General features: G+C 44.2%; 2 protein-coding genes across 2 annotated transcripts; one reads left to right on the plus strand and one right to left on the minus strand.

Annotated features, from left to right (window-relative positions):
- Nucleotides 1-2,679: 2,679 nt before the first annotated feature.
- LOC136708856 (protein FAM171A2) lies at nucleotides 2,680-20,371 on the minus strand. Its single transcript, XM_066683719.1, has 8 exons — nucleotides 20,157-20,371; nucleotides 14,123-14,350; nucleotides 10,028-10,120; nucleotides 7,251-7,403; nucleotides 5,596-5,775; nucleotides 5,285-5,398; nucleotides 4,893-5,019; nucleotides 2,680-4,776 (listed from the first exon to the last, which is right to left on the minus strand). The coding sequence occupies exons 1-8, from the start codon at nucleotides 20,251-20,253 to the stop codon at nucleotides 3,213-3,215; spliced, it is 2,556 nt and encodes an 851-aa protein (XP_066539816.1). The 5' UTR covers nucleotides 20,254-20,371; the 3' UTR covers nucleotides 2,680-3,212.
- A 6,793-nt stretch (nucleotides 20,372-27,164) lies between these two features.
- On the plus strand, nucleotides 27,165-57,946 carry LOC136708360 (corticotropin-releasing factor receptor 1-like). Its single transcript, XM_066682868.1, has 14 exons — nucleotides 27,165-27,521; nucleotides 33,795-33,885; nucleotides 35,644-35,688; nucleotides 35,850-35,969; nucleotides 41,440-41,525; nucleotides 41,613-41,719; nucleotides 46,847-46,967; nucleotides 48,444-48,597; nucleotides 48,936-48,996; nucleotides 52,069-52,141; nucleotides 52,229-52,314; nucleotides 54,665-54,800; nucleotides 55,777-55,818; nucleotides 57,113-57,946. The coding sequence occupies exons 1-14, from the start codon at nucleotides 27,501-27,503 to the stop codon at nucleotides 57,251-57,253; spliced, it is 1,284 nt and encodes a 427-aa protein (XP_066538965.1). The 5' UTR covers nucleotides 27,165-27,500; the 3' UTR covers nucleotides 57,254-57,946.
- Nucleotides 57,947-72,089: the final 14,143 nt, after the last annotated feature.

The following is a 72,089-nucleotide window of genomic DNA, read 5'->3' on the forward strand; positions in this document are numbered from 1 at the left end:
AGCACCAAGAGTTTCCTGATCGCTAATCAGGGAATCAGTGGTGTTCTCAGTTTCCGCTGGAGCAGATCAGGGTCCATATCACGCCCCAGCTGAGACTGAACATGCTGATTATTGACCTGGGTCTAGTTTCCCAAAAGTAGTGTGCACACTTTAGCAGGGCAGACTGAGGCCCCGCCCATACGGATCCGTTTATATCAAATATCAATGATTGCACTATTAAGATCTAGATTCGGTAATTTCAGTAAATTAAGAGGTTAATTAAGTAAATTAATCCACCTACTGGACTGGCATGATAATGCAGCTGTGTTCGTAATTGACTGGACAGGGGTATTTGAGGATAATCTCAGTTCAACGGATCCGTGTGGACGAGGCCCGAGTATCGCTCTCTGTGCCAGGTAAAGTGACCCCTTGTTTTTAACCTTACTAGAGAAAGCAGACCATGTTTCATCATCATCCTACTCTACATATCTCATGCACATATATGCTATCATACATATACACAGAATCCCAACATTTCAAAGGGGAACTCCACGAGCAGGTTTGCGCTGGCAGAGAAGGTCGGGACAGCGACGGAATCAACAGTAACCTCATTAAAGATCCACACATCATTCATCTCCACTCTTCAAAACACAGGGATGCACAGAGATACTTTGGGTGTCATGGGGGGACCCCTGGTGTGCTTATGATATCACGTTCTAAAAGGACTTCTCTGGGAAGGGAAACTGCAAACTGGTGGTACAGGGTGGCCTTGTCCTTAAGCGAGGGAGTGCCTCGCACCCTGGGAAACACATTTCACCCCAGACAACACTAGAATAAAAATTTTGTAACTGGGTGGGGGGGATATATTAAGACAGTTTGGCCAAAGTCCATATAGACGCAGGGCTTATAAGCGCTAACAAGAAACACCTGTGAGCTAGGCTGTATGATCCCTAACATTTTATTAGCATTTCTAGCCAAGTTGGCCCTTATAATCCGTGTGTATGTATCCCTTGGTGTGAGTCGTTTTTGTATTGTTTTCTGTGTGCAATGGTGGTCTAAGTGTATTGTCTCTCCATGTTTTGAGTTAGCTATGTGTTCACATTTATGTCTAAAAACTCACATTGCATGTGCACCTCAGCCTCCTCATCTCTGCCACGTTACACAGTGACTTCTCTGTTGCTCATGTTGTGTTAAACGACCATAAAAGACAAGCCAAGGTAAGTTTAAAAGGGTTCACTCATTTATTAACTTTAAAGAGCTACTCTCTTCTATCCATCTATTGAAATTATGTGTTAAGTACAAATCTTAATGTCACATTTTCTGCATATTTTGATCCATTCGTGGCAGTCGTGGCCTGGTGGTGAGGGAACTGGGCATGTAACCGGAAGGTCGCCGGTTCGATCCCCAGAGCCGGCAGGTCATGATTGAAGTGACCTTGAGCAAGACGCCTAACCCGCAACTGCTCCCCGGGTGCCGTGGCTAGGCATAGTGTGTGCCACGGCACCCGGGGTGCAGTTGCGGGTTAGGTGCCTTGCTCAAGGTCACTTCAATCATGACCTGCCGGCTCTGGGCGATCTTCCGGTTACACAGTACAATGCCAACCAAATAATAATAATCAGTAAAGGAATATATATACGGTGGTGGTGTTAATGCTACCTCCCTGAAATGCAGGGTGGGATGTCTGCAATAGCGCAACTGTCCCCCATACTAGGAAGGCTGTTTCGTGCTGAAGATTGCACATTCAGGTTTCACAGGCTACGAGACACTCCCTCGCTTAAGGGCAAGGCTGCCCTGCTCCTCACACAAGTGTTCCCCATTTCGAGTTTCAGAGATGAGCTGAGTGCAGGGGGATGTGTGGGGGATGTGTGGTAGCACAAGTGGTCCCCCCATGACACTGGGCTAGAGGAAATGTCAGTATTCTCTATCCCTATCCCTATATAAAAAAAGCACACCACTGGTATCAGCTCCATAAATCACCATTATGTAAGAAAGTGTAAACAGGACGTAGATCAGTTAGAAAGAATGGCTTCGACTACATAGAATACATATGTTCATTAGGGTTGTGCCACAAACGTATCCAGGAAACTACAAAATAATATATAAAGCCTCAGTTGTTAACGTAATTAAGTGCTGTGTTTGGAATGTATAAATCCTACACTATATTTCACACTCACTGTTTACACCGTAGTTGTGTGTTGAATCTGATGAATACAATAACCCACTGCCACCAAATCTCTGACACAAAGGATAAAGAAGTACATACTGGCTCTGGTGGGCATTGGGATGCTGTGTACATGTATATAAAAACAAGTTGGTCTGGGATAAGAAAAGGGTTGAGCAGTTTTTTTTTTACAGAGGAATACTGCATTAAAACAACAGGGAGTGGCTTTTGAAAACTCAACGTCCAGTTCCTTGGCAAAGACTCATCCCTCTTCCAAGATCAGTTTCTGAACGTGCCGTTTTTGACCCGTTCCTGAATGTAACCTTGATCAGGACCCGGAAGTGAAACAGTTTTTGACACAGGTTTGTGGGTTGTTTGTAAATGCCTCATTATGATTTGACTGTAAACAGATGAATACACAAAGTATCCTCTTGTTCTGGGCTGTGATAATAACATCTTGTGCTTCTTCTCTGTATATGGTGTATCTTTAGAACTATTTACCTTGGGACTACAGTAAAAAAAAAAGAAAGTAATGTCTTTTTAAACGCAATTCCACTGGACATTGTCGGGTTCTGTATTAAATCTGTTTTGACAAATGTGTTCAAATTCTGGGTCCAGGATGGGATCCTCTCCTGGGGTCACCGTCTTTGAGGAGTGTGGTGTGTTCTCCCTCTGTCGGCGTAGGTTTCCTCCAGGTGCTCTGCTTTCCTCCCACAGTCCAAACACACGTTAGTAGGTGAAAATTTGAGTGGCTAGGTGAAATTTTCCACAGGTGTGAGGGCGTGAGTGACTGTGGGAGTGCGTGCCTGTCGCCCGATGATTCCAGGTAGGTTCTGGACCCACGACATCCCTGAATGAAGAGCATGAAGAGCTTACAAGAGATGAATGACTGAAAGTACAAATTGAGAGTGTACTCATCTTCACATTATGGCATATGTCTGATGTGATATGTAACGTGTTCTATTCATGTTCAGCCTGAAATAATCCTGTCATTGAAAACGATTCGGGTTTAGCCTGTTAATGATTGCCCATTTGTATTTTGTATTGAGGTGTGCTCTGTATTTTGTATTTTTTACTTCTTGGCATGGAACACCATGAGTGGTCGTTCCTCAATTCGCTGCCATGGACTTTTCTTATTCTCGTCTTTGTCATCGGGGTCGTTTTCGTCCTCTGGGCTGGTGACAGAGTCACGCTGGGTCTCACTGTTACTGCTGCGTGAGCTGTTTCCCCGGCTGCGACCCCTTCTAGGCATCGTTGACCCTCGTGGCTCCTCAGGACCATCATCCAGGAGGGGCGTCAAGGGATTTTCCAGGGGCGATCCCGCCCCCATGCGGCCTACGCCACCACTTAGGTCCAGTGGGTCATGGTAAGGCAGTTTCGAATAATGCTTCCCACCACTGGCGTTGTTCCCTCCGTGCCCTTTACGTCCACTGCCATGCCGCTCCTCTTTACTTTTCCGCCCGGAGGCCTGCTTGCGCTCATGTGGGGTATCCTGGAGGCTTGTGTCTGGACTGCAATCCTTACTGGTGCCAGCAGGGGCACTGAGGGTGCTCTGAGCACTGTGGTTGCTGCTGTTTGCCCCACTGTGAGCAAGCTCAGAGCCCACATCGATGTAGGAGTGACGCACGTGAGCATTGGCACGTCCATCGAGTGATATGAACCAGGCACGAGGGTGCTGCTTCACGCCCAGTTCTCGAAGCTTCTTCTCGGTAAGGGCTTGGAGCTCTCCGTTCATCTGGGCCATGGTGGAATCGTTAAAAAGCACAGGGATGTGGACCGGTGCCGATGGCCCTCCAGAAGCCCACATGTTCTCGTCTGAGCCACCTGGAGACCCCACCCCTGGCTGGCCTTGCATCTGGCCTGTTCCCTGGTTTTGCCCCTGGTGCCCTTGGATTTGGATCCCACCGCCAACACCATTACTGGCCCCACCTTGGCTCTCCCTCTCGGCCTGGCTCTGGCCATCTTTCCCACCGTCCGAAGCATTGAATTCCGATGACAGGCGCATGTAGTGTGCAGGGATAACCAAAGTTGGAACCATGCTGCGGTACATTTGGTCCGTCATTTGGTCCAAAGAGCTGCAGAATATGATTTGACCGGGTTGCGTGTTCAGTGACGTTGGGCGAGCAAGCAGGTCTGGGCCTTGGGAAACCTGCGAGTACTCAGGAGGCTTGTCCGGGATGGGTGGAGAAGGCGGGTCTGCCGTGTACCCCCGATTATCGTTGACAACGTGCCTGCGACGATATTCGTGATCCTTGTCATCAGAGCTGTAGTTGCGGCCATAGTCGTCATGAAGGAGGTTGCTGTCAAGGCTGCTGGTCTCTGTGGAGCGATGTACCTTCATCTGAAAGCTTTCTCCCCCTCGCTGGGACCCTTTTGATTGCTTACTCTTGGAATGCCGGAGTTTATGTGCCGGTACGTGTTTGGAGAACTCTTCCTTGGCGCTTTTGTACTCCCGGGACTCTGAGGTGTCAGGTTTGTTGGCGTCCAGGTCGCCGTTGGAAGCAGCGGGTTCAGCGTGACCTCCGCAGATAAGATTGAGACGAGAGGTTGAAGTGCCCTGGTCTCGTTTAGCACCAGAAAGAGTGGATGATGCTTGGACCTGTTTCTGCTGCCGCCGAGGTTTCAGACACCTCCGTCTGAGAGGGAGAGGAAGAGAGAGCAGAAAGAGGGAGATGTGAGCCTTTGCAGATGTTTAACCTCATGAATAATTTCAACAATGTACTGAGCTAAAACACACAAACTGTACACAAACCTGCAGTAGTAGAGGAGAACACAGAGGAGCACCAGCACAAGCAGAGCCAGGGATCCCAGGATGGAGAGCAGGAAGAGGGTATGGTAGGCTGTAATGTCCCTCAGGCCTGGATGAGACAAACCTTGACCTAAAGTGCAATATCAAGCTTGGTCAAAGATGCTGTTAAACATTATGATTCATACGTGGTATAAACCTACAACACAGTGTCGTTAAAAATTAAGGGTAGGGTAAGATATGGTATTCACATTCTTTCTCCGTACATTTATACGATAAGACACACCACAGCAGGTGTAAATGCAGACTGTGGAGCCTCTCAACGGCCCTGATGTAAACACTGGACACATTTTTAAGCTCTTATCATCTGGATGTGGTTGCAAGCAAGTGCACATCACCTGATGAAGAGGGGAAGGCTGCGATCCAATAGCCAAGTCGCGAGGCCATGAAGTCCAGTGTGAGATGGGCTCCATCTCTCTTAATGTATCCAGTGACGTTCCTCAGCCACAGGCCTGCAATGAACAACAGCGTTCTCATTAACAGAGAAACACTCATGTACCATTTCGTCTGAGTGTTGATTTATAGTGAGCACTAAAGTGTGGGTCGACAGCAGCTTGACTCCAGTTTAGCTCTGAGGGTGCGCACAAACTGCACATGAAATAACAGTCTGGGGATACTGAGAAGTGTGTGTGTGTGCTATTTTGTGTACCTGTTTTTGTGTGGTACACCCACATAGGGACGCTGGTGGGGGAGCGGACACGCGAGTCAGAGGGCAGAGGAACAGAAACATGAATGGCCTCAGTGACCTGAACCGCACGACTTTCACGGTCAAACAGCTGGGCACTGACCGCTGCCACTGCTGTCAGATCAGTCCAGCTACTCTCTCCTCCTACACACAAACACACACAGGCACAGCATTTCAGACAGAGACTGTTAAGGAATTGAAAACCTACACTGATCTCTTTGTCCGTGCTGAAGTCACTAAAACCCAGGCTTAACAGGCTGTTTGCAAATGACATCAGGGAGTGATTTTATACTCAGGGAGCTCTATGAGACGCTCTAAAAATTGATGAACCAAGAGGAGTTTGTATTAAGCACCAAAAGCTGTTTGTTTGAGAGAAGAATGTAAGAAATTGACTGAAAACAGCAGCAAAAACGACTTAAAACAACGAAACGAAGGCATTAGTTGTGTTTCTTGTAGATGTTTTAAATCTGTCACAGCACCAACTCAACTGTGTACAACATACACTCCCTTCTTACACTAGTACAGTGTGATTTCCTTTTTTACAGTTCTCTGGTGATATCATCTAATCTCACACAGTACAGGCTCCTCGTAGCAGTCTCCTCCTTTCTCTTTTTCACCAACTGCCCTCCATCTGGAGTTCACACGGACATCTGGACCCATAGACACTCCTCCCTCGTTGGTCCACCTTGTAGATGTAAAGCTCATCTTTCCTTCATCAGTGACACAGGACGCTTTGTCCAGCATTGGTCCAGGCACTGAGGGTTTTAAAAACTCATGGGCATTGACCAACAGGGTGAAATGGGGCTAACAAAGTATGCAGAGCAACAGATGAACGCGTGTATGCCCAGATATGAACTCTATCCTGGGTGAAACCTTAGTGCCCAATGCAGTCCTCCAGGTGGATGGTTGTTCCTAGTCGAGAGGACGCTGTGTGCGTTTGGCTGCCGCTTCTTGCCTGTGTGTGTGTGTGTGTGTGTGTGTGTGTGTTTGTGTGTGTGTGTGTGTGTGTGTTGAATAGAATGGCGTTCAGAGCAGTGTTGATTGTGTAGAAACAAAGAAGACATGTTTTTTCTGACTGGTGCACAGTAAAATAAAAGACAATAAAACGAATGTCATATTTAAAGCAACACTAGGTAATATTTTTCCCTTAAAACTACAGCTTCAAAATCATTGTGATGCTCCACTGAGCTGGATTAGGGAGAACAGAACCGCTGTTGTTGCTACTCCGGGCTCAGCCCTGCAGAAACTACACTATGTACTATGCAGTTTTGGAGGAGGTTCTGAAAACATTCCCACTTCCTCCCCCTTGGTTTCAGGGCAGTGCTCTAAGTGAATTAAGTTTTGCAACTGTAAGGGGAGCCCAGGAGCAAAAAAAATCTTACCTAGTGTTGCTTTAATTATTCAGTGATGCTCAGGTGTGAACAGTGCGTGGTGTGAGATCTCATCAGTGCTCAGTGGAACCAGGAGAACTTGTTTGTCTTAAGCTGGTTTGTGGAGACATCTGCAGCTGGTTTCTTTACAGATTCACTTTAACAGAACTACATTTATTTTGTTAAAAAATAAAAAAGAACAGCATGTGAAAACCCCTCCGCGAAGCCCCTTCCTCTGTGATACCGCACCTGTGCTGTTGTGCTCTAGGGCCAGGAGGTAGGGGAAGGCATTGATTTCACTCTGATCTCTGGCAGTGGTCAAAACTGCGGTCATATCAGCGAAGGAGGAGTTCAGCTGCAAGCTCCGCCTTGGAATGTGCAGCCATGGCTGGCTCCGCCCACCTGCAACATCAAGATATTATCAGACACGGTTTCATCCAATCAGACACAGACATATATTTTAACATTATACTGTACTATGTATTTTTTGATGTTTTAGCTGCTCTTCCAGTGGCTTACTTTATTTTAACCCTTTCTACATCTACAACATGTCTCTACATGCCCCTAGTCTCTACACTGTCAGCTCCACTGACCACCACAGGAGCACTTTGTAGTTCTACAATTACAGACCATAGTCCACCTGTTGCTCTGCATACTTTCTCATCCACATTCCCCCTGTTCTTCAGTGCTCAGGACCTCCACAGAGCAGGTGTGATGTGGTGGTGGATCAGACACAGCAGTGCTGCTGGAGTTTTTAAACCCCTCAGTGTCTGGACTGAGAACAGTCCACCGACCAAAAACATCCAGCCGACAGCGTCCTGTGTCACTGATGAAGGTCTAGAGGACGACCGACACACACTGTGCAGCGACAGATGAGCTACTGTCTCTGACTCTACATCTACAAGGTGGACCAATGAGGGAGGAGTGTCCGACAGAGTGGACAGAGAGTGGACACAGGGTTTAAAAACTCCAGCAGCACTGCTGTGTCTGATCCACTCTACACCAGCACAACACACCACCACCACGTCAGTGTCACACCTGCTCTGTGGGGGTCCTGAGCGCTGAGGAAGAGGGGGAAATGGGAATAAGAAAGTATGCAGAGCAACAGAAGGAGCAGAAAAATGTCATTTTTAATGTTTTGGCTGATGATGGTCTAAACATATTTTGAAGCAACTGATATTTCACATTTAATATTTTAGTAGAATCTGAGAGTGTGAGGAACGTACGCCAAAGAAAAAAGGTTAACAACAGAAACAATGCTGCTGTTGTTGCTATGGCAACAGTAGCAGGAAATGGTAGTATCATGATGATGCACCGCTGAAGGCTACACAAATGTGTGTGTGTGTAAGAGCAATGAGAGAGAGCTAGTGAAGATGCGTTGCAGAGAAATACCCAATCGCCATTCACCTTATTAGAAATATTAATAATTTTACTCACTGATGGACATATCACCTCTAAATAGTTTACAGAGCCCCTTTAACTCATCACTATTCAGACCCTGACCACTGCTATTGTCCAGATGTTTCATGGTTCTTCCTCAGCACAGCAGTTTGTCTGATCTGGGAGTGGCCGTGTGGTGCAGTGGTCAGTGTCACTGCATGGTGCACCACCCAAAAATTGTCCAGTCAAGAGCAGCTCTCTTGTTAGAAACTGTCCTTCAGTGAAGGGCTAAAATAAACTTTGCAAGTCTATGTCCATGTTTGTGGATGTGTAATTTACTACATCATTTGAACTCAGCAGCTGTTCTTCACACTGTGTGAAAAATTCATGACGAATGAATCAATAGAAATGTTCCACAATTACTCTGCAATAAATCTGTTTACATTGATTTTCTTTGAAAGTTAAAGGGGACATCTACAATTGTGGAGAAATGCTGTTGTCTCTGGTTTGTTTGTGATCAGAAGCTCTGTGTCTTTTGAGGTGGAGCAGTGTGTTTGAGGAGGAAAAAACGACTGTTGTGTGTACGTGGCTGAAGTCTGAAGTTTAACTGGTCTGTACGAGAGAGAGAGATAAAGAGAGAAAAAGAGTGTGAGAGAGAGAGAGAGAGAGAAAGAGAGAGAGAGAAAGTCTAGACTAAAACACTGTTTTTTTTTACCCGTTTACAGACACTGGGGCTTCGTGTACACACTAGATTGTGTTTCCAGTGCAAACCGACTGCAGCACATGGAGAAAAAACATCCTCGGAGTTTTATAAAAAGGTCGTTTATTTATTTATTTATTGAATTATTTATTTACTTATTATCTGTAACTCTTATCCAGTTCAGGGTCGCGGTGGGTCCAGAGCCTACCTGGAATCATTGGGCGCAAGGTGGGAATACATCCTGGAGGGGGAACCAGTCCTTCACAGGGCAACACACACACACACATTCACTCACACACTCACACCTACGGACACTTTTTTTTGAGTCGCCGATCCACCTACCAACGTGTGTTTTTGAACTGTGGGAGGAAACCGGAGCACCCGGAGGAAACCCACACAGACACAGAGAGAACACACCACACTCCTCACAGACAGTCACCCGGAGGAAACCCACGCAGACACAGAGAGAACACACCACACTCCTCACAGACAGTCGCCCGGAGCGGGAATCGAACCCACAACCTCCAGGTCCCTGGAGCTGTGTGACTGCGACACCTACCTGCTGCACCACCGTGCCGCCCAATTTATATATTTAATTAATTAATTAAAATGGTGAACATCACTTTTAAAAAGGGTTTGTCTCCCATAAAGGAACTTTTTTGGAAATATATGTTTTTCTTTGAACAGCGAGGATAAATAAAGTGACCAAAGAGTGTATAGTGTAATGTGAAACTAGCCACTGCTTCTTTTCAATCTGCAATAATCACACAGTCACTGGACAACTAAACACCCTTGGAGGAGAACACTAACTGCTCAGGTCTGTTATTTTTTTGTAAACAGACATTGATTCCAAATCATTTTAGATTAACAAAAATAACAAAAACCAAGAATGTGTTTGTTAACTGTAATCTGTATCTTCACCATATTCATTATTAGTATTTCTTACCTGGAGAGCCATGGAACACCTGGATGACGTCATCGTACAGGAGGAGCGTTCCTGGTCTTTGGGCCAGCAGGTACAGACTGACCGAGGCATATACTGAGACACAGGCAGAAGAGAAAGAGAGCGAGAGACACATACATGGTCAAACTTCTTAGAGTAAGAATTCTGGTGTATTTTTTCCTTAGAAAGGACACGGTGTCATTCATCCATAGCGCCCCCTTGTGGAGCAGTCTGTAAATGTGAAGGGGCACATGAGAAATTCCATGCATTGGGGTGCAATTCCTAACTGTGTGTGAGTGTGTGAGAGAATGAATACGTACGTATTTAAGTATATCTGCATGTATGTGAAGGAATGAGTAAATCAGCGTGTATGTGAACGAATGAGTAAATTGGTGTGTGTGTGTGTGAATGAGTGAGTAAATGGATGTGTGTGTGTGTGTGAGGGTGTGAGTAAATCGGTGTGTATTTGAATGAGTGAGTAAATCAGTGTGTGTGTGAATGAGTGAGTAAATGTGTGTGTGTGTGAGGGAGTGAGTAAATCGGTGTGTATTTGAATGAGTGAGTAAATCGGTGTGTGTGTGTGTGTGTGTGTGTGTGAACAAGTGAGTAAATCGGTGTGTGTGAACGAGTGAATAAATCGGTGTGTGTGTGTGTTTGTGTGTGAACAAGTGAGTAAATCGGTGTGTGTGTGAACAAGTGAATAAATTGGTGTGTGTGAACGAGTGAGTTTATCGGTGTATGTGTGTGTGAACGAGTAAATCGGTGTGTGTGTGTGAACGAGTGAGTTAATCGGTGTGTGTGTGTGAATGAGTGAGTTAATCGGTGTGATGTTTCACATCTAAATACAATAAAAAAAAACCCTAATCCATACACATACAGAGTGCAAGATAAGCATTTGTGTAAAATGAACACACACACACACACACACACACACACAGAGTTGTCTGCCAACCTCATACAGGCCACATGTCATCTTATGTCTTACGTAAGTCCATAGTTGTCTTTGCAAAATAAATGTTGCCCTCGTGTTCCATCCACGTGTGTAATGTCAGACCTCATTCATATATTCAAATATACTCTTTATAATGGGAATCAATGTTGGACCATTGCCTGGACCGAGTGATGGCTCTATCCGAATACATGACCAATCTGTAATAAATGAATGAGAATAAATAATAACATCCATTATTTGGATAGTTATGGCAATAGACAACAGGCGTAGCTCATCCAGTTAATACGACAATAGCTTCTCTCTAAAGAGGAGGCCTCAGTCATTGTTTACCATGCCTGCTCTGTTCTCCAGAGACAGTGAGAGGGACGTGAGAGCGAGGACAGCATGGTCAGTTCACTAGAGAAAGTCAGAGAGAGGGTTGTGAGAGTGAGCACAGTGTGGTCAGTTCACTAGAGAGCGCGAGAGAGATGTGAGACCAAGCACAGTGTGGTGAGAGGGACATGAGAGCGAGGACAGCGTGGTTGGTTCACTAGAGAGCGTGAGAGAGACGTGAGAGCGAGGACAGCGTGGTCGGTTCACTAGAGAGCGCGAGAGGGATGTGAGAGCGAGGACAGCGTGGTCGGTTCACTAGAGAGCGCGAGAGGGATATGAGACCAAGCACAGTGTGGTGAGAGGGACATGAGAGCGAGGACAGCGTGGTCGGTTCACTAGAGAGCGCGAGAGAGACGTGAGAGCGAGGACAGCGTGGTCGGTTCACTAGAGAGCGCGAGAGAGACGTGAGAGCGAGGACAGCGTGGTCGGTTCATTAGAGAGAGCGAGAGGGACGAGAGCGTAAGGACAGCGTGGTCGGTTAACTAGAGAGAGCAAGAGGGACATGAGAGCGCGGACAGCATGGTGAGAGGGACGTGAGATCGAGGACAGCGTGGTCGGTTCACTAGAGAGAGCGAAAGGGACGTGAGAGCGAGGACAGCGTGGTGAGAGGGACGTGAGAGCGAGGACAGCGTGGTGAGAGGGACGTGAGAGCGAGGACAGCATGGTCGGTTCACTAGAGAGAGCGAAAGGGACGTGAGAGCGAGGACAGCGTGGTCGGTTCACTAGAGAGAGCGAAAGGGACATGAGAGCGCGGACAGCATGGTGAGAGGGACGTGAGATCGAGGACAGCGTGGTCGGTTCACTAGAGAGAGCGAAAGGGACGTGAGAGCGAGGACATCGTGGTGAGAGGGACGTGAGAACGAGGACAGCATGGTCGGTTCACTAGAGAGAGCGAAAGGGACGTGAGAGCAAGAACAGCGTGGTCGGTTCATTAGAGAGAGCGAGAGGGACGAGAGCGTAAGGACAGCGTGGTCGGTTCACTAGAGAGAGCGAAAGGGACGTGAGAGCGAGGACAGCGTGGTGAGAGGGACGTGAGAGCGAGGACAGCATGGTCGGTTCACTAGAGAGAGCGAAAGGGACGTGAGAACGAGGACAGCATGGTCGGTTCACTAGAGAGAGCGAAAGGGACGTGAGAGCAAGAACAGCGTGGTCGGTTCATTAGAGAGAGCGAGAGGGACGAGAGCGTAAGGACAGCGTGGTCGGTTCACTAGAGAGAGCGAAAGGGACGTGAGAGCGAGGACAGCGTGGTGAGAGGGACGTGAGAGCGAGGACAGCATGGTCGGTTCACTAGAGAGAGCGAAAGGGACGTGAGAGCGAGGACAGCGTGGTGAGAGGGACGTGAGAGCGAGGACAGCATGGTCGGTTCACTAGAGAGAGCGAAAGGGACGTGAGAGCGAGGACAGCGTGGTGAGAGGGACGTGAGAGCGAGGACAGCGTGGTGAGAGGGACGTGAGAGCGAGGACAGCGTGGTGAGAGGGACGTGAGAGCGAGGACAGCGTGGTGAGAGGGACGTGAGAGCGAGGACAGCGTGGTCGGTTCACTAGAGAGAGCGAAAGGGACGTGAGAGCGAGGACAGCGTGTGCTTCTCCAGAATAAGGAAAGCTGATGCAGTTTAGCAAGTGTTTAAAGACGGACGGAGCAGGTTGTGGTGGTTCTTCCTGTGTCCGGTTCTGATTCATTGGGTCTTACAGGGTCCAGAGCTGGGTGTTAAGCAACAGCAGCAATGTGAAGCGCCTGAGGTCTGGCCCTTCACTGAGAGGACATTTTAGGAACTGGACCTCCCTGAGTTTTACTTGAGGACACGTCTCACACAAATGACAAAATTCATTTCTGTCAATAACATACATCACAGGCTTCAGGCCTCCACCTGACCTCATACACCCAGAGCACCTAATGCCCCACTAACCACCAATAATCCCGGTTTAATCCATGTTTAATCCAACACTAATCCAGCCAAACACAGCAGATTACAGCGGCTCCGTGTGTCTGGAGTTACAGTACAGCCACAGCGGGAAAATACGACCTCATGCTGGGATGGACTGACAGATGACACACTGCTAAGTAGAAACAGAGGGAAATAAACAATGAAAATTGAAAGCTTAATGCTGTTCTGTGGTGTATCTAACCACATAACCACATGACCATCTCTTTTAAACCCTCTGTCCACTCTGTGAGACACTCCTCCCTCGTTGGTCCACCTTGTAGATGTAGAGTCAGAGACAGTAGCTCATCTGTCGCTGCACAGTGTGTGTCGCTCGTCCTCTAGTCCTTCATCAGTGACACGGGACGCTGTCGGCTGGATGTTTTTGGTCGGTGGACTGTTCTCGGTCCAGACACTGAGGGGTTTAAAAACTCCAGCAGCACTGCTGTGTCTGATCCACTCTACACCAGCACAACACACACTAACACACCACCACCACGTCAGTGTCACTGCAGCGCTGAGAATGATCCACCACCACATCACACCTGCTCTGTGGGGGTCCTGAGCTTTAAAGATCAGGGTGAAAGGGGGCTAATAAAGTATGCAGAGCAACAGAAGGACTACAGTCTGTAACTGTAGAACGACAAAGAGAATGAACAGTGAGTGTTGATACAAGAAACTTTTGAATGTTTTGGCTGACCCTAAGTTGTGTTGCTTGTAAAGCAGTGTATTTACTGTCTACATCACAAAAGACACACAAACTAACAACCAAATCACTATAAAACACAGAGAAACCAGACAAAAACAAGATGTTGTGAGAATAAACGGACCGTTCCTTTAAGTCTTTACTCACAGGGCACTCTAATGGCATGCCAGGGCACCGAGCTGGTGACGTAATCTTTCCGAGAAGCTGTGATGATGACCCACGTGCCCGTGCGGTACAGGAAATTAACCACCACTGCATCATCATTCTGGGCCTGGCCTGAGGCCAGCACTGTCTGGTTGCCGTGGACGACGATGGCAGCGTTGGACAGGGGCGACAGGTCACCTCCGTCAAACACCTGGACCCTCACCTCCACCTCTGAAACAGAAACAGCGAATCAACATCACTGTACTCTTTCTACACTGACTTCCATTTTTGCTTCTTCGGTAAAGGTACTATTTTAAAGATAATATGTTTTTCTTCAGACAGAGGCAATAGTTTAACTTTTACTCAACCTTCACACTCAGTAAATACATACCAACAGGGTGCTGCATTCCGCATTCAATCCATCATCACCGTTACAACATTAAGACCTGGTTTAGCTTCTGCTAAGCATCTCATTTTATGATCAGCGTCATATACTAGCTAACGTTTTGAGTTAGCTTGCTGTTGTTGGTACCCTTCCATGATAGAAAGTGAGTTCGATGCCTGGGTATACATTTTCTATCCATGCTTAGGACGTCTAAAAGATCTCTACTGGCCTCACTCTTGCTGTGTGGGATAGCCCTCTCTCTCCTCAGTGCTAGCCAAATCAGGTGTTTTTAGCTAACATAATAGAACTGAGCTGTTAGCATTGCCCTGGGTGTTTAACAGTCCAGTGACTTTACGCTGACCAGTCAGTGGTCTACACTTTTTCTAGCCTCCCCTATACTCTCTGTGGTGGAAAGCATAACCAAACTGAGCACAGATGCTGACTCTTATAAAATGTGTGATGGTAGATCTGTGACTGCACTTTATTGCCTAGTGACAGACTTAAAGTGGATCCTACTGAATAGTAACTAAGCACTATTGGTTATACACACATAATATTTCATACAGTGTGCACTGTCTTGCTGTATTATCTCAGTAACACAAATATCCAAATTGACAGACATGGGTATAAAAGCTCCAGGGACCTGGAGGTTGTGGGTTTGAGTCCCGCTCCGGGTGACTGTCTGTGAGGAGTGTGGAGTGTTCTCTCTGTGTCGGTTTGAGTCCCGCTCCGGGTGACTGTCTGTGAGGAGTGTGGTGTGTTCTCCCTGTGTCTGTGTGGGTTTCCTCCGGGTGACTGTCTGTGAGGAGTGTGGTGTGTTCTCCCTGTGTCTGCGTGGGTTTCCTCCGGGTGACTGTCTGTGAGGAGTGTGGTGTGTTCTCCCTGTGTCTGCATGTGTTTCCTCCAGGTGACTGTCTGTGAGGAGTGTGGTGTGTTCTCCCTGTGTCTGCGTGGGTTTTCTCCGAGTGACTGTCTGTGAGGAGTGTGGTGTGTTCTCCCTGTGTCTGCGTGGGTTTCCTCCGGGTGACTGTCTGTGAGGAGTGTGGTGTGTTCTCCCTGTGTCTGCGTGGGTTTCCTCCAGGTGACTGTCTGTGAGGAGTGTGGTGTGATCTCCATGTGTCTGCGTGGGATTCCTCCGGTTGCTCCGGTTTCCTCAAACGCTCCAATAACACACGTTGATAGGTGGATTGGCGATAAAGTGTCTGTAGGTGTGAGTGAATGTGTGAGTGTGTGTCACCCTGTGAAGAACTGGCGCCCCTCCAGGGTGTGTTCCCGCCTTGCGCCCAATGATTCCGGTTAGGCTCCGGACCCACCTCATCCCTGAACTGGATAAGGGTTACAGACAATGAATGAATGAAAGAACAACATTTATTCATGTACAGAGTAACAGCTAATGTTTTGGTAGCACCTACAATGTTATATTAGCATCGGCAAAGTGACATTTGCACCTAGAGCACGTGTCAAACCCAAGGCCTGCGGGCTCAATGTGGCCAGCCGTGTCATTTGATGTGGCCCGCAAGAGCTTAAAAGATCTGACTGACTGCAATCTAGTGGCTTAATGCCGTTGCTTCACGGGTAATCAGCATGAATTGTGGGAAATGGAGTTTATGGTCAATGCATGCTTTTAGACTTAATTATTAATTACTTCGCCACTAATTCTAAAGCGTGCACTGACCATTTCCCACAATGCATGCCGATTATGTTGCCCACCAAGTGACGGCATTCCACCACTAGATTACAGTGTATCCTCTTCAACGTAATTATTTCAACAAGTGGAATTAAGAAATAGCTACAAATATTGATCCAAAATGTCCAGGAAAAGATGTGGGTTTGAAGAGAGAGGGGAAGGCGAATACATGTTTGTGCTTCAAGGAGAAAAACCAGTGTGTCTTTTGTGTTATGAGGCGGTGGCAGTTGTCAAGGAGTACAATTTACGTCTGCACTTTGACACCAAACACAGAGCTAAGTTTGCCAAAGTTAGCCTTCAAGACAAAGTTTTGAGTTAGTTAATGTCATAACTTGTGTTTGATGATATTTTTCTTTATTCACTTGGATAGTTTGATCGTTGATTGATGGAATAATATGAGTTTCTAAACCTCACAAATTAACAGGATTTATGTTGTTAACAGAGCAACAAGCTACATCTATGCAAATATTTATAAGTTGAATGAGTAATAAATTCAGCGTAATTTAACATTAAGGAGTACTTACATTTATTCAACATTACATTTGTCTTACAGTTACATCTGGCCCTTTGAGGGCAACCATTATGCTGATGTGGCCCTCTGTGAAAATGAGTTTGACACCCCGGGCCTAGAGGTACACCTAGTGTTAGATTAGCACCCATACACTGTTAGAAAAACTGTAACTGTGGTGGTACCCTAAAGGGTAAATATGCTGTACCTTTAGTTAGGGAATTGTACCTTATTCTAATATAATTGTAGATTTTAAAATTGTGTTGATTTTATTCGCCCCGCTTCATCTCCAGGACTTTTATTATGTCCTACGTTTTCAAATACAGCCTACGTAACAACCAATCAAATAAAAGCATCCCTCTGCTACAGGAACACAGAGACCAGTACGCCACGCCTATGTAGCTGCAGGGAAGAGAACACTGATGCAACAGCAGAATATATGTTTATTTAAAGGTGAATGAATGGAAGTGCGTTTTCACGACAAACCGGGACAATAGGCGTGGATGGTAGGATGATTAATATTCCGGGACAGACAGTCAAAAAAGAGAACAATCCCGGGAAAACCAGGACGTGTGGCAAAACTAATTTGTACAGTGCTACAAGTTAAAGGACAGAAGGACAGCGATATCACAGCATATGGAGCAATATGAATCTATATGAATCTAGCAAGCTGCTTTAATATATTGATTATGGAATACAGCAAAACCCACATTATAGTCATATTGTGTGCCTTCACTTTGAGGGCTTTCTGAGACAAAGTGAAACGAATGTTAGTAACGCAAGCTTCACTTGATCTTACTGAAAGTCCGTGTGTGAGATTTAAACTGCACCTTTCATCACATTTCAATTTTTTGACACTACACAGACGTCATCACTTTTAGGACTTTTATTTTGATACTTTTGAGTTAGAGTCCAGAAAACAGAAGTGTGATCAGAAGCAGTGGTATTTGTAGTCCATACTGTGTCCATGCGTGAGAGACTCATTTCCCTGGTTAGTGCATCTTTATTAATGATAATCGCATAACAATTAAGGGCAGCTTAAAGGGCATTTGTCCATTGTATATTAGGTAGATTTACACTAAAAATACATCTTATGTGTTACTAAAGTAGAGAGTCATGGCAAGTTTTATTCTTCCTTCTTCTTTATTCAGTATTTTTCAGATGGCAGGAAGTAACCTGCAAGAACAACTGACTTGGAGCTCACTGTGTCATCAGTAAAACCAACGTAACCAAAGTAACCATCAGTAAAACCAACGTAACCATCAGTAAAACCAACGTAACCAAAGTAACCATCAGTAAAACCAACGTAACCATCAGTAAAACCAACGTAACCAAAGTAACCATCAGTAAAACCTTTGTAACCAAAGTAACCATCAGTAAAACCAATGTAACCATGAGTAAAACCAACGTAACCAAAGTAACCATCAGTAAAACCAACGTAACATCAGTAAAACCAACGTAACCAAAGTAACCATCAGTAAAACCAACGTAACCAAAGTAACCATCAGTAAAACAAACGTAACCATCAGTAAAACCAACGTAACCAAAGTAACCATCAGTAAAACCAACGTAACATCAGTAAAACCAACATAACCAAAGTAACCATCAGTAAAACCAACGTAACCATCAGTAAAACCAACTTAACCAAAGTAACCATCAGTAAAACCAAGGTAACCATCAGTAAAACCAACTTAACCAAAGTAACCATCAGTAAAACCAACGTAACCATCAGTAAAACCAACGTAACCAAAGTAACCATCAGTAAAACCAACGTAAGCTTGACCACTGACAGACTATTAATAAGGATAGTGCAGCTTTAACGTCTGTAATTAAACAGTACTGTAGAATAAAGGGAGTTATATTAACATCTAAACTAGGGGCAGTTAATTAAAATTCATTAAGGTCCATTTAAAGAAAATGTTCCCAAGCCAAGGTCCAGAACATAATCTATAACCTGCATTATGCCAATGTGCCACGTCCTGTACATTGAAGTAGCCTCATAGTTATAGCAACATTTTATGTCGTTAACAACTGAATGTCAAATCAAATCACACTTTAAATTACATTTCAATATAAAACAAGATTTATAAATAATTATAAATAAGAATAATACTCTAAATAAAATGTCCTTTTTTGATTCCAAGTAAAAACATTTACAAATAAAACAATGATTCTGGGAAAATAAATGTGTAATATTTAAAATTTTTTACATATTTTAAATAAAGTCCCTAATGACTTGTAGTTGCAGTTGACGTTACTGCTTTTCCACAACCAGCGATCTGATTGGCTCTTATTGCTGGAGGGCGGGACTTTATCCGTAAACAGAATCCATGTTATTGTTAGGAGAATTTCAACCTGTAATCGTCCCCTTCTCATTAAAGTTTCTGGTTTTAACTCACACCTCACCATCGTCCCAAAAGTGTCCCAAAAGAGCTTTTGTTTTTACTGACCCCAGGACAGCGGCGTCTGGACCCTGCCCTGTGCGTGTCACTCAGTGGAGTCACAGCGCTCATCATAATGCACAGATCTGATTGGCTGAGGAGCCTCACGTGTGATATGTAGAAACACATGTGATTGGTCTGTGAGTTTCCTGGAGCGCTAAACCTGCACCGTAACGACTAGAAGAGTCACACCACTTCAAACACACACTCTGTTCACAATTAAACAGCTCTGAATAGTTTATCAGGTACAGGTCCAGAGTCTGGATCGGACAGAGTCTGGGTCCGGACTTAGACCGTGTTCCACCTACTCCTGACCACTGACATAAACTGTATATATATATATACAGTGCTACATGCAGCAACACCTGAAGCATACATTAGCTATAATACCATAATAAAGAGTAATGTAGTAAATACAGTGTCACACAAGCAGCTAAAATATCACATTCCCAGACAACACACCCATGTGGGGCCCAAGACAGCACCCCAGTGGTGTAATAGCAGGTTTTTTTCTGTATGTGGTGAAAAAATCCAGGAAGGTGTTGAACAGAGCCAATATATAAAGCCCACCTAAAAACACAACGTCCCTCTAAATCAAGTCCCATTTAGACCCAGTATATTGTTACTGGGCTTCTCAAATCCATCTGATTACAACTAATCACCCATGTGCCAACCCACCCAGAGCCCAAGCCCATTTTGAAGCCAACTAGACCATGTTCTACACAAGTGGGCCTCACTAAGGTGTGCACCTTCTGTGTCGAGGGCAGCATTCATTAGAATTCAGCATCTGACCACAGCTCTGAAATCTATAATGACCCACACAACACGGGTCATTTTTACACACACACACACACACACCTCTACCCAATAATTATTTGAGCTGTGTGTTGTTGTAAATAAAGCCCGGAGGAGGGAGATGCCTGGGCGTGGATGCTCCTGGGTTTTTTCCTTTTTGCTGCAATGTGTGTGTGTGTGTGTGTGTGTGTGTGTGTGTGTGTGTGTGTGTTTTCACTCACCGAGAGCTCCATTCTCCGCGATGGATTTACACAGAGCCCGCCCAACGCAGGAGAACAGCAGAGAGAGAAACAACGGAGAACCGCGCAGGGACTTCATCCTCAAAGCACCATCTCCCTTCACCCCCTCGGCGGCCACCTCTACTCCTCCATGTTGTGTTTAATATGCACAGATGGTTGCTGGGGGCTTCTTCTGGTCTCTCCTCCTCATCTCCTCATCGTCCTCCTCCTGCTCAGGATGCTGCTGCTACCTCCTCGCTATGGTTTCTTTTCCCACCCGTTTTCCGGCAAGAACAACTCGACACAGAGCTGTGCACTCAAATGTGCGCACCACTAGGTGGCGTTTCACAAAGCAGTTAGCCATTAGATCCTTTGAGCCTGCTGTGTGCCTCCATCATTGGACAGGGAAAGATCACGTGCTTTTGAGATTATTTCTTATTTCACTGAGAACACTTTAATTCAACTTTTTGGGAGAAAACCGTCACAAACTGTGGCCAATTAACGGACACATATCAGCCATAACATTAAAACCACCTCCTCTGAATCTCGTGTAAAATATCCAGGTTTATTTTAGGTGTTTACTGTATATCTCTGCACTTTATACATCATCATATTTTCATATATTTATTCAGAATCTTGTCTTTGCTCAAGTGCTGCTTAACTTCCTGTTTGGAGGACCACTGTTGACCCACTGAGGGCAAAGTTGGAGGTCCACTAGTGTTTTACACAGTGTTTTCTGGGCGGACCACTGCTGATTAAACAGAAGTTTAGACAAAATGCCACATTTTAACATTTTTCCATTCACAGTCCAATTTACATTTTTCTCCTTCATTAGATTCTTTTTGTTATTGTTTATAAATAAGATTAGTAAATAACTTTAATCAGCACAGTGTCGACATTTTTATCATTTAATCATTTTATATCAGTCTTATACTCATTATTATATCTCTCAGAGTTGTTGGTAATATTTGTATCAGTGTGTTTTCCAGAATAAAAGTCTCTGTGAATGTAAAATCTGTTTGAGGAGATTATAAATGAGTTATATACTGTACAGGACAGTAATCTGAGTGGTCCGATGGCGGACCAGCAGTGGTCTACAGTCAGTGGTGTGACAGCCGTTTTATGACAGTGGACATATCTATCTATCTATCTATCTATCTATCTATCTATCTACCTACCTTCCTATCTATCTATCTATCTATCTATCTATCTATCTATCTATCTATCTATCTATCTATCTATCTATCTATCTATCTATCTATCTATCTATCTATCTACCTTCCTATCTATCTATCTATCTATCTATCTACCTACCTTCCTATCTATCTATCTATCTATCTATCTATCTATCTATCTATCTATCTATCTATCTATCTACCTTCCTATCTATCTATCTATCTATCTATCTATCTATCTATCTATCTATCTATCTATCTATCTATCTATCTATCTATCTACAGGTGCTCCAAAATTGCAGACTGTAGTTCTTCTGTTGCTCTGCATACTCTGGCAGAGATTCAGCACTGCTGGCCCACTCCCGGTGCTAAACACTGCACGTGAAGCAAACGCCCAAACAGTGTCCTCTTGTGACCCGTGGCCCTGATGCACTAATTAGGGTTCCACTAATTAAAAATGTCTGTTTGGCCGTACTAAAGTAAACAAATCTGTCCCACTGCAGCTGTGCCTGCCATGGAATCCAGATGTGATCCAGAAGTGACCCAAAAAGTGACCTCTGGTGACATGTGACCCTGGGCTATGGTATTTCTGTGGTCCTCATGAGGTGAGCTGGAGTAGTCCACCCAAGTGGCGGATAAAGGGGGTGATGTGGGGGCCAGAGGCATTCTGTTATCTGGGTTAAACTAAACTGGGTTAAATTTCCTGTTATAATATTTTGTAAGATTTTCCACTTCAAACTTTTTTTCTGGTGATTTCACACACGTAATTTCAGGATTGGACACGTCATGTGAGGTCACTTAAAAACTAACAACATCCAAATATTTCCGACCTGGGAGAAGAAGTCCTATATCCCCGCCCCCTGCGCTGTGATTAGTTCACAGCGCCACATTCTCTTTACTACGATTGGTCCATGGAGCGTTGGATACATCTAACCAATCATAACCCAGGGTGAACGACAGAATCAGCCAATCGTAGCCTAGAAGGCGGGTTTGGTCTGAATGCGGGTGGGATTAAAACACGGCTGCCTCACGCCGTTATTTCATTGTTCAGGAGAGCGGAAAGTCCCGAGAGCTACCTCTAGTGGCGAGGAAAGGAAACTGATGATGAATTTTTGGGAGTGCTTTCGTTTGGCGCAGTGCTGAGTGACCGGGGTGGAGACGCTAGAGGGCGCCATTTCACAGCACATTTATTGGTCCAGCTCCATCTTCTGCGATGGAACGGATAGTAATTAGATGAATAATTAAGTTTCGAAGAAACAAGACTAGATTTATACAGAGACAAATTTAGAATACAAAAAACAGTTGTCAGATGAACTGTGTCGGGACATCCACAGAGCAGGTGTGATGTGGTGGTGGGTCATTCTCAGTGCTGCAGTGACACTGACGTGGTGGTGGTGTGTTAGTGTGTGTTTTAATAACTTTGGCTAAAATTGAACTGCTATTTAAAGTGTGTAGTTGAATTATTGTTCTATTAGCTTTATATTAGTGGCATATTAGTGATGACAAAAAGACAACAATATCATTTATTGCAGTAATGTCTGGTACAATATATCGACAACAACTGAGACCTAGATGTACCATTAACTTTACATAGGTGCTTGCTAGCTTAAAGGTGACGTTCAGGATTTTAAAAATATTTTGAATAAAATTCAGAGAATATTTCCTCAGCTCTCCCGTCGGTTTGAGCTGGAAACCAGTCTAATGTGTTTACGAAGCCCCAGCGTTTGTAAACGAGTATAAAAACCAAAGTGTCTTGGTCTGGTATGCTAGGCTTTCTCTCTCTCTCTCTCTCTCTCTCTCTCTCTCTCTCTCTGCTCATAGCAGACAACTGAGAGACTCAAAACATTGAAAATCACAAACCGAGATAAGGATGTAACACTAATTTATTTTTGCGGTAAACAGAACTGACTCTAAACTCAGGAGAGCGCTAACTGCATGAAAGTAAACACGGACCGAAAGTGCTACAAAACTAAACAACTCGAGTTACACATGAGTTTCTGTGGGAATTCAAACAGTGAATAAACACTTACAGAAAATTTACACTTCAGACACCTACAAATAACAGTGGTTTTCTTCTTCACAAACACACAGTTCCACATTAAAAAATGCAGAGCTTCTGAACATAAACGAAGCAGAAAGAACACAATCATAGACCTCCTTTAACCCCATCTTTTACACAAACGTAAGGCATGTCTTGGTGGACAAAGAAGGTACATTGTGAGTGTGTAAAAAGGTTTTTGTCTCCAGAATGTGATACAGGGTCAAAAATTGAGAGTCAAAAGTTGCAGAAGACACTTTTATTTCTTTGAAATGCTGCATGACCACCTTCCCATTGGAAAAACTTGCCCTTGATCCAATATGGTGGCTTTCAAGATGACAGCCATGTTCCTGACACCACCTAAAAGACAGCCCCCTCACCCACTACTCGCTGGAGTATTTAGATTATAGGGGACTTTTGACTCACCCTCTATTTCTGGCACACACACACACACACACACACACACACACATATTACAGAACTGGGACAGACAGTCATCAGCCTTCAGGGCAGTGTTGATTAAGCCTCTTTTTCCTTTAATTAAAGGGTGTTTGTTAATTAAAGGCAGGACTAATGCTTTTATTTATCAAACTCAAGAAGAGTGAGATTATAGAAGAACAACAGAATTATTTAGTTCAGCTACTTTAATGTGTACCCAGTGTGAACAAAGACATTCACCTGTCCACACACAGCTAGTCCAGTCTTTGTGGAAAAACACTGGATCATTCTGGAGCAGCTGCACATGAGCTTTAAATCACCACGTCCAGTTTCAGGTGTGCAGTGACACCGACGTGGTGGTGGTGGTGGTGTGTGTGTTAGTGTGTGTTGCTTAGATGCTGATAAGTGAGTGCATTTATGCTGCTATGGTGGGTTTAAGTGGTTGCTATGGCAGTTGCTAAGGTAATTTAAAAAATGTCAAAACACAAAAATTGTTGGCTATTTTCAGGGGGTAATAATGATCTATTGCTCCTTTATGTTTTCACAAAAAATGAAAATACTCGGGGGGAAAAAACACAGAAATATGTGTGTATCAATCAATCAATCAATCAGAAATAGAAATTAATTTACACTTTCCATGCAATTTTTACAACTGAAATTGACACAAAGCAGCTTTAAAGCATTAGTATCAGAACAGATAACAGTTTGAATTAGAAAGCTCTGTGCGATCAAGCCCCAGGCGACAGTGGCAAGGACTGTGTACACGATAAACCCATCGCGTCTACATAACAAAACCCTCAGGAGGAGGGCAGGACTATGCACACAAATGAAGTCTTGGAGGTTACGTCCCAAATATCTGTCCTATATACACACACACACACTTGAGCCTGGTGTGTTTTGACACTGGAAGCTGAGGTGGTTTGACTGATGCAGCTGAACTGGTTGCTCTGTTTATCTCTCTACCCATAAACACCCCTTTGTGGAAGAAAATTGACCATACTCTATAACAAACATGGCCTAGTTCAACTGCTAGCGACTATGTGTGTGTGTGTGTGTGTGTGTGTGTGTGAACTGAGAGTATATCTACTTGTTGGGACCTTAACCCGTTTACATTTTGGGGACTTGTCGTCCACATGGGTTCCACATGATGCTCCCCACCCTGTACATCATTCTTTATTCAGGTGAAGACCTCAGGGTATATTTGAGGCTTGTCCACATGTATCAGGATATATTTAAAAACGGATGTTCTGTCTGTGTTGTGGCCTCACAACCACATGAAACCGTTTAGAGAGGTTTCTGAAAACTCAGAAAATATGGAGATTTCTGGAAATTCTGTTGTCATTGTTCTCGTGCGGCTCAAACACAACAAACGGTCACCAGCGGTCCAGACAAAGCCTAGTTAGCGAGGTGAGTAAAACGTGAAGTAGGAACTACAATGAAAGTCATTTTTTAGAACCAAAGTACCATAATAAAGGGAAATTTTTCATTTGTGTGGCACATGCAACAAGAACTCTGTTATTCATTCAGTTATTCATTCATCTACCCAAAGCATTTCACCCTTTTCAGGGCTGTGATGGGTTCAGCACCCACCTGGAATTACTGGGCGCAAGGTGGGAACCCACCCTGGACAGAGCTTCAGTCCATCACAGGGTGCTTATTTCATTCATTCGTCCATAGGGCGGCACGGTGGCTTAGTGGTTAGCACGTTCCATGTTCCCATGTTCAAACCATGTCTGCGTGGGTTTCCTCCGGGGTCTCCTCCGGTTTCCTCCCACAGTCCAAAAACAGGACAATAACTGTCCTGGTGTGTGAGTGAATGAATGTGTATGTGAATGAATGTCTGTTTGTGTGAGTGAATGTGTGTGTACTCAGATATGGATTGGCGCTGTGTCCTGGGTGAAATCCTAGTGCCCGATGCAGTCCTCCAGGTGGATGGTCGTTCCTGGTCGAAAGTACACTGTGTGCGCGTTTGGCTGCCTCTTCTCACCAGTGTGTGTGTGTATTGAGTGTTCTGAGCAGTGTGGATTGTAAAGCGTCCTTGGGTATCTAGAAAGGCGCTATATAAGTGTAAAGATAGATAGATAGATTGTCTGTAACCAGTTCAGGGTCACGGTGGGTCTGGAACCTACCTGGAATCATCAGGCGCAAGGCAGGAACACACCCTGGACGCAGACACAGGGAGAACACACCACACTCCTCACAGACAGTCACCTGGAGGAAACCCACGCAGACTCAGGGAGAATACACCACACTCCTCACAGACAGTCACCTGGAGGAAACCCACACAGACAAAGAGAGAACACAACACACTCCTCAAAGACAGTCACCCGGAGGAAACCCACGCAGACACAGAGAGAACACACCACACTCCTCACAGACAGTCACCCGGAGGAAACCCACGCAGACACAGGGAGAACACACCACACTCCTCACAGACAGTCACCCGGAGGAAACCCACGCAGACACAGGGAGAACACACCACACTCCTCACAGACAGTCACCCGGAGGAAACCCACGCAGACACAGGGAAAACACACCACACTCCTCACAGACAGTCACCCGGAGGAAACCCACGCAGACACAGGGAAAACACACCACACTCCTCACAGACAGTCACCCGGAGGAAACCCACGCAGACACAGGGAAAACACACCACACTCCTCACAGACAGTCACCCGGAGGAAACCCACGCAGACACAGGGAGAACACACCACACTCCTCACAGACAGTCACCCGGAGCAGGAATTGAACCCACAACCTCAAGGACCCTGGAGCTGTGACAGAGACACTACCTGCTGCTCCACTGAAAAACAAAAATATATTATTATTGTTATTATCAGTGGTGTTGTTGTTTCCATGGGGAGCAAAGGGATAGCCCTGCCGTTTTAATCATTGCTCATAGGGTGCACTTTAATGACTCAGGAGACATATCAGTGACTTTCGTAAAATTGCTTAGGAGAGAAAGAAAGAGACAAAAATGAGATGAGAGAGAGAGAGAGAGAGAGAGAGAGAGAGAGAGAGAGAGAGAGAGAGTTTAGTTCATCTGGCAAAACTGAGCAGTTTGTGGATTTACTGAGATCTCACATAGTGTTCCTTTAAGAAGATCTACTTTTTGATTCTTCTGAACCCATACTCTAGCCCACGCGTTTTGAGGAAAAGCCTTGTGAGCCTATTCGCGGACTAATTGTGAGCATGGAATATCGTCCAATCGCTGCGTGGGGCTAGAGTTTCTAACGGCCAATCATAGACGCGTAGGGGCGGGATTAGCCGGAATATGGGTGGGTTTTAAAAAACGTTTGCTACGTGCGTTCCCGTTGGAAGAGCAGCTGGGGGTCGGTCCCAGCTCCGGGTCCAGAGGAGACCAAGAGTGGCTGCGGTTATCAGCTCAGTGGGAGAGGAGGAGGAGGAGCAGGAGTTGTAGATGTTACAGCTCCAAAGACCAGGACCAGGAGCACTTCTGGGGGAGTTTGGACTGTTTCCCTCGGTCTCTGAGGTTCACCTGCGTTGGAGTTTGCTGTAAAACAACAGAAGAGTTTCTGTAAGAGATCATGGAAGCACGTCTACCTTTGGGAACGCTGAAGTTTCCCTTTAGATTAATTAAATCTGCATTAATGGAGTCTCCTCTCCTTCTCCAAACTGAATTAGACAGAACCTGAACTGATGGATGAGTCTGAGTTCTGAGGAAGGAGCAAGAAAATGTGTCTCTGCTTGTTAAAGGTGGGTAATGGCATTTAATTACAAAACTGTAGAGGTTGTAATGTTCTGGGCAGAGCATCTCCAAAGCTGCAGGTGTTTGGAGATGTTCCTGGTGTGCAGTGGTTAGTACCTGCCAAAAGTGGTTCAGGAAACGACAGCTATCAGTGATCGGGTCATGGGTAGAGGGGAAGCAGAGGGAGTGAAGGGGTCAGCATGGGCACGGAGCTCAAGGTGTGATGACCTGTGAGTTCTGACGCCTTTCTATCAGAGCAGCGTTAACTCTATCAGCGGTGTGAGGTACAGAAGCTCCTCTGTGGGGTCATAGCTGACAGACTCACCTTCTCTCCCCTCATGCATTAAGGGTGATATGATACATGTATTTATTGCTATGACAATATTTCCATGTGTAAAACAGAAGGCTGTAATGTGCAAAGTAAACAGCCCTCTGGCCATGTCCAACAACCTCAAATATTTAAAGAACCAAGGCAGACACGGTATCCATCAAAGGAAAGTCATCCATTAAGTCGGCAAGCATCTAATTCAACACATTATTCTTTAATGGCATTTTTCCAGTGTGTGCTCCCTACTTTGGTTCTGGAAGCGGGTTCTTGTTTAGTGGCTGTTCTCTCGTGGTTCAGAGCGAGATGAGTAGGGACTAAACCGTGGCGTGTAAACCTTGCAGAGCGCTGATCGTCCAGAGAGAGTCGTCACTCTACGCCACGCAACGCAGACGACCAGCACCAACTCTCCATCTGTAAAATCTCCAGCTGCAGCAGAGATCACGTTTGTTTTTATCCGACTCACGACGGCAGCTCGTAAAATGACGCCGTGGTCTTTTGAAGAGGTTCAAACGCTCCTTGGATCGGTGGCCGACGAAAGAATCCAGCGAGAGCTGGACGCTGCAACAAGGAAGGAACAAACTCTACTGATCTGTCTGAACTGATGACGGAGCTGTGTTCAGTCCCAAACAACAACAACACGCCAATAAACCATGAGTAAACACCGCTTAACGTTGTGGTTTCCAAAGCCCACTGTTCCTGTTAGACACAGGGGTTTAAGACAACATTTGATACATTTCGGGGGCAAGCTTTATAGTGGATATCATACACTATGTACTATATAGGTACCATACAGTGGTAAAGCGCTATGTATAGTGCATTAATATAGTGAATTTAATTCAGACACTACTTTATGTGGGTTTTTACACGTCAAAGCAGTGTAGTGTGGGTACATAAAGCACTGATTCAGACACAGCGCAGGTTCCTTCAGAGTTGCCTAAAATTGCTCTCCTGAGTGATGCTGCGGTCTAAACTTAAAGTGATGCCTCAGCTGTTCAAGGCAGGAGTCCTAGAGAGCACAGTTAGCTTTGCCGTCTGTGTGGGTGGGATGGCCTCTTCACTCCCCCACATCTATCTGCTATTGGTGCTAGCTAGCACTGGGCATCTGTCGGCTGATGTGAAAGATCTGGGCAGTTTCTCCAGTACATTTTTCTCAGTATGTTCAGCTGTTCACTGGTGGTGTGTTTGCTGTAACGCAAAAGAAGCAGTGGGTTGGCCTTATGTCTCAGGGGAAGTACGTGTTCATTTCCTGCTTCCCGAGGCCGGGGGCAGGGTGTGTGTTGGGTGGCAGGATTAGACGACTAATATTTGGGGATGATATTCTGCAAAATTATTCACACACACACACCCACACACACATATATTACAGCTCCAGGGTCCTGTGGGATGTGTGTTTAAGTCCTGCTCCGGGTGACTGTCTGTGAGGTGTGTCTGGTGTGTTCTCCCTGTGTCTGTATGGGTTTCCTCTGGGTGACTGTCTGTGAGGAGTGTAGTGTGTTCTCTCTGTGTCTGCATGGGTTTCCTCCGGGTGACTGTCTGTGAGGAGTGTGGTGTGTTCTCTCTGTGTCTGCATGGGTTTCCTCCGGGTGACTGTCTGTGAGGATTGTAGTGTGTTCTCTCTGTGTCTGCGTGGGTTTCCTCCGGGTGGATTTCTCCGGGAGAAAATTTATATCGCAATATATTTCTTAAGTTTGGTCGATACAATATAATTCAGATATTGATGTGACCAAAAAAAAGCCAGAGAAAAAACTATATATGTACACTTTTTTTCACTCATTCACTCACACACATGCAGACATTCATTCACATACACACTCACTCACTCATATCAGGACAGTTAAAGTTAGGAGTAGCCAATTCACCTAACCTCCATGTGTGTGAACTGTGAGAGGAAACCGGAGCCCCCAGAGGAAACCCACGCAGACACAGGGAGAACATGGAAACTCCACCCAGATAAGACTTGAACCCAAGAGACAAAAGTGCTCACCACCAAGGCACCGTGCCGCACAAATGATGCTATAACATCCAGCACATTTAAATCACATGTTAAGATGTAATGCAAGTCTTTGAGATTGGTCTGAAAGGGTTAATTGTATATAGACGGATGTCTGGTGGTGGTGAAAGAACTGGGGATCATGGGCCTGCGATATAAACATTTCATTTATTCTTCCAAACACCACTGACACTACACACACCTTGAGTGTTAAATGTGATGTTGATCAGGGTTCATCTGCATCCTGCATGTACTTCTCTCAGTGTATTGTAAGCAAACATCTTGTGTCAGGAATCAGGAAGGGTGTTCTTAACCATTTCATGCAGGCATTAATTACGTCAGACATCTGGCTCCTGAATGGTGTTGTTTACGTCCTGACCATTTATTTACGTAGGAACTGTAAGAAATCTTTAGTATTTCTCTTTAAAATTAAATCTCAGATTCACCCCCTTATATATCCTTTATGGGCTTATTTTACCTCTTCCCTGATTGGTTCAAATAACAATGAAACCATCTGTTTGTTTGTTCGTTCATTCATTCGTTCATTTGTCTGTCCGTCCGTCTGTCTTCTCTAAACTCTTATATATGTTTAGACTCATTGTGGATCTGGAGCTTACCCAGAGCCTTTAGGCCCATCGCATGGCATCACACACTCACCCTGTCACTCACACACTAACCATGTCACTCACACCTGTGGACAATTTCACACACTCAACCAGTCACTCACGCTCACACTTATGGACTGTTTCACACACTCACCCAGTCATTCACACACTCACGCCTGTGGACAGTTTCACACACTCACCAAGTCACTCACACACTCACACCTGTGGACCGTTTCCCACACTCACCCAGTCACTCACGCTCACACTTATGGACTGTTTCACACACTCACCCAGTCATTCACACACTCACGCCTGTGGACAGTTTCACACACTCACCAAGTCACTCACACACTCACACCTGTGGACCGTTTCCCACACTCACCCAGTCATTCACACACTCATGCCTGTGGACCGTTTCACACACTCACCCAGTCATTCACACACTCACGCCTGTGGACCATTTCACACACTCACCAAGTCACTCACACACTCACGCCTGTGGACCATTTCACACACTCACCAAGTCACTCACACACTCACGCCTGTGGACAGTTTCACACCCTCACCCAGTCACTCATACTCTCACAACTGTGGACCGTTTCACATACTCACTCAGTCACTCTCACAGCTTTGGGCAGTGTCACACACTCAGAATTTCACCATTGTGGACAATGTCACACAGTTACTCCACCTAACAATGTGTGTGTTTGGACTGTTGGAGGAAAGATAAGCACCTGGAGGAAACCCACACAGACACAGGGAGAGCACCTTCAGCTCACTGAATATGAATTAATAAATGTGTGTTGACGCTGTGTGGATTCCTAATATTTAATAATGAACTGAATGGGGTGTTTCTATTAAACATTCAGGTCTCGATAAAATACAGTCTGAGATTAGTCAAAGAGACAGTGTCAGAGATCAATAATCAGTGCTTAGCTGTCGTCCAGCTGTGTACCTCTTTACCCTACAGTGGATTTAATTTGGGACTAAAAGTGCATGAGAAGAACACACCCTAAAACTTAACAGACTGCCATTTCGGTCCTGTCTTTTGTCTTAAACTTTAGGGGAAATTAGGAGCTCATTTTAAGACTTGACTTCACCTTGTGGGTCTCAGTAATTGCAGATTAGCTGGATGGGAATAATAGGGTTGTCCAGAGAACTAATGGCACAATTCCAGTGACGAGACTCAGAACCAGCTGCATCTAGGTGTTGTTTTCTATGGAGAGAGATTACTGTGTAAATTATATTCCACCAATTAGACACAAATAACAAATATGTTTCACTATTCACAAATAGATATTTCCCTATCACACCTACGGACACTTTTGAGTCTCCAATCCACCTATCGACGTGTGTTTTTGGAGCGTAGGAGGAAACCAGAGCACCCGGAGGAAACCCACGCAGACACAGAGAGAACACACCACACTCCTCACAGACAGTCAGATGGAGGAAACCCACACAGACACAGGGAGAACACACCACACTCCTCACAGACAGTCACCCAGAGGAAACCCACACAGACACAGAGAGAACACACCACACTCCTCACAGACAGTCACCCGGAGGAAACCCACGCAGACACAGGGAGAACACACCACACTCCTCACAGACATTCACCCGGAGGAAACCCACACAGACACAGAGAGAACACACCACACTCCTCACAGACAGTCACCCGGAGGAAACCCACGCAGACACAGGGAGAACACACCACACTCCTCACAGACATTCACCCGGAGGAAACCCATGCAGACACAGGGAGAACACACCACACTCCTCACAGACAGTCACCCGAAGGAAACCCACGCAGACACACGGAGAACACACCACACTCCTCACAGACAGTCACCCGGAGGAAACCCACGCAGACACAGGGAGAACACACCACACTCCTCACAGACAGTCACCTGGAGGAAACCCACACAGACACAGGGAGAACACACCACACTCCTCACAAACAGTCATCCAGAGGAAACACACACAGACACAGAGAGAACACACCACACTCCTCACAGACAGTCACCCGGAGGAAACCCATGCAGACACAGGGAGAACACACCACACTCCTCACAGACAGTCACCCGGAGGAAACCCACGCAGACACACGGAGAACACACCACACTCCTCACAGACAGTCACCCGGAGGAAACCCACGCAGACACAGGGAGAACACACCACACTCCTCACAGACAGTCACCTGGAGGAAACCCACACAGACACAGGGAGAACACACCACACTCCTCACAAACAGTCATCCAGAGGAAACCCATGCAGACACAGGGAGAACACACCACACTCCTCACAGACAGTCACCTGGAGGAAACCCACACAGACACAGAGAGAACACACCACACTCCTCACAGACAGTCACCCGGAGGAAACCCATGCAGACACAGGGAGAACACACCACACTCCTCACAGACAGTCACCCAGAGGAAACCCACACAGACACAGAGAGAACACACCACACTCCTCACAGACAGTCATTCGGAGCGTCAATCAAACTCACAACCTCAAGGTCCCTGGAGCTGTGATAGAGACACTACCTGCTGCTCCACCATGCTGCCCTTAATATTTAAATTTTATTATTAAATCTGGATTTGTTAATAATAATAAGTCTATTGAGTCTTAGTTGGATTGCAGGGCAAAGCCAGAAACCACTGTGGAATGTGCCACACCTTGAGCCTTCATTGCATTAGAAACCATCATGCTACTGTGAGGAATGTAGCTTGGGCTCAGGGGTATGTCAGAAAACCACTGTCACTTAACACAGTCCGCTGCTGCATCAGTAAATGCAACCTGACCCTCTCTTACCCACGTATTCAGACACAGCTAAAAACACTGCAGGCTTCTCCAAGCTCATCTCAGACGGTCTGAAAGAAACCTGGGGTCAGATGAATCCACTTTTTAGTTGTTTTTGGGAAAAACTGACAGGGACAGTCTCACCATTGTTTAAATTACAGAGTCAAATTACAAGCGATTCTGTCGCTGGCATCACAGCAGAAAACAGAGTCAGGTTTTGTGCTGAATGAACTGGTTACTCTCATTTCCACAGATAAACTCAAACGTCTAAAAACAGTTATATATATATATATATGTAATGTGCTACTGCTTAAATTATACATTTTTGTGCCTTAGATTACAGCTTCAAAATCATTGTGATGCTCCACTGAGCTGTTATAGGGAGAATAGAGCCTCTATGGTTGTTAATTTGAGCTCAGCACTTCAGAAGCTGCACTATTTACATTATTATTATTATTATTATTATTAATAATAATAATAATAATTTCCCTTTGTTTCTCTCTCTCTCTCTCTCTCTCTCTCTCTCTCTCTCTCTCTCTCTCTCTCTCATCCTCAGGTACTGCCTGTTTTGTGGTTCTTGGTCATGAGTGTGTCAGCGGATCTCACCTGTGATGCAGTGCTCATGCTGGCTACTGGAAACCGTACATGTATGTCAAAGCCTTTGTGTGTGTGTGTGTGTGTGTGTGTGTGTGTGTTGTGGTGGGGGGGGGGGGGGGGGGCTGCTGGCTCAGCATCCTTACACATCACACAGGCATTTCTGCTGATTCACTGGAGATGATGCCCCAAAACCCTCTGAGGTTTGTCAGTCATTGTCAGTTCTTGCTGGAGAAGCAAAAGTCCATCTGGGGCTATGACCTGACTCTGAGTGAGACACACTCACACATCTCAGGGGGGATAATCTTGCCAAGTGTACGTACTGTAAATACACAGATATTTCAGAAATGTACAAAGGAGTTTACCTGGAACATTCGCCCGGCAATTCTAAAGTCTCTTTGCTTGACGTCAGACGCAGAGCAGAATCAGAGCGGCTCGTTTTATCCTGTGTTTTCTGACTCAGGCAGCGCACAGAAAACTGACTGGGGGCTGTCTTGTTTCACAGTGTGTGAGTTGATGGCCTCCAGATTCACACATTAATGTGAACATGCCCTGAATGAGGGATCTCTACATAAAATGTCCCCTTTAATCCACAGAGTGAGGAATAAACGGGAACCACACCGAACTGAAAAGGCATCTGAAAAAGACAAACAGTATTTTGACGTCTCATTCTGATGCTAGGGCGGCACGGTGGCGCAGTCACACAGCTCCAGGGACCTGGAGGTTGTGGGTTCGATTCCCGCTCCGGGTGACTGTCTGTGAGGAGTGTGGTATGTTCTCCCTGTGTCTGCGTGGGTTTCCTCTGGGTGACTGTCTATGAGGAGTGTGGTATGTTCTCCCTGTGTCTGCGTGGGTTTCCTTCGGGTGACTGTCTGTGAGGAGTGTGGTGTGTTCTCCCTGTGTCTGCGTGGGTTTCCTCCGGGTGGCTGTCTGTGAGGAGTGTGGTGTGTTCTCCCTGTGTCTGCGTGGGTTTCCTCCGGGTGACTGTCTGTGAGGAGTGTGGTGTGTTCTCCCTGTGTCTGCGTGGGTTTCCTCCGGGTGACTGTCTGTGAGGAGTGTGGTGTGTTCTCCCTGTGTCTGCATGGGTTTCCTCTGGGTGACTGTCTGTGAGGAGTGTAGTGTGTTCTCTCTGTGTCTGCGTGGGTTTCCTCCGGGTGACTGTCTGTGAGGAGTGTAGTGTGTTCTCTCTGTGTCTGCGTGGGTTTCCTCCGGATGACTGTCTGTCAGGAGTGTGGTGTGTTCTCTCTGTGTCTGCGTGGGATTCCTCCAGGTGACTGTCTGTGAGAAGTGTGGTGTGTTCTCCCTGTGTCTGCGTGGGTTTCCTCCGGGTGACTGTCTGTGAGGAGTGTGGTGTGTTCTTTCTGTGTCTGCGTGGGTTTCCTCCGGGTGTCTGTCTGTGAGGAGTGTGGTGTGTTCTTCCTGTGTCTGTGTGGGTTTCCTCCGGGTGACTGTCTGTGAGGAGTGTGGTGTGTTCTCCCTGTGTCTGCATGGGTTTCCTCCGGGTGCTCCGGTTTCCTCCCACACTCCAAAAACAGACGTTGGTAGGTGGATTGGCGACTCAAAAAGTGTTCGTAGGTGTAAATGTGTGAGTGTGTGTTGCCCTGTGAAGGACTGGCACCCCCTCCAGGGTGTGTTCCCGCCTTGCGCCCAATGATTCCAGGTAGGCTCTGGACCCACCGTGACCCTGAACTGGATAAGGGTTACAGACAATGAATGAATGAATTAATTCTAATGCCAGTTATTTTATAGCAAGTCCCTAACCGTGTTTTCCTTCTTGCCTCCACACTGCTGTTGTCTCTGGGCGTCTGCAGTGAACTCTGTAGACCTGTCTAATCAGTCAGACAGCAATAGCTCGGGTGAGTGCCATGGTCAAACTTTATGGCCGTTCTTTCCTTCCATCTGTTTCCTTCCAGGATGACATATGCATAATCCCTTAATGCTCTGTTTGTGTGTGTGTGCGTGCACATTTCTGTTTGTGTGTGTGTGTGTGTGTGTGTGTGTGTGTGTGTGTTTTCAGGTATATTTTGCAGAACATCTGTTGATGGCATTGGTACCTGCTGGCCTCGCAGCGTGGCAGGAGAAATGGTGTCACGTCCCTGTCCTGAACTCCTCTACGGAGTGCGATACAACACAACAAGTACAACATCTGCTCCCCTATTAGACAGTGTCAAACATTACAAATTTTGTGAGATTTTAACTTTCATTTAAAGCAAGAAGACCCTTTATAAATCTTTTATTCACTAACGCTTTATTGTTGTTCTAATTAATCCATCAACATTACATCCCTGAATGTGTCTGTTCATCTTGCTTAGAAACCATTACAGTGCATCTAACAAAAAAATGTTTTTATAGCAACTTTTTTAAACCCTGTGTCCACTCTCTGTCCACTCTGTGAGACACTCCTCCCTCGTTGGTCCACCTTGTAGATGTAGAGTCAGAGACAGTAGCTCATCTGTCGCTGCACAGTGTGTGTCGGTCGTCCTCTAGTCTTTCATCAGTGACACAGGACGCTGTCGGCTGGATGTTTTTGGTCGGTGGATTGTTCTCGGTCCAGACACTGAGGGGTTTAAAAACTCCAGCAGCACTGCTGTGTCTGATCCACTCTACACCAGCACAACACACACTAACACACCACCACCACGTCAGTGTCACTGCAGCGCTGAGAATGATCCACCACCACATCACACCTGTTCTGTGGGGGTCCTGAGCGCTGAAGAACAGGGGGAAATGTGGCTAAAGGTATACAGAGGATAAACACATCAAGCTTTCACATTTTCACCTGCGATGGAAGAAGCAATGTCATGTCACATATCTCAGCTTTAAACTTCAGTGGGTGAAGTTTATTCAGAGTTTGTTATGGTACTTTAGGATAAGGGTGTAGCTAAGCCAACAGCCTCCAGTAATTTACAGACATGCTGTGTCAAGTGTAAATATTTACTAAGGATAAATTCTAGCATGCAGACTTTGGAATACTATAGAAATATCTGCTGGAAGCTTCAAATCTGTATTTAATCAAGTGAGCAATTTTTAAATTACACATTCACCTCCCTTAGCAAATCCCAATTACCAGGCAACATTGTCTTAGTGGAGCACACCTCTACTGCTGTAGGGGCTTTTCCAATGCACGATACCTACTTGGCTTGGCTGTGCTCAGCGTTTCTACTTCTCCATCAGGTGAATCAGGTCCTGGTTCTGGAAGCGGGTTCTTGTTTAGTGGCTGTTCTCTCGTGGTTCAGAGCGAGTCGAGTAGGGACTAAACCGTGGCGTGTAAACCTTGCAGAGCGCTGATCGTCCAGAGAGAGTCGTCACTCTACGCCACGCAACGCAGACTCTCCATCTGTAAAATCTCCAGCTGCAGCAGAGATCACGTTTGTTTGTATCCGACTCACGACGGCAGCTCGTAAAATTACGCCGTGGTCTTTTGAAGAGGTTCAAACGCTCCTTGGATTCGTGGCCAACGAAAGAATCCAGCGAGAGCTGGACGCTGCAACAAGGAAGGAACAAACTCTACTGATCTGTCTGAACTGATGACGGAGCTGTGTTCAGTCCCAAACAACAACAACACGCCAATACACCATGAGTAAACACCGCTTAACGTTACCGCCATTGTTGTGGTTTCCAAAGCCTGCTGTTCCCATTACAGACAGTGGCTCTGGTTAAATTTCAGGGGAGAGCTGTGGTAGTGGAAAAGCAACAGGTATCAGGTCCCAAAAAGCAAGTAGAGCCGAATAGAGTAGACACCATGCAGTGGAAATGCACCAAAAATGTGCTCTAATTCCTCTTCTGTCCAGTCATGCAGCAACAAATACCAGCGCTAACTGATAACTGATATAACTGTTACTGAGATATAAAGCCCCTCAGTTACACCATCAGCAAACCTGAGCGAATGTGTGAGAGCAGTGAACGACAGCACTGACATCTTGGATTACCACAATTCCCTAAGTAGATAAATAAATAGATCTCATTTATAAGTTGTCTCCAGTTCCCTTCTCATTGAGCCTCATCTAATTTGCACTCAAGTGCCCCCAGCCACAGGAGAGTGGGTGTGAACACATGTTTCAGTCAAAACACAAGGTCCACTCATCGCCTCTTTCAGAGCTGCTGCTAATTCAACACCACTGAACAGACTAACGTGCCGGAGGAGGATGCAAACTGCCCAGGTCTGTCACATCCGCTGAAAACCACACGTGCTACACATAAAAAAGTGAGGCCAAATGTGCTCTCTGGAGTTTTATAGAGTTTTCCCATATGTACTTTGAAAAATGTCCAGAGAAACCTTTTCCAGAGTTGCCCTTTCACACATGTAGTGTACAAGCAGAGAGTTTCCATGTCAGATGCGTTCTTACAGCTGGGAATGTTCTGCGTGGTCCAGGCATGAGGCGGCGCCTGTGCAGCACATGCAGGAAATATGTCGTGAACTCACTGTGATTCTTCTGAACATTACCAGAGCTATTCATAGAGGGGACATTACCTGGACTGTGTCGTAAGGGGCTGGCAGGATAAAACTGTTACCGATGTTTGTGTTCACGCAGATCCTTCAGGTAAAGTCCAGAAATGTCCTGGGATACCGTGCAATTGTGAAAGGCAGTGTTTTCCGTGTGTTCAAAATTACAGCCGCTACGGCTTCAGAATTTAGGAAATATCATGAAATCCCAGTTAAAAATCTTCTGTAGAGGGCTTTTAATTTGAAAAGACAGATACAGAGAGAGTGGACAAGAGAGAAGAGAAAAAGATTAAAGTAGTTAATGTTCAATTTGAGAGGCTTTACAGCTAAAAAGAGCCTTTACAGTGTAACACAAAGCCTGTCTCCCACCGGACCACGGCACCTCCCTTCAACACACACAGGGGCTGTATGACACCGAGCTGTGTTCAGTCAGAGTGCCACAACGCCACACACAGCATTCTGAGAGTACTACATTACACTAAGTCATATTGAGACACAGAAAGCCACTGTAGAGCACATGTGACAGGATATTTACACAAAGGAAGGCAGTCAGTGTTTAATATACAACTGTTGAGGCTAATTTACCGCGGCTAATGTTACTGTCCTCACCCTGTACAGCTCTAATCTCTCAGCTCAAAAACAGCCCTTTGGGAAGCGGTAATAAATTGATGCTAAGAATGATAAGTGATGCTGAACACTATATTTAATTTAATTTGTGCGAGTAGATTGCAAAAATTAAAAGGCATCTGGCGTAAAACTGTGCCAAATTGATAATGTGGATTGGTTGATCCGCTGTGGTGGCCCCTGACGGGAGCAACCTGAAAAAGAAGAAGAAGAAGAAGAGTGTAAAAATGGACTTGAATCTTGTGTTTATCAGTTCTTCCTGCATTTTCAATACCACCTTTAAGGTGGGGTGTGAGTTCTGTGAAATTATCCTAGAAACACTGAAAGGGGCTTGGGACTCCTGGACTCTGATCACTGAGGCATCACCAGGTGCCAAACTTGTGACCTCCTGCTGATAGGGCTCCATTTTCCAACATTCTGTGTTTGAGTATCAAACAGTTACTGGAAAGTTATTCCAACTCTTAGGGGCTTTATATGAGAAGGTTCTTCCCCATGTAGTGGATTTAACAGTCAGGGGCAGATAATACCTTAATAATAATATTAATAATAGTCATAAAAATAATAATGGGTGGCACAGTGGCGCAGCAGGTAGTTGTCGCAGTCACACAGCTCCAGGGGCCTGGAGGTTGTGGGTTCGATTCCCGCTCCGGGTGACTGTCTGTGAGGAGTTGATGTGTTCTCCCTGTGTCTGTGTGGGTTTCCTCCAGGTGATCCGGTTTCCTCCCACAGCCCAAAAACACATGGTAGGTGGATTGGTGACTCAAAAGTGTCCGTAGGTGTGAGTGAATGTGTGTGTGTGTGTTTGTGTTGCCCTGTGAAGGACTGGCGCCCCCTCCAGGGTGTATTCCCGCCTTGCGCCCAATGATTCCAGGTAGGCTCTGGACCCACCGCGACCCTGAACTGGATAAGGGTTACAGACAATGAATGAATAATAATAAAAATACTTAGATCAACTTATATAGTGCCTTTCACAAACCCAAGGACGCTTTACAATCATTAGGGGAGAGAGAAAAAATAAATAAATGAATTTTAAAGACACAAAGAAGTGAAGAGGGAGGTTTTGAGCAGAGATTCAAAGTGAGACAGGGTTGAAAAGTTACAAAGGACAGGGGGAAATGAGTTCCAAAGTTTGGGTGAAGCGCTGCTGAAAGACCTACAACCCAGAGTAGAAAGTCTAAAAGAAGGCACAGTAAACAGCCCAGAGTCAGACGATCTAAGACACAGAGAGGGACAATGTGAAGGTATAAGATCAGAGAAATAGGTAGGAGTCAGACCACGAAGAGCCTTAAAAGTTAAAAGAAGTTTGTACCTTGTGATTTAAGTAGGCGTGACGGTTCATATTCAGACCCCCTTTAAAAGTACCATGGCGGTGAAGTACGGTGGATGCAGTGTGAGGACGCTTGTTATCGGTAGACATGGGGGCATCTTGTTGAAATTCAGTTTGCTAAGAAAATGAAGGTGTGTGGCGAAAGGCCAAAGCAAAACTGGAGGGGCTCAAGAAGCAAGAGGTGAAAAGGGTCCAGAGGCTCATATCCTGACTTCAATCCTGTTAAGAATCTATTTGAAAAGTGCATTCCATTAAATTTATCCAAGTATCATCTAAGCAACCTTCCTCAAACCTGCCAAAACAAACGGGGATGAATTCTCCCAAACATCTCACAGATCTGTTACATAAGCCAACCTTAATGCTATTGTTTTATCAAGTAGTTGAGTCAACTGACATATGTTTAATGTGCCATATCCCTCCTCCACACGGTGGAACACAGTTCTGTTTCTTAATGAAACGTCTGTGACCTGCTTTGGTCCAAACCCCACGAGCCCCACAGCAGTGTTCTCCCCCTGTGTAAACAGCCCCTGTTGAGAACGCCCGCTTTCAGCACCTGTTCCTTTAAATGATAATAAGCCGCTCGCTGTTCACCCCGACCCCGAGTGCACAGCAGTGAGGAGCGAGGAGCAGAAGCTCTGGTTTTTAGCTGTTTTCACTCGGTTCTCTTTCTTCTCCATTTTAACTCTGTTCTCTTATTTCTCCGCGCTCGTTGTGTCTGTTTTGCTGAGTTTAACCTCGTCTTTGCGCTCTCGCATAAACGCAGGTCCAGCTCTGTGATTGGACAGACTCAGACGAGGGGGCGGGGCCATTCTAAAGTCTCTGCACTTGACGTCAGAAGCGGAGTAGGATCAGAACGACTTGTTTTATCCCGTGTTTTCTGACTTAGGCAGCACACAGAAAACTGACGGCGGGGGTGGGGTTCTTGTTTCACAGTGTGTGGGTTGGTGGGCTCCGGACCCACACATAATGTAAACATGCAGTGAATGACGAATTTATTCATAATATGTCCCCTTTAAAATCTGTAGAGAAACATGAGTTCACAAAACAAATCCTGATTGGTATTTTATAAGTACGTATGATGTAATCCAGATCAAAGTGGATCATTTGCTGATGGCGTTTACACCTTGTCTTTTAGTCTGAGGTGGAACTAAGTTGGTAGGAAAATTCAATTAAAAATTTTTTAATATCTTTGTTTTTCTTTTATCTTTTTAGATAAAATCTTCAGAAAGTGTTTGGCCAATGGGACCTGGGCCTCCAAAGGCAACTACTCTCAGTGCAAAGCTATTCTCAGTGTACAGGTAAATACAGTAATGCACATAATGACTCATCTGATGAATATATTTTCCATGTTTTCACCTTCTGACAGTTCTGTGTGTTTGTTGCAGAGGAAGAGCAAGCTGCACTATCGAATAGCAGTCATCATTAACTACATGGGTCACTGTTTGTCTCTGTTTACGCTCCTCGTCGCCTTCACACTCTTCCTACGACTCCGGTAAGCTCAACTCTGCTTCTGTGACAGATTTCTAACACACACCTCAGAGCTCCTCACAGATGAAGGTCTGGGACGGCTCCTTTGAAACAAGATTTGATACAAGAAGGAAAAATAACTCATTTCTAGTTTCTGAAAACGCTTTATTAGAGGTTTGATTGTTAGCAGGAAGCCTGATGTTCTTTTCTTTTTGCTGATAAATGCTGCCCTGCTGTTTTCTGGTCTAGAAACCTCCATCTGACTCTCAGTGGCGATTTGAACGGTTAAACTAGGCCATGCTTTCCCCAGTCCTGAGAAAAACAATAACAGTTCACACTCAAACCCCTGACTACTACAGCATGCTAACTCAGTAGGGGCTTCTTCATGTGTGTGTATGGGTGTGTGTGTGTAGTTGTGTGCTCTTTTGCATCCCTAGGCGATGTACAGATCTCTGGATTCTGGGTAATATGTCGTTAAAGTTGTGTAACACGTTATAACCCATAACTCTCTGTTCTGTTTTTGTTAGATCATACATTTATAGCTGTTAAGACTTCCACTTTGCTAAAGCCTGACTGTTTACAGACCCCAGTCTCTCAGCAGCTGTCCCACTGTGTGTGTGCCAACTGAAATGATGCGGTTTATAGCTCTTTGACTTTTTATTGACCTCTGAAGCCCGTGTTGTGTCCAGGGCCGGGCCCAGGGCGAGCCCTACATTAGTGCCCTTTGTCTGCTTGCCAAGTGAACATTCTGCTTCATCCCAAATGCTGCCATTGCCTAACCCATGTATTGCCTCCGCAGACAGTGTGTAATCAGATTAAAACACTGACACACCGACAGATGAGACTGACTGATGTAGAAATGTCAGTGAAATGTCAGAAGAAGTGTTTATACACAGCTAGGTCATGGGGTCAGTGAGGGATGCTACAGAGCTTTCAACTAAAGGTAACACTGAGGCTTCCAGGGCAAAGTAACAGGGGGAGCCTTGGTTGATTTTAATGGTCTTCCTTCAGATGTAAGTGACCTTCATCTGTGTGAAACGGCACATGTGCTCAGACTGGTACATTTATGCACCTCGACTCATTCATTCATTCATTCATTCATTCATTATCTGTAACCCTTATCCATTTCAGGGTCGCGGTGGGTCCAGAGCCTACCTGGAATCACAGAGCAAGGCAGGAATACACCCTGGAGGGGTGCCAGTCCTTCACAGGGCTACACAGACACATTCACTCTCACACACACACACACACACACATTCACTCACACACTCACACCTACGGACACTTTTGAGTCGCCAATCCGGAGCACCTGGAGGAAACCCATGCAGACACAGGGAAAACACAACACAATCTTCACAGACAGTCACCCGGAGGAAACCCACACAGACAGAGAGAACACACCACACTCCTCACAGACAGTCACCCGGAGGAAACCCACGCGGACACAGAGAGAACACACCACACTCCTCACAGACAGTCACCCGGAGGAAACCCACGCGGACACAGAGAGAACACACCACACTCCTCACATACAGTCACCCGGTGCTCTGGTTTCCTCCCACAGTCCAAAAACACACATTGGTAGGTGGATTAGAGACTCAAAAGTTTCCGTAGGAGTGAATGTGTGAGTGAATATGAGAGTGTGTGTCGCCCTGTGAAGGACCGATGCCCCCTCCAGTGTGTATTCCCGCATTGTGCCCAATGATTCCAGGTAGGCTCTGGACCCACCACGACCCAGAACTGGATAAGGGTTACAGATAAAGAATCAATGAATTATTTATTAAAATAAACAAAATAATTATGATGTTAACAATGATTTCTGGAAAAACTGAGGGGATTAATAATTGGAGTCCATGTGAACGTTAATGTTGGTGCTGGTGGGAGTGGAGCTGGACTGAGGCAGGTAGCAGTATAGGGCATGTAAGCACAAGACCTGCAATGAATAACAGAAGGCTCAGACAGTCAGTCTTCCTTCAGTGTCAGGCAGGACAGGACGACAGTCCATTATTCAGAAGAGAGTAGAAAGTTGGAGTTTGGTTTTAGATGTATGGAGGAAGGAGTATTATCCATTTCAGAGAAAGAGGAGTGTGGAGAAATCCTTGAATCCCTTTTCCATTAGTTGTATTTACAAAGAAGCTTGTGGAAATTCAGCACTGGCAAAAATGAGAAGAGCTCATTTCTCTAGTTCTTCATCAGTTTTGTTCATGTCTGCATAACATCTGTTTGAATGTAGATCCTGGAATTATTAAACTCATTCTTCTGGGAAGAAATTTCATGCCTACGTCCATCCAATGAATAATCGCTCACAGCTATTTCCACCAACGTGGAACCTGTTCTGTTCCCATTTGTGAACCTGATTTGGCACCGTTTGGCATGTTTCCAACAACGCAAGTTTGTCCCAGCTCGAATCAAAGAATAGTAGGTTCTTCTACATGAACAGTGAACAGTAATCCATGGGCGAGTTGAGATAAAGAAGCTTCAGAAAGAGCCCAGAGCCGCAAATAAAGCTTATCAAACAGTGAAGCTGGATAGGGTCATTTGCCACATTTTAAATCATCCTCAATGGTGCGCTCTGACCTGTTATCTGTTTTCTGATTTGGAAAGAACCTGGAAATAAAAGGAAATATTAATTCATTCTTTGTCTGTAACTTATCCAGTTCAGGGTCACTGAAGGTCGCAAGGCAGGAACACACCCTGGAGGGGTGCCAGTCCTTCACAGGGCTAAAAGGAAATAAAAATAAGAAAATATTTTTATGGATCCTGGAGCTGTGGTCAGGGCAACTCAAGGAGTGTTGGCTACATTTCTTCGCTGTTCTCACTCCTCTCTGTTCTGGAGCTCAGCAGATGACTCAGAACTCTGCATCATTTCCACATGTGTACCATATCTTACTCTGATCTGACCATGCTCTGGCCAACAGTGGATAAACCATGACTCTGTCCTGGCTCTATGCGTTCATCTCTGGCTCTGGAGCTGAATTCAGACACAGCAACACTGGAACCCAGCCACCACAGCACCCCCTGCTGATGACGTATGCTAATATTGGTGGAATGACATTTCCCAGCAAGTTGCCAATGAGGCTAATGTTGCTAACAAACACTGGAAGTCAATTGTCACCTAGTCTCAGCCACAGATGCTCTGCCCACAAGTAAAACTGGTCTCACTCTCAGGATTCTACAAGTTGCATTCTGATTGGCTGTCTGTAAATCCACATATACTCACTTCCGTGTATCAATTTCTACTGGCTCTGGTATTGTTCCAACGTGAATCGCCTACTTCTAGACGTCATGCCAAAATATCATGCTTGTGATTGGTACTTTTGCATGTCAGTCAAATTTCTTTTCCTCCACCTTTGAGGTGGTTCTTGGCCACGTTAACTGGCAAAACGCACCACACTCTCTGGCAGTGTGAAACTAATATTCAGCCTGAATGGGTTTAGTGAAAACTCATCACCAAAACCTCTCTCCATGAACATTCTGGTCTTAATAATGGTCTCAGAGAGAAGTTGATGTGTTGTAGGACAAAATGTGACCCACAGTGTTCATACCAGGACAGCCCTGACGTCGTGAAGAATGGGGAGAGTAAAGGGGAATTGGGCCTCAGTTCTGTTTGGTCAGCACAGCAGCAGTGAGACTGAAATGGATGAATGCTCCAGTGGCTGAGTTACTCGAAAAACACCTCTCGTATACTGTCAGAGAAAAGCATTGCCTGAGACTGCAGCAATCTGAGCAAATAAATAATTGATCAATATGAAATATGCATGTATTTCAGTGACAGGCATTTTCAGGGCAGCAAATCCAAGGTGATCAGCTAATGCTGTCCATCAGAGCAGCTGTATGTTTAGCTCAGCAGCTGGAGCAGCAACAGCAACTATTTTGGGAACATAAAGGAAATGATGTACTTCCGAGCTTTGGCAAGTACATTTGTGTGTGTGTGTGTGTGTGTGTGTGTGTGTGTGTGTGTGTGTGTGTGTGTCTGTGTGTGTGTGTTTCATTGGAAGGGAGTCTAACATTATGTTACACTTATTCATCTGATGGAATATACTCAAATTGTTCCACTCGTCCAAATAATATTGTTTCCAAATGTTTACACACTTTCAACCCTGAGAGAAACACACTTATGGCGCATTTCCACTTCTCCACCAGGTAAATCAGGTCCTGGTCCTGGTTCTAGAAGCGGGTTCTTGTTTAGTGGCTGTTCTCTCGTGGTTCAGAGCGAGTCGAGTAGGGACTAAACCGTGGGGTGTAAACCTTGCAGAGCGCTGACTGTCCAGAGAGAGTTGTCACTCTACGCCATGCAACGCAGACGACCAGCACCAACTCTCCATCTGTAAAATCTCCAGCTGCAGCAGAGATCACGTTTGTTTTTATCCGACTCACGACGGCAGCTCGTAAAATGACGCCGTGGTCTTTTGAAGAGGTTCAAACGCTCCTTGGATCGGTGGCCGACGAAAGAATCCAGCGAGAGCTGGACGCTGCAACAAGGAAGGAACAGACTCTACTGATCTGTCTGAACTGATGACGGAGCTGTGTTCAGTCCCAAACAACAACAACACGCCAATACACTATGAGTAAACACCGCTTAACGTTACCGCCGCCGTTGTTGTGGTTTTCAAAGCCTGCTGTTCTCGTGGCTCAAAGGTTGAAAGTTAGAGAAGTGGGTCTGGGAACATAGGGTCTGCTTCAGAGGTGCAGAGGTTGCTCTGTGTGTGTGTGTGTGTGTGTGTGTGTGTTTGTGAGCCCAAATTTTGTTGTACAGTTGTGCACTGACAATATTTTTTTTTTTATTTCAAAACCAAGGTGTGATTTTTCATTGAATATAAATCCAGGACCTAGGGGAATAAACACTCCTCAGAAAACAACAAAACAAATGTAATCTAGAAACAAAACATAAAAACCAACTGTCAGCTCATTTGTTACTCATCATTGTTTTTATTTCTTCATATCTCTGATGTATCGTATGGATACCTGCTCCTCACGTTTGTGCTCAGATATAAATGTGTGTTTTGTCTCTAATCACTTTTGAGGAATGTATTTAGACGATAAAAAATCTAACACTGAAACACAAAAATGAAAAATTATTCATATTTCACAGAGACTGAATCCTTGACAAATGACACCCACTCCACGTTGTTTCTGTCTCTCCCCTCTGCAGGAGTATTCGCTGTCTTAGGAACATCATCCACTGGAATCTCATTACAGCCTTCATCCTGAGGAATGCCACGTGGTTCATCGTTCAACTCACAATGAGCCCTGATGTACACGAGAGCAACGTGGTGAGTGAGGCCTGAATCGAACTGAACAGAGAAGCTCTGCTCAATTTAATTTCAGCTGCATGTTTGCGGAGAAATGCAGGAAAATGCCTCTCTATCCCAGTGGTTCAGATGCAGAAATAGGCCACACCTGGGGTCTGACCTCTGCTTTTAAAGCTGGATGCTTCTCAGCCACACGTCTGCTTTCACTGAATGACGTGCTTCATCACTGCTGATCACTTTTGCATATCGTAGCGTTATAATATATAATATATAAAATATCGTAGCGAAATATTTACTCACTCAACCATCAAAGGTGAGTTGGGCATGGAATTTGAAATCAGACTAACAGGTGATCATTAAACTCTAATTTCATAGCTGTGCTGGACCATTAAATCTGTCTAACACTGCTATTTACTAATTTTCTATGATGCAGTCGCATTTAACGGAATTAAATCTTCTTGAAACATGGTGGTCACCTGGGGTTGGGATGGGGATTACTGCACTTCCACTAGGGAGGTGTATTTCAAATCACAGTAACAGTTAATAAAGGGTTAACTGAAATGAGATCCTAAAGTCCCAAACCTGCAACATTAAAAACTGAAACCCCACTTTCCTACAGCAGGGGGTGTAAATGCTTTTTTAAACTATATTGTTATGCGAGCCCCACAGAGGCTGTTGTCAGAGGAGCTCACCGTGGAGCAGTGTTCCTGTGCAGCGTCATTCTTCCTAACAGCGCTGCTGCAAAACAGCTTTCTAGCGTCCCCTCGTGTGTAATGATGAGTTATTATTGTGTATTGTGTTATTGTGTATTGTGTTATTGTTAAGTCAGTCCAGGTGTTTACGTTTCATTATTCATGGCATTAGCCCTCTTTGATTAGCCTCTTTTTTGATAGTATTTACCTTCTACAAAACTGAGGAGCAGCATCTCTCACTGCCATTTTTGTGATTAGATGTCATTATTTTAGATCAAGATATGGAGGTAAACGTTATCATTGATATATGACTAGCTCTAGTTTTTCCTTCAGCTGGATTAATCAGCAGTGCAGGATGTTTTTGTTTTCAGCCACTAAACATAGAACACATCAAACTGTTGTAAGGAAGTTTGGTGCTGTGTAGCATCCATGCTGTTGTTTTCTAATGACTTCAAAAGATCCAGTGGTAACTGGTACTCGAATATTGATTTAAACACTCAAATACTGGCACCTAAACAGTTAACCTTGCACATCCCTAGCTTTCACCTCTCACAGTGCAATCAACATTTTTGCCATTGCCCACATGTGCTAGTGACATGGTCTTATGCTTTATTTTTGCAACTGTGCATAGTGTCATTGAAACAATTCCCTTAATAGCGCCTCCTGTGGTGCAGTTTCTAAACATGAGTGAGTATGCCTGTGTGTAACAAAGCAGTTCAATGAGGAATTTCACATTGTATAATCGACATGCACCAACCTCACTCTTGTTCAAACTCATATTTTTGTTCGTCTGTCTCTCTCTTAGCCATGGTGTCGTTTGGTGACAACGCTTTATAATTATTTCCACATGGCTAATTTTTTCTGGATGTTCGGTGAGGGCTGCTACCTGCACACGGCCATCGTTCTCACGTACTCCACTGACAGGTTCAAGAAATGGATGTTCATCTGTATCGGATGGTGTAGGTCATTGCAAGACATCATGAACATTATTATCTTAGATGGACACACAGACACACACATACACATACACACACACACACACTCATACATATACACACACACACACACCCATGCATACATATACACACACACGTGAGTGCACACACACACACACACATACACACACACACGCACACACACACACATACACACACACACACACACACACACACACACACACACACACACACACACATACACACAAAAAATATAATCAATATTATATATGATATTTAATATATATATCATATAATTGACTAAAAGAAGGGCTTGTAGTGACTGCTGTTTTCTGTTGCAGGTATTCCCTTGCCAATTATTGTAGCCTGGGCCTTTGGGAAGCTTTACTTTGACAATGAGAAGTAAGTCTGCATCACATTTTCAGAGAAAAGAAAAATATTTATTTGTTGAGTCACATTTATCATTAAAATAAATACAAACAAACATCAATGCAGTTTGTATCTTAGTTCCTTGTTTTCAAAAAAGTTGTTGATGTATTGTAAGTTGAGGAACCCAGCACTGATCAGATGAGAACCACTGCTGGGTACATTGGCTTCTATAAAACTTTTCTTAGTGGTATTTACAATTGTTCTAATTTTAATATTTTTTGTGAAAGTAAATGTTTACATTAAAAAATGTATTTAAAAGATGATCATTTAACAGGTGCCTTAGACCTTCACACAGAACAGTACACAGTGTACTAAAGAGTAAGAGTTCTTAAAATAAGGGTTGCGAACACCTTGGGGGCTTTTGAAGACTTAAGAGTGTTTATATAAAAAAATTATACAAATGCAGATCAAAGCACAGATCCCAGATCAGTGCTGGAAGTGGAGGTGTTGTTTGATGCCATGACACACCTGATTAGTGCAAAGCCGCCAACCAATCATCATTCTCCACTAAACCCACTGTCTCCACCCTTTTCTCCAGCAGCAAGAGACAAAACACACAGTGGGACTAGACTGTAGGGGGCACTGCTGGTTCCCACTGCTGCATGCGCTCTGTAACCCATTAACACAGAAGGGGTTTTGTGGATCAATCTGTATCGGCTGCATTTGAGAAACTGCTGGACGCTGTGGGAGGACACATCAGTGGGAGGTTCCTAAATCAAGAGCTTGTGTCTGATTGGCTGTAGATGTTTCTCTTCTGCAGATCCTTTCCTGTTTGGACTGATGGACCGTAGATCACTGCGGGGTTATGAGTGTCTTCCAGAGGTTCTTCTGTGTCACATCCCCCAGTAAAACCAGTGTAATGTGGTCAGCTGCTGACCAGTGCACTGATCTACATAACAGTCATTACTGATGTCCTACAACAGCGGACTTCAGCAGTTCTTTCTTATTATTGAGAGTTGGTCACCACAAAAAGAGTCTGAAATGTAGAGTCTTAACAAGGCACCACTTGAAGCCCACGCAGACACAGGGAGAACACACCACACTCCTCACAGACAGTCTCCCAGAGGAAACCCACGCAGACACAGGGAGAACACACCACAACCCTCACAGACAGTCTCCCAGAGGAAACCCACGCAGACACAGGGAGAACACACCACACTCCTCATAGACAGTCACCCGGATCGGGAAACAAACCCACAACCTTCAGGTTCCTGGAGCTGTGTGACTGCGACATTACCTGCTGCGCCACCGTGCCGCCCAGCAGAGATTCAGAATACTGAATAATCTTTATTGGCTAATTTTTCATTTTTATGTGCACCAGAATTGCAGTGTTTAACGATAGAACACTAAAATGTCTTCAAATTTTAAACTCTTGCCTGCAGTAACAATTAAGAAAATGTGCTCTTTGAGTGCAGTTTAATTGTATCTGATTGGCAATGAACGTCATATAATTGCATTTGCTTGTTGAAAAACTAATAACTTTGTACTTAAAATCGATAGTATGTCTCAAGCAGGTTGTGTCAATGCAGCATTTTGTGTCAATAATAATGTAATAATAAAATAGCAAGCTTTTTCTGGAAAGGACATCATCTCCTTTGGAAACAGGGAAAGTAAGCTGACACAGTTCTTCAATTATTCATGGAGAACATAAATAAAATGTGGTGGTGATAATGTAACTGAGGTTTGGGGATTTGGCTCATGTGCCGTAAACGAGTACATCATCTGTGTTTGTGTAATATCTGAACAGTGAGGACTGAGCCAGTGCAGCTGGAAGAAGGCAGTTAGTTGTGAATTATTGCAGACATGAATCTTGGGTGAAGATAGAAAGACATGCTTTAATAAAATCCAGAAAGGCCGTACCATAATGGAAATATGAAATAGGGTCATATATACACATATCATAAAGGATAGGGCATACATTATTAAAAGGTGTATTATACCTATTTAAAGGTGACATTCATGATTATAATCAAAAAATATATATTTTATAAACGCTCTCCAGTCTGTTTATGCACTGGAAACCAGTCTAATGTGTTTATGAAGCCCTGGTGTCAGTAAATGAGCAAAAAAACAAAGTGTCTTGGTCAGAAATGCTAGGCATCCATTAGCAGAGATTCTGCGAACTTTGAAAATCATGAACCGAGATGAGGATATTGCTCTATTCCTGCTATTAGGGACTTATTTTTTCCATTTCTGATTATTTAGATTGGAACTGACTCTAAATTCAGGAGAGTGCTAAATGTATGAAAGTAAATGCAGAGCGAAAGTGCTACAAAACGAAACAGCTCGAGTTACAAATGAGTTTTTGTGGTAATTCAAACCGTGATTAAAAACTTACAATTTACACTTCAGCCACGTACAAACAACAGTCGTTATATTCTTCAAACACGCCATTCTACTTTAAAAGATGCTGACGCTTATGTATGCCATATAATTGAAATTTATATTTTGCTGGGTAAATCAAACATAAAAAAACACACACACACCTACTTTGCCATCAGTTTTGATTAGAACCAAGGATACATCATCAGCGGAGGGCACTGTGGGGGCTGGGTTTCAGTGGCTGTGTCTGAATCCAGCTCCATGGATAAATGGATAGAGTCAGGACAGAGTCATGGTTTATCCACTGTTTACAGCACACGCAGATCAGAGTGAAGTATGATACACGTATGGAAATGACGCTGGGTTGTGAGTTATCTTCTGAGCTCCAGATCAGAGAGAACAACTGAGCCAATGCGTCTCTTTTGCGCTGAGAACAGCCCCATAACATTTTATTTGCCATAACACTATATTTCAGGCCCTGAGCTCTTTCTGGAGCTTCTTTATCTCGAGGCGCTCATGGACAACAACATGGTTTACACTGAAGAACCAACTCTTCTTTGGTTCCAGCTGGAGACAAACTTTCAGAAAACAATTTATGTCAATGAAAACGCACCGAACGTTTCCAAATTAGGTTCATGAATGAGTGAAAAAGCAGTAATTGTCTCTCTGTAGATTTGCAGGTGGATTTTTTCTAAGTTGTTACTGTACTTTCTTTGACATCAGGTGCTGGTTTGGGAAGAGAGCAGGTGTGTACACAGACTACATCTACCAGGGCCCCATGATACTGGTGCTTATGGTGAGAAGCCTTTACTCACCGTGTTCTCTCAGTGAATCATTCACACTTTGTGGGACCTTTGTTAAAAGCTCTTTCTGAATCACACAGATAAACTTCATATTCCTCTTCAACATTGTGAGGATCCTTATGACCAAACTCAGAGCCTCCACCACCTCAGAGACCATCCAGTACAGGTACACACACAACACACACTCTTTATATATCACAGAATGTATTTTTAGATGTGGAAAACATGGTGAAAACAGTTTGTGGACAGTGGAGTGCACAGATGTCCTGTTTTTTGGGATGTAAAAAATGCTTTAGGAATTCAGTGAATTCAAATAGCTTTAAACACATCTGTTTAAGGCCCACCTTTTCACTGCTGCTATTGGCCTACAACCTGCATCTACAGCAGCCATTGGTCAAAATGTTTCCACACACAGCCGACTGACCACAGCCTAAACTTAAATGTAAATAAACACAAATCAGTTTGACATAGCTGGCTTTTTTATTGTAGTGATGTATTTATTGATATTTATTACATTGGGATGAAAATAAACATCTAAAAGGTGGTAAAAGTAAAATTCCTTTGGAGTTGTTTTGTTGAAATGAAGGATTTGGTTTAGCAGTGCAGTCTATTACAGGATATTTATTATACTCTGTAAATGTTTATGTATTAATGCATTATGATTGCATGATTTTAGATGTATACCTCCCCTTATCCTTACACCCAGTGTCTGTAAATGGGTAAAAAAACAAAGTGTCTGGGTCCGGTGCTAGGCTTTCTCTCTCTCTGCTCATGGCAGAGAAACGCCATCTGGAGGTTTTTAGACAACGGAGAGACTCCAAACGCTGAAAAGCACCTATCTATTCCTGCTCCATAGGGGGGTAACACTGACTTATTTTTGCTGTTACAGTTACATTACTTAAGGTGGAACCGACTCTAAATTCAGGAGAGCGCTAACTGCATGAAAGTAAACACAGAACGAAAGTGCTACAAAACTAAACAGCTCGAGTTACACATGAGTTTCTGTGGGAATTCAAACAGTAAATAAACACTTACAGACCATTTACACTTCAGCTGCGTACAAACAACAATCGTTTTTTTCCTCAAACACACCATTCCACCTTAAAAGACGCAGAGCTTCTGAATGTAAACTAACCATAGAACAGTGTTTCCCCACAATCAGAGACATTACCCTTTACACAGACTGAGCTTTGAATGTGCAGCTGCACTGATATTATTTTATTTAATGCTTTTCTCTGGACATTATACAAGCTCTGTGTGCACAGCTGGTACTGTGTCAGCGATGGGTGCACCATAATTTAGCAGAAGTAAAATTCACTTGAAATGAGGGGTGTGTAGAAACTTGTGGATAGGTGAAAAAATACAGGAAAACACAGAGCAAAAGATTGGAGGCCCATAAGAATCAATAATAAGATGCTCCCACCATGAACCATGCTCACCATGTTTTTCAAAAGTGGGCGACTAACGTGCAGCAAATAGAGGACGCTAGACCCCTGTGTTATGCCTTATGGGCATTTTGCTGGAGTCCTTTTGACCACGTAAATGGAAGGGTCACTGTGAATAAGCCCAGCGTTTTCCTGACTGATCAGCTTTATCCTGTGATGAAACATTTCCATCCCGAGAGAAGCAGCCACTTCCAGATTGAGATCGCCATCCTCGAAGCACCAGGGGGTCACTGTATTTTGATCAGTATGAGAATGTAAACCATGTTCAATGGCCTTTACAGCCACCAGAAATCAATCCACTTGGATGGCCACAGGAGAACTGGGACCGATGTGTTAAACTCCTTATTAGATTTGACCAGTTCTCCCCCATTATTCCGGCCTTCCCTGATCACACAGTGCCCCAGCCATGGGCAAGAGCATGTGCTTCCTCTGAGACCCGAGGCCAATTAGGGATTAACTTTGGGCGCTGAAGTTTTAACATTTAACTACCTTATGTTCAGTGTCATCTTCCAAACATGTCCAAATAGATCTGGGCAAATAATTAAAAATAAACTGAAATCGACATTTTTGACTAATCTACGTAATCTTGTCTGTAAGATTGTATTTATTTTTCTTTTAATTCTGTTCTTCCTTTTTTTATTCTGTTAATACTGTGTGTTCATGTACTATCCCTTTAAACCCACACCACTGTGCTGTAGTCACATGACTCTTCCCCATGACAACGAACATAAAGAAGTCAAATGTAAACACTGAGAGAAACCAGTTTGGGACCAAAGTGTACCCCCAGTCTGTTTCACACTGAACACAATCACACACCGAATGTGAACAGAGCACGGCTCAGAGACGGAGCTCCCAGCCGCGTCAGAAACACACACCCCACCTTTAATCCTGGAGTGCGTTTACAGCACAAGCCTCGGCAATCAGTTCTGAAGGGTTCTTGATGCTCTACTGACACTTCCATGTCGTTTTATAATCATCTAGAACACCGTTCATCGTTCGGCATGCGCTGTAAATGTTTTCCTTTCTGAAAATATGTGCATCTCTCTTATCTCATGCTTCTGAACCCTGTAGGAAGGCCGTGAAGGCCACCCTAGTGCTCCTGCCTCTGCTGGGAATCACATACATGCTGTTTTTTGTAAACCCAGGGGAGGATGAGGTCTCCCAAATTGTCTTCATCTATTTCAACTCCTTCCTCCAGTCATTTCAGGTAGGTCTCCTTTACCTGGGGCAGGATGTGGATGGTGCAGGTATTACACTGCCCTCCACTTTGGTTGGTTTTTGGTTGGAAAAACTAATGTACGCACTGGGAATACTGTTATCCCTTTCACATTGTGACATTCCCCTCTGAAATTTCGATATGTCATGAGTCTGCAAAAGAAATTTAACAGGAATTTCTGTGGAGTTTTGAGGAAACCTCAGAAAATGAATTAAATATATTTATATAGCATTTCATATTATCAAAATGTTTTAATACTGTTAACAAAGCTTTTAATACTATGTATATAATATATAAAATACACATTATATATTTTTAATTAATAAGTAAAAAGTTTATGGGGCATAACAGTTCTGTTTCTTAATGAAACGTCTGTGACCTGCTTTGGTCCAAACCCCACAGCAGTGTTCTCCCCCTGTGTAAACAGCCCTGTTCAGAACGCCCGCTTTCAGCACCTGTTCCTTTAAATGATAATGAGCCGCTCGCTGTTCACCCCGACCCCGAGCGCACAGCAGTGAGGAGCGAGGAGCAGAAGATCTGGTTTTCAGTTCTCTTTCTTCTCCGTTCTTTCTCTGTTTTTACTCAGTGCTCTTATTTCTCTGCGCTCGTTGTGTCTGTTTTGCTGCGTTTAACCTCGTCTTTGTGCTCTCACATAAACACGGGTCCAGCTCTGTGATTGGACAGACTCACACAAGGGGGTGGGGCTATTCTAAAGCCTCTACACCTGACGTGCAGCTCGTTTTATGTTTTTGGACATTTATTTCAGCATGCCCCCCACTCTGGGTGTGTGTTTACAGCCCCTAGTGCACTGGTGTGTGTGTGTGTGTTCACTGCCACAGACAGGTTAAATGCAGAAGACGTCCAATGACGACCAACTGCTTTACATTACTTTATTAGGTCTCTTCTCTCTGTCAGGGCTCTGTATGTTTTTCTTTTTGTGCTAAACTCTGTTCTCTCACTTCTTTAGGGCTCCTTTGTGTCTGTGTTCTATTGTTTTCTAAACAGTGAGGTAAGCGCAGATCAGTTTGCGCACACACACACACACACACACATATGCTTGTTCATTGTTATCAGAGACACTTTATTTTGCTCTAGAACCCTCTGATTGTCAAAGATAACATAATCCAGATGCATTCATGATGAAGTCGGCCATTTTGGATCCAAATGTAGTTTTTTCAATGGGAAGAGGGTCATGTGACACATCAGACTTATTGGGAATTTCACAAGAAAAGACAATGGTCTGAACTACGGATAGTGGAAGCCTGTGCTAGCATTTCTCCTGCAGTGTTGCTATCAGTGTATGAAGAGTGGGAGAAGAGGGTTGCATTGACAATCCAACACAATGTTTACGTAATGTTTTAACGTAATAAAGTTACGTTAAAACAAAGCACACCATTGTTTTTCTTGTGAAAATCCCTATAAGTTTGATGTGTCACATGACCCTCTTCCCATTGAAAAAAACAAAAGTTGGATCAAAATGGCCGCCATGGTCACCACCCATCTTGAAAAGTTTCCCTCCTCCCATATACTAATGTGCCACAAACAGGAAGTTAATATCACCAACCATTCCCATTTTATTAAGGTGTATCCATATAAATGGCCCACCCTGTATGTGTACATATATAAACACCAAAAAAAACACTTATTTATAATTGTGAAAGTTACCCAATTACATGTATCTCCAAAATTAGTAACCTTACAGGAGAAGGAAAAAGCCTTATCTTTTCAATGGAAGTCAATGTAAATATGTTTTATTTAAAGTAACTTTGGGGCATTTCTATTGGTCATTCATCATGAAATATTCATACAGCGTGAAGGCTGTGAAACAGAGGAGAAGGTTGTTTAGATTAATAAAGAGTCTGCTCTAAGAAAAAGACTTAAATATAACATGTCCTCTGAAATATTACATGTGTTAAATGTGTAAAAACTGAACAGATTTAAGAACTCATTAATTCCTCAGTGAGCGCTGTTTCTTAATGAAGTGTTTAAACAAATCTGTCAAAAGGAAAATCGGAATCTCCGTGTTTGTGGAGGTTTAGTTTACTGCATCATCTGAACACAGCAGCTGTCCTTCACACTGTGTGAACATTTCATGACGAATCGACCAATAGGAATGCTCCAAAATGACTCTGAATAAAATCTTTTTTAAAAGGACTTCCACTAAATCTTAAAGAGGGTTTTCCTTCTTCTGTAAAGCTACTGTTTTGGACAATCATGTCTTTCTTTGGACAATATGCAGAGTGTAGAGACAGTGTCGTGTAGTGAAGTGATAGGCTAGTGTGTGTGTGTTTGTGTTTGCCCAGGTACGCTCTACAGTACGGAAGCGATGGCACCGCTGGCAGGACAAACATTCAATGAGCACACGAGTGGCCAGAGCCATGTCCATCCCAACCTCACCCTCACGCCTCAGCTTCCACAGCATCAAACAGTCCACCTCTGTCTGAGAGAGAGAGAGAGAGAGAGAGAGAGAGTGAGAGAGAGAGGCTATCAGAAAGACTGACCAAAAGAGGATGACTTTCTTCTGTACCCAGTTTAAAGAGCCTTGATGACAATGACAATGAGAACTTTTGTTCATACCTCACAAGATCTACACGTCCAAAGGGCCACTGAGGAAAGGCACTGGCGACACTGGGACCTGAGACACTGGACGTGGAGACGAGGAGACGGGAGGACAGACCAATCAGATGATGGAGCTTGTGTTACATTCAGACCTCCTTATGTGTAATATTTTAATTATTTATGATCTGACACAGTTTCAACCAAAATATCAATAAGGTCTTTCCTTACGTGTGACACTGTGTGTTTGTGTGTGTGAGAGAGAGAGAGAGAGAGAGAGAGAGATAGAGAGATGTACAGAAAGAGTCCTCCAAGAGCTGCACTTTAAATCAGCTGACAGCTATCCACCAGTCAAATCCTGTGCCGTGGTGTCCACCTGTCGCGTCTGTAATGTGATCTGTGATTAATGAAATTATATAAAAAACGAAACCCCTCCTTCTGCAGGACGACTTTCCTGTTTCTAAAATGTCTTCTGAATTTTTATTGATATCACTGTGATTGTGTGTGTGTGTGTGTCAGTGACTGGGTCAGTGTGTGAAACTGTCCACAGGTGTGTGTGTGTGTGTGTGTGTGTTTGTGAGAATGTGAGTGTGTGACTGGGTCAGTGTGTGAAACTGTCCACAGGTTGTGTGTGTGTGTGTGTGTGAAACTGGGTCAGTGTGTGAAACTGTCCACAGGTGTGTGTGTGTGTGTGAGAATGTGAGTGTGTGACTGGGTCAGTGTATGAAACTGTCCACGTGTGTGTGTGTGTGTGTGTGTGTGGCTGGCTGGGTGGGTGTGTGAGTGACTGACTGTGTGTGTGTGTGGTGCTCTTGAACCCAGTGATTCCTGGTGGACCCTGAACAGGATGAAATGGTTGTAGAAGCTGAATGAATTAATAAAACTATCCATTTTAACCCCACTCTTCTGTATGATCATCTTACAAATAAACATGCACAAACAGAGTGGAGTCAGAGTGTATTCTGGACTGAACTAGGTCACTCTTCATAAAGAGCTCTCAGCTGGATAATTTGGCGCAGCTGTGTTCTTTTAAATCTCGGCTTCCACTTGTCCTTGGTAAGACCAAAGCCCCCGAACAGAGCAGAGGGAGGACATTTCTCTTCAGACGGGACAAGCAGGTGTCCAGATGAGTAATTCCCTCTGGGAGCTGTATTTTCTGAGGCATAGTGTGTGGGCAGATGGCACAATAACTGTTAAACTGGTCTTTCTTTAAAGGGGACATACCCTCCCTGTTCTTCAGAGTGAAACACAGTTCTGGTTCTTAATGAAACATCTGTGACCTGCTTTGGTCAAATCCCCACAGCAGTGTTCTCCCCCTGTGTTCTCCCACCTGTTCCTTTAAATGATAACGAGCCGCTCACTGTTCACCCCAACCCCGAGCGCACAGCAGTGAGGAGCGCGGAGCAGAAGCTCTGGTTTTTAGCCGTTTTTACTAATGACTCTTATTTCTCCGCACTCGTTGTGTCTGTTTTTTTGTGTTTTACCTTGTCTTTGCACTCTCACAAACGCGGGTCCAGCGCTGTGATTGGATAGACTCAGACAAAGGGGCGTTACCACTCTGCTATCTACGTAAGATGTGACACAAAACAATGTTTTCAGACTTAAGCAGATCACAAAGAAAGTAACTGGGTAGTCTTGTCTCACAGTTTGTGGGTTGGTAGGAGCTCCAGATCCACACATTGATGTGCAGAAATTCAAAAAGTGATTATATATCTCCTTTAAAACTGTTTCTGTGTCAAAACCCTAAACTAAATCATGCACAGCATTCATTCATTAACTGTAACCCTTATCCAGTTCAGTTTAATAGAGCACATTCCTGAAGTTGATAGGGTGAGTTCTCACACAGCTGATGAAAGACTCACTCAATGTGAAACGTTCAGTTTCTTTGGAAGCTTTGTGTACTACTCTGCAATGTTACTCCTACAGCTACAGCTTATTTCTGTTTATCTTGAGACTACTTAAAGTGGAATATGTCGATGTTTCCACCTCTTTTTGTTTAATGTTTACATATTTAAACTGCTTTTTATTGGGTTTTTTAATCAAATCTATTTTACAAATTCTCAGTCAATTACATTGTGTCACGATTTTAATAAAAAATAAAAAATAAAAAAAAATTGTTTATAAAATGTCCTCACCATTTGCACCCAGTGTCTGTAAATAAGTTAAAAACAAAGTGTCTCAGTCTGGTATGCTAGCCTCTCTCTCTCTACTCTCTCCCTTTCTTTCTCTCTCTCTCTCTCTCTCTCTCTCACTGTCTCTCTCTCTCTACTCTCTCCCTTTCTTTCTTTCTCTCTCTCTCTCTCTGTCACTGTTTCTCTCTCTCTCTCTCTCTCTCACTGTCTCTCTCTCTCTACTCTCTCCCTTTCTTTCTTTCTCTCTCTCTCTCTCTGTCACTGTTTCTCTCTCTCTCTCTCTACTCTCTCCCTTTCTCTTGCTCTGTCTCTCTCTCTCTCTCTCTCTCTCTCTCTACTCTCTCCCTTTCTTTCTTTCTCTCTCTCTCTCTATTCTCTCCCTTTCTTTCTCTCTCTCTATTCTCTCCCTTTCTTTCTCTCTCTCTCTCTCTCTCTGCTCACAAGAGATTTGTAGACAATGGAGAAACTCCAAATTTTGAATAGCACAAACCAAAATGAAGGTGTGGGTAATATTTACTTATTTTTGGTCATATCACTTAAGGTGGAACTGACCCTAAATTTGGGAGAGCGCTAACATCATGAAAGTAAACACAACATAGCTTCTGTCTAATGAGCTCAATGGACCATCGCAATTATTTTAAAGCTGTGATTTTAAGGGTACCCTCCAAAAAGACACTTAAAAGTGTCTGTAGGAGTGTGTGTTGCCATGTGCAAGACTGGCGCCCCCTCCAGGTTGTGTTCCTGCATTGCGCCCAGTAATTCCAGGTAGGCTCCGGACCCACCGCGACCCTGAAATGGATAAGCACTTATAGACAATGAGTGAATGTATTTTAAGGAAAAAATACCACCTAGTGTTGCTTTATTTCTCTGTGAATTGCCAGTGGGTGTTCCAAATTGTTCCAAATTGGTCAACATGGCCCATGTTCCATAGTCTCTTTTTATCTTTCCTTAGCAACACACACACTGCTAACTCATTAGTGTATGTAGCACGGCTTCCCATGTTAGAACAATAACCACTGCAGTTATTCATGAGAATGAGGGGTGAAAGCACGCAGCTGAGGAAGGCCAGGAAGGGCAGTTCATTCCATGGTCATGACTTTAACTGAGATAATAAACAGCATTGTTTCTTTCCTCTGCCTTAATGGATTGTGTTGAGGGCTGTGCTAACGCTCATGTCATATCACAAAGAGGTTCACAGCCGCATCCCTGACCAAATGAATGGATTCATTGATGGAGAACGTGATCCTATCTTCAATTTGTAAAACTAATCAGAGTGGAAATATGATCACAGGCCACATCAAATATGTTGGGTGAACTATGATGTGATATGCTTTGTGTCAGTTATGTGGACATATTTTACTCCTTTTCCACAAGTGAACACAGTTCTGGGTCTTAATGAAAAGTCTGTGACCTACCTTTGGCAACATATCACAAGGATCAAACACCGCAGCAAAACTCTTCACTTGTCAGAATGAATGCAATCAAATTGGAAAAATCTCAGCGTGTAAAACAAGTGTGTCATTTACATAAATTAAGATCTGTAAAAGCCAGTATTAGAGCAGCTTTAACCACAACTAACAAACAAAACAGCATTAGAACACGTTTTCACCATATATCATCAGCGTTAGCCAACAAAACCTTATCAGACCAGACATAACCAGCAGAAACTATTTTCAGACTAGACTTAACCAGCACAAACTAGTATGAGACCAGACTTAATCTGCAAAAAACAGTATCAGACTAGACTTAACCAGCACAAACCAGTATCAGACTAGACTTAACCAGCATAAACCAGTATCAGACCAGACATAACCAGCAAAAACCAGTATCAGACCAGACATTACCAGCACAAACCAGTATCAGACCAGACCTAACCAGCACAAACCAGTATCAGACCAGATGTTACCAGCAAAAACCAGTATCAGACCAGACCTAACCAGCACAAACCAGTATCAGACCAGACCTAGGCAGCACAAACCAGTATCAGACCAAATATAACTAGCAAAAACCAGTATCAGACCAGACGTTACCAGCAAAAACCAGTAGCAGACCAAATACAACCAGCACAAACTAGTATCAGACCAGACTTAACCAGCATAAACCAGTATCAGACCAGATATAACCAGCATAAACCAGTATCAGACCAGATATAACCAGCACAAACTAGTATCAGACTAGACTTAACCAGCATAAACCAGTATCAGACCAGATATAACCAGCACAAACTAGTATCAGACCAGACTTAACCAGCATAAACCAGTATCAGACCAGATATAACCAGCATAAACCAGTATCAGACCAGATATAACCAGCACAAACCAGTATTAGACCAAATATAACCAGCACAAACTAGTATCAGACTAGACTTAACCAGCATAAACCAGTATCAGACCAGATATAACCAGCACAAACCAGTATCAGACCAGACCTAATCAGCACAAACCAGTATCAGACCAAATATAACCAGCATAAACCAGTATCACACCAGACTTAACCAGCATAAACCAGTATCAGACCAGATATAACCAGCACAAACCAGTATCAGACCAGACCTAATCAGCACAAACCAGTATCAGACCAAATATAACCAGCATAAACCAGTATCACACCAGACTTAACCAGCAAAAACAAGTATCAGACCAGACGTTACCAGCAAAAACAAATATCAGACCAAATATAACCAGCACAAACCAGTATCAGACCAGACCTAACCAGCAAAAACAAGTATCAGACCAGATATGACCAGCAAAAACCTGTATCAGACCAGACCTTATCCACATAGCCCACCACCAGACTAGAATAAACCCACATCAAACCACTTAACCACCATAGATCAGCATTACCCAGCTTAAGCTCGCCTGAAATTAACCATGGTCTTTTGCTGGGGGCGGGTCTCAACAGGGTTCACAGTCTTTCTCTGTGTTATCTACTGGAAAATACTGTAGAAATTTTAGTGTATTTAAACTCAGTCTGATTCTGTGTATCACTGAAGCACTTGGGAATTTTTTGTCACGATATAACAACAGGAACATGCCCTTTTCTTCCACCTGATTGGTTATTAATGAACCAGGAGGCGGGGTTTGTCGGAATGTAGGTGGGAAACAAAATTGAAAGCTTGCTGAACTTTTTGTGGATGCCGCCTTTTGATTTGAATGGGTTATTTTTAAACCATAGCTCCCCCTAGTGTTTACCAGTGTCATAACCCAGACTAGACTAGAGTCCAGGTTCAGGTATAGACACCCTGTTTTGTTTATTATTTCAGTGAAGTTAAAGTGAACCCAGCTCACCGTAGTTGGGCCCTCATGAGCAGAACAGGATTCAGGATGGAGTGCGTTAATAAGTGGCTGCTTATATCTGATTAATATAGGCAGCTTAATAACTCCTTATAAAAGAGCTGGTCATATTTGATCTATATTTAACCCCTTCCTGGCCCAACACTGGAAGGCAATCTTATGTGGGCCAGTATTAGACCTGTGGAAACACTTGCTGGTATCCAGTAGTGCTGCTCAATTGGGCCTCAAAAATTTGCGTTGAAGTGTCTACATAAATTCGGTTGTTTCCTTACATGTATATATTCCCCAATATGTACAGCCAATAAATCCAGCAAATGATTGTTCATTAAAGAATAGGTATGTGCTCTCTGTAGAGGATGTATTCTTATTTTCAGAAAACGTAAAATAAGGTAGGATAGTCCTTAATTAGTTCAACAGTGATGAAATGTACAGTGTTACAGCAGCAGGGGTAGAGCAAAGCACACAACAATAAAATAGAGAGGTAGCAGAAACAAAAACTAGAAACTAACAATGTGAATATTATATTAATATTTAATTCATTCACTGCCTTTGACCTTTATCCAGTTCAGGGTGGCGGTAGGTCCAAAGTCTACCTGGAGGGAGCGCCAGTCCTTTACAGGGTGCCACACACTCACACATTCACTCACACACTCACACCTACGAACACTTTTGAGTCGCCAATCCACCTACCAACGTGTGTTTTTAGACTGTGGGAGGAAACCGGAGCACCCGGAGGAAACCCACACAGACAAAGAGAGAACACACCAACTCCTCTCAGACAGTCACCCGGAGGAAACCCACGCAGACACAGGGAGAACACACCACACTCAAAGTCAGTCACCTGGAGGAAACACACGCGGACACAGGGAGAACACACCACACTCCTTACAGACAGTCACCCGGAGGAAACCCACACAGACACAGGGAGAACACACCACACTCCTCACAGACAGTCACCCGGAGGAAACCCACGTAGACACCGGGAGAACACACCACACTCCTCACAGACAGTCATCCGGAGGAAACCCATGCAGACACAGGGAGAACACACCACATTCCTCACAGACAGTCACCCGAAGGAAACCCACACAGACACAGGGAGAACACACCACACTCCTCACAAATAGTCACCCGGAGGAAACCCACGCAGACACAGAGAGAACACACCACAGTCCTCACAGACAGTCACCCGGAGGAAACCCACGCAGACGCAGGGAGAACACGCCACACTCCTCAGAGACAGTCACCTGGAGGAAACCCACGCAGACACAGGGAGAACATGCCACACTCCTCACAGACAGTCACCAGGAGGAAACCCACGCAGACACAGGGAGAACACACCACACTTCTCACAGACAGTCACCCGGAGGAAACCCACACTGACACAGGGAGAACACATCACACTCCTCACAGACAGTCACCCGGAGGAAACTCACGCAGACACAGGGAGAACACGCCACACTCCTCATAGACCGTCACCAGGAGGAAACCCACACAGACACAGGGAGAACACACCACACTTCTCACAGACAGTCACCCGGAGGAAACCCACGCTGACACAGGGAGAACACACCACACTCCACACAGACAGTCACCCGGAGGAAACCCACACAGACACGGAGAACACGCCACACTCCTCACACACAGTCACCCAGAGGAAACCCACGCAGACACAGAGAGAACACACCACACTCCTCACAGACAGTCACCCAGAGGAAACCCACGCAGACACAGAGAGAACACGCCACACTCCTCACAGACAGTCACCTGGAGGAAACCCACGCAGACACAGAGAGAACACACCACACTCCTCACAGACAGTCACCTGGAACAGTGGACTAGAACCCACAACCTCCAGGACCCTGGAGCTGTGACAGAGATACAACCTGCTCCACCACAGTTCCACCTGCATTTATATTATTTATATGGAAATAACTTATGGAGTTAGATTTGGGCCAAAAATCTTACAAAAAATTTCAATTATCTCTCACATGCCATTTTCTGTCACTAGCATCCTCCGGGTGCTCCGGTTTCCTCCCACACTCCAAAAACACACGTTAGTAGGTGGATTGGAGGCTCAAAACTGTGTAGGTGTGAGTGAATGTTTGAGTGTGTGTCACCCCGTAAAGGACTGGCGCCCCCTCCAGTGTGTGTTCCCACCTTGCGCTCAGTGATTCCGAGTAGGCTCCCGACCCACCACCGCCCTGAACTGGATAAGGGCTACAGACAATGAATGAAAAGAATACAATCAATCCACAGATTAATCTGTTTAGGAAATAGAAAACAACACGTCCTTCCACACATTTCATGCATTTCCACATTTCCACTATATTTTCTACTGCTTTTACTTCCATTTAAGCCATTATTGATGAGGGTTGTTACACACATCTGGCGTGGGGTCAAACTTCCCAGATTCAGTCCAGCTGCACAAACATTTATTCCACTGTGTAATGTTTATTTGTGTAATCTGAGATGAGGCCAAATGCTAAAGCTTAATAATGTTGTGGAAAACGTACTCAATGCTGTGGGGGAAAATGTGGTGTTAACACTAAACACACAAACATTCATATGGTGCACAATCTAAATCTTAATGTACACTACACAAGTGCATTACGAACCGTCTCTGAAAACGCCTGGACATTGTGTAATGCGACACGTTCATTCTCTTGAAGCTTTATTTATCAACAAAAGCACAAAAAAAGAGAGAGAAATTGATGTAGCGTGCTCCAAAAATGTTAGAACTTTTTGAACCAGTCCAGTGTAAGCAGGAGAATGTAAAAGATCCAGCTCCCTGCCGCTATGCATCATGTACGAGACCTTGGCCTTGGCCTACAGCATCCTGCACAGGACTGTTTTAGTCCAAATGGACTTTACACCGGTTTGTATACTGCCACAGAATCACTGGCCATCTCCTGTTCACCTTTATACATCTTCATCATTTAGATTTTACTTTCAATTTCCCTTTAACTCATTTTATAATTAGTTCAGCATTACTACTGCGTTGTTGTTTGTTGTGCTCTCCGGTGTTGACCAGAGGAGGACGGGTTCCCTCTTATGAGTTCCTCTTTTAGTTCCTCTCAGTGTTTCTTCCTCGTGCACCACTGTTGCCCTCGGCTCAGAAAAGGCTCGGACCCGGACCTCTGTAAAGTTGCTTTCTGATACATTTCCATTGTGAACTGCACTATGTAAATAATTTGATTGTTTGATTGATGGTGTAAATATGTGTTCCACACCCGCAGCAGAGAGGGGGCGTGGCTCATCACTGTATGCTAAATTTCATGAGACAATTGTCTTAACAGTAGAAAAAGAAAATTTCTCAGCGCAAAACTGCAAAGTTTACGTCTCCCGTCCTAAAACTGTGGGAGATTCAGGAACTACAGAGAAGAGTCAGTGCAGGGCAAGGCTGGACAGCGCTGTTGATAGAGCACTTGACCTTTGAGACCTCAGATGGCATTGCAGGAGAAACTGACATGCTGCTTTGTGAAATATAGCCACATGATTTTTCATAATGATGACACGCTGCCAGACGAAGAGAAATCCATACACCAACTCTATGCAGAAGCACCACTGATTTCTCGAGGCCTGAACTCATCTCTGATGGTCTAAGGGTATAATCACACTGGGCCCAGTTGCAATGTACCATCCCCGTCTTACTTTCCCGTTGTACTTTCAGTTAGGAAACATATTTATACCATTTTCTATAATAATTGTAGATTTTACAACTGTGTTCAAGAGTTCAATTCAAGAGCAATTATATTCAGATGCATAGTTGCGAAGCAAAATATTCAGAGGTGGAAATCTGAAGACTTAAATTCAAAAGCAACAAAATTCTGATGCACAATTACAGTGCAAAATAATTCAGTGATACAAATTCAAAGGTGGTAATATTTCAAAGTGTGATGACACAGATTTGCTTCCATAATCATCAGTGATGAACATTCACTAAAATTTACCACAAAAAAATCAGTTTTGTCTTTGAAGGCTGAATGTGCCTGTTATTACATTATTTATTTAATCTACAAATGACTCTCAAAAGCATTATACTACTGTGTATATAACTTAACAAAGAAGGTAAGACCATCCGACCATTAGAGGGACAGATCTAATAAAACACTTCTACTGGTAGGAATCACTGGTGATTTATCAAAAATCAATAGAACACTGTCCCTGCTTCTTTAAAGTCGTTTGGAGGAAAAAACAAGGATTTATTCTTTCAATATATTTGTGTTACTCCATAAAGGTGTCTTATGTTGAGAAGAAGAGTACAGAGACACAGCTCAAGGTCCGGGCGAGGAGAGCAAGCTGATGAAACTGTGAAAGAGAAACAGAGAGATTAAGAATTCCACTCCTGAAGAAAAGAGATGAGCCTTTACTTCACTGAGGATGTGACTGTGGTGAAACGCCACACTGACTGTGGGTCAGAGACTGAGACAGAAGTGATCACTCAAACAGGTGAGTGAGTGTTCTCTCCAGCGCCTTCTGCTGGTGAACTGACCACAACACAGCTCCAAAATACAGCGCTGTACCGCCGCTAGGGGGCACTGTTTCCCCGCACAAGCAGCTGAGCCTGGAGAACTGTTCCTGACACTAACAGTTGTAACAGGAGCTGTTTTCCTGCAGAAATATCTTCACAACGCTTGTGACCCGCTGTAAAAACACAGTTAGTAACAAGCTGCTTTCTGTACGAAATAAGCCTCAGTGCTAGCGCTAGTAATCTGTATTTACTCCAGTCCCACATCAGCATTAATATTAGCTAATTCACCTGTTTACAAACGATCAGAATAAACACGTTTGTTTTCATGCATTGTGGGGACATCAAATCAAATCAAATCAAATCAAATTTATTTATATAGCGCTCTTCACAACTGATGTTGTCACAAAGCAGCTTCACAGAATTCCAGTAAGACAAAGATTTGACATGAAATGTAAAGACAAATGTAAAACCCTCAAGTGAGCAAGCCAGGGGCGACAGTGGCAAGGAAAAACTCCCCCAGCTGAGGAAGAAACCTTGGGAGGAACCAAGGCTCACAAGGGGTGACCCATCCTCCTCTGGTCAATCTACTGGTGATGATAGTTAGTAGTCCATGAGAACTTCAGTGTAGGGACAGCTTCAAGGCACTTGGTGGTTGCTGGAGCGTGGGCAGCTGGTCTGAAGCGTGGAGGAGGATCTCGACAGTCATCCATCAGTGTCCAGACAGACAGGTGGGCAGTCGTTTACTCGGAAAGATGTAAAGGGATGGAATTAGTTTTGAACTGTTTTGTGTTTGTAAAGTAGAAAATATGAAAATTTCCAGAGTGTGGCTAATGACTCCGGCAGATCTGACTATGACAGCTTTAACTAAAAGGAGAGAACCAGGAGGACACACAGACACGGGAGCATCCTGAAACACTGGCATCCCTCCGCTCCACCGTCAACAAACCTGAGTGATCGCGAGAAGCGGCGGGACGACAGCACCAGCGTCTCAGTTTACTATAATTCCCTGTGTCCATGGACCCCCCGGATCTGCCGCCTTTATCTATGGGGGAGCATTAGCTACCAAATGATAAACTAAACAAATGAGTTTTTAGCCTACATTTGAAGATTGCGACTGTGTCTGAGTCCCGAACATTTTTTGGAAGATCATTCCAGAGTTGGGGGGCTTTATAAGAAAAGGCTCTTCCCCCAGCTGAGGCCTTCTGAATTCTGGGAACAATTAAAAATCCAGTATTCTGTGATCTGAGTGAACGTGGGGGCTCATAATAGGAAATTGTATCTTGAAGATATTCAGGAGCAAGCCCATGTAGAGCTTTATATGTTAATAACAAAATTTTGTAGTCAATGCGGAATTTAACAGGCAGCCAATGAAGTGATGATAAAACTGGGCTGATATGTTCAAATTTTCTAGTTTTAGTGAGGACCCTAGCTGCAGCATTTTGAACTAGTTGAAGTTTTCTTAAATTGCTGCTGGTGCATCCTGACAGTAGTGCGTTACAGTAGTCAAGCCTTGAAGTAATAAAGGCATGTACTAATGTTTCTGCGTCCTGGAGGGATAAGGCATTTCTAATCTTAGCAATATTGCGAAGATGTAAAAAAGCTGTCCTAGTGATACTACCTATGTGTTGATCAAATGATAAATCCGGGTCAATTATGACACCAAGATTTTTTGCTGCTGAACCAGGTTTAACTGGAAAGTTAGCTAGATCTAAAATTAAATCTGATAATTTATTTCTTGTCACTTTTGGACCCAAAAGCAGGACCTCTGTTTTGTTGCTGTTTAGAAGGAGGAAGTTACGCAACATCCAGCCTTTCACGTCTTTTACACAGTCCTCTATTTTCTTTAATCTGTGTTTGTCATCGGGCTTGGCTGAAATATACAATTGTGTGTCGTCTGCGTAACAGTGAAAGTTAATGTCATGGTTTCTTATAACTGTGCCTAGCGGTAACATGTATAATGTAAATAATAATGGTCCTAAAATAGAGCCTTGTGGAATTCCAAATCTTACTTTAGAATAATTTGAATTTAGATTGTTTACTTTTACGAATTGATAACGTTCCATTATGTAAGATTTGAACCATAATAGAGCTGTCCCTGTGATTCCAACCATGTTTTCTAACCTTTCTATGAGAATATTGTGGTCTATTGTATTGAAGGCTGCGCTTAGGTCAAGAAGCACCAACAGGGATATGTGGCCTTGATCAGAGGCAAGAAGAAGATCATTTGTTATCTTGACTAGAGCTGTCTCTGTACTATGATGTTGCCTGAATCCAGATTGGAATTTTTCATATATATGATTCTTATGTAGATATGAACTAAGTTGTTGGGCCACAGCTCTTTCTAAGATCTTAGACAGAAATGGCAAATTAGAAATAGGCCTGTAATTAGACAGTGTACTAGCATCAAGATTTGGTTTCTTGATCATAGGTTTAATAACTGCTAGTTTAAAAGCTTTAGGTACATGGCCCAGACTAAGCGATGAGTTTACTATAGTTAAAAGAGGATCAATAATAGCTGGTAGTACTTCTTTGAGCAACTTTGTGGGAATTGCGTCAAGTGTGCAAGTTGTACAGTTTGCGGAGGTGATAATCTTCTCTAGTTCTAATTGTGGGAGTGGGTAAAAGGTTTCAAGTCTTTCTTTTACAGTTATATTATGTTTTATTTCATTCACATCGGGTGGCAGCCAGGATGGATTTGATCCTGTGGCTAGAGTTTGTTGTCTAATATTCTCAATTTTATTATTAAAAAAGTCCATAAAATCTTTACTGGTGAGAGTTGCTGGAATTAGTTGTTCAGAACCTGCTTGATTTTTTGTAATTCTAGAAAACACACTAAACAGTGCTCTCGGATTATTTTTATTATTGGAGATCAGCGAGGCCAGATATGCTGAGCGAGCTTTAGTGAGGGCATTTCTATACTCTATAAGGCTGTCCTTCCAGGCAGAATGAAACACTTCAAGCTTGGTTGATCGCCATTTCCGCTCTAGTTTTCGTAATGTTTGTTTTAAAGTACGGGTCTTATCGTTATACCATGGTGCGAGCTTTTTCTGTCTTATACTTTTATGTTTAAGTGGTGCTACCTTTTCTAAAGTAGATCGACAGGTATTTTCTAGGTAGTCAGTTAGTACATCTAGGTCCATTGGGTCTGATGGAGTTGGAACTGGGGTCGATAGTTCTGGGAGGTTTTCTATAAATTGTAGGGCGGTAGATGGTTTTATTATACGCCTTGTAGAATAGCGAGGGTTCTTACATAGATTATGGATAAAACGTAGCTCATATGAAATTAAGTAATGATCGGAGATTGCTGAGGATTGCGGTAAGATATTAATTTTGTCAATGTTAAGACCTAGTGTCAGAACTAAGTCTAAAGTGTGGCTGCAGTAGTGTGTAGGCCCTGTTACATTTTGAGTAATACCAATAGAGTCTAAGATTGAGGTAAATGCCTTTTTTAGTGGGTCACTTTCCTTCTCGAAATGGATATTGAAATCTCCTTCAATTATAACTTTATGATTGCACACCGCTAGGTTTGTAGCAAAATCGCTGAATTCTTTCAGAAATTCTAAGTAAGGCCCTGGTGGTCTGTAAATGTTGCATAATAAAAATGCGTCCTTTTTTGTGACCGGATTTGTAATAATAGTGGAGAGAACTTCAAAAGAAGAAAAGGTGTCACATTGTTTAAGACTAATTTCTAGGGTATTTTGGTAAATTACACATACTCCACCTCCTTTGCCTGATATTCTTGGGCTATGTGCATAATTATAGCCTAGGGGGGTGGCTTCATTTAGTGCTAAATATTCATTTGGTTTAACCCACGTTTCCGTGAGACAGAAAACATTGAATTTATGATCACTTATAATATCATTTACGATGAGTGCTTTTGAGTTTAGTGATCTTATGTTGAGTAACCCAAATTTTAGTTCTGAGGTGTTGCTGCTAGGTGTTGTGTATGATTTAATATCGATTAGGTTGCTGAAACAGGCTGATTTTGTTTTTCTACTTTTACATTTAGTTCGGGGGAAAGACACAGTCTCAATACAGTTGAACCTGGGTGACGCCTCAAGACAGTTCGCAGACGGTCGGTTTAGCCTGTCTGTCTGCGGCCTGGTCCCGGCTCTGGATTGTCAGCAGCTATCTACACTACTCTGCCGACTAACTAAAAGACTATGTGCTATACTGCAAGAAAGTAAGGCAGCACCCTCCCGCGTGGGGTGGATACCATCCCTACCTATAAGACCAGGCTTGCCCTCAAAACGTAACCAATTGTCTATAAAGACCACTTGATTTTCGGAACACCACTTGGACATCCAGCAGTTTAACGCCCAAAGTCTGCTGTAAGCTTCGTCGCCACGCCACATTGGTATGGGACCAGAGCAGATTACGGCATCGGACATCGTCTGGGCCAGTTTAATCACCTCTGTAATATTACCCTTAGTTACCGCAGACTGCCGCAGACGAATATCATTGGCCCCTACATGAATGACTACCTTCGAATATCTCCTATTAGCTAACAGTCTAAGGTTGCCACTAATATCCGGCGCTCTGGCTCCCGATAAACAGCTAACTGTTACTGCCGGCGCCCCTAAAGGAGTAGCTAATTTCACGTGCCGAACAATAGAGTCTCCTATAACCAGAGCACTCTTAACAGGCTCCTCAGCGGGTGCTTCACTGAGCAGGGCAAACCTGTTTGACACGCGAATCGGAGGAGCGTGGTGTCCCGGTGGGCTAGCTTTGGCCTCAGCGTTAGCATCAGCCTTAGCTTTCCGGCTATGACGCCGAGACGTCACCCATTCACCCAGCTGTGAGGGCTCTAACGCCGGAGTCGTGG

This window comes from Hoplias malabaricus, chromosome 10 (assembly GCF_029633855.1).
Source record: "Hoplias malabaricus isolate fHopMal1 chromosome 10, fHopMal1.hap1, whole genome shotgun sequence".
Lineage (NCBI taxonomy): Eukaryota > Metazoa > Chordata > Actinopteri > Characiformes > Erythrinidae > Hoplias > Hoplias malabaricus.

Excerpts from the sequence above, each read along its gene's own strand:
- LOC136708856 (XM_066683719.1), bottom strand. The coding sequence starts at position 20,253 with ATGAAGTCCCTGCGCGGTTCTCCGTTGTTTCTCTCTCTGCTGTTCTCC. Across the intron at positions 14,351-20,156 it reads CGCGGAGAATGGAGCTCTCG|AGGTGGAGGTGAGGGTCCAG; the intron begins GTGAGTGAAAAC and ends TTTCTGTTTCAG. Across the intron at positions 7,404-10,027 it reads GGTGTTCCATGGCTCTCCAG|GTGGGCGGAGCCAGCCATGG; the intron begins GTAAGAAATACT and ends TTGATGTTGCAG.
- LOC136708360 (XM_066682868.1), top strand. The coding sequence starts at position 27,501 with ATGTGTCTCTGCTTGTTAAAG. Across the intron at positions 48,997-52,068 it reads CTTTACTTTGACAATGAGAA|GTGCTGGTTTGGGAAGAGAG; the intron begins GTAAGTCTGCAT and ends CTTTGACATCAG. Across the intron at positions 52,315-54,664 it reads TCAGAGACCATCCAGTACAG|GAAGGCCGTGAAGGCCACCC; the intron begins GTACACACACAA and ends TGAACCCTGTAG.